Source organism: Somniosus microcephalus, chromosome 33 (assembly GCF_052327205.1).
Source record: "Somniosus microcephalus isolate GS21.2 chromosome 33, FLI_Smic_1.0, whole genome shotgun sequence".
Classification (NCBI taxonomy): domain Eukaryota; kingdom Metazoa; phylum Chordata; class Chondrichthyes; order Squaliformes; family Somniosidae; genus Somniosus; species Somniosus microcephalus.
The window spans coordinates 31,317,896-31,389,984 of NC_141019.1; the positions used below are offsets into that span (position 1 = coordinate 31,317,896).

Consider the following 72,089-nt stretch of genomic DNA (forward strand, 5'->3'; position numbering starts at 1 on the left):
CTTAACTCCACAGAACTACTGCCACTGCCGGCACCCCTCCCCCAGAAGGCCGCTGACAGTGAGGAAGCACGACAGGTGCCAGCAGTTCGTCGATGATTAGAATGTGAGCCAAGGATTAATTTAGGACGGTCCTGGAGTCTGCTGGTTTGGGCATGCACTGGAAGCGCGCCGTCAGTTATACGCCCAAATATGGGCCATAATGAACTTAGCCCCCAAGGTGTTCAAGATGTGTGTTCTGTAAATTTATCAGCAACTCAATGTTACTGATACTGAATAAGCAGTTGCTTACAAAACAGTAATAATATAGTGCCCAAGATAATTAATTAAGATTTTGTGCCATGCTGCATTGAGGAACAGGAGTAGGCAATTTCAGCTCCTCAAGCCTGCTCCACCATTTTTGTTAGCTATGGCATGAGGTCAGCTACCTTTAAAAGCCCAATTCCGTGCATTTTCTCCATATTCGTTAATACCCTTACTTCCCAATCCCAAGTATCTATCTCCCTATTAAAGGGTTAATTGACTTGGCATCTGCGGTCTTCTTGGTCAATGCATTCTACATTTTCACAACCCTTTGTGTGAAAAATGATCCAGGTCATGAGGCGACATCTGCTGGTTATAATTTTGATGAACTATTTTCTTATTTAATTCAGATTTAAGACCATGTGAGAAATTTTCACTTAAAAAAAATGTGCAAATGGATGTACAGTAACATTACACATGGCTCCACAAATTTTACTGTTGCAACTCAGTATGAACATCTTTTCTGCCCAGCCACTTTGTGTGTGAAACCAGTCTGAAAGTCTCTGCTAATTTAGTTATTATTTCATAAGATTGGCATCACTATAACTTATGCCCATTGGATAAACAGATACTGTGCCAGGGGCCCATACAGGATATGCAAATTTATTTGCAAATATAATGATCATCTGTTATTCAATCAGGTATGCTTGTTAGAAACATAGAAGATAGGAGCAGGAGTAGGCCATTCGGCCCTTCGAGCCTGCTCCGCCATTCAACGAAATCATGGCTGATCATCCAAACCCTAGCACCCGGTCCCTACACCGACAGCCATCCCACCCAAGCCCTATCCCCGTAACCCCACGTATTTAATCCCCCCTAACACTAAGGGTCAATTTTTTTTATCATGGCCAATCAACCTAACCCGCACATCTTTGGACTGTGGGAGGAAACCGGAGCACCCGGAGGAAACCCACGCAAACACGGGGAGAATGTGCAAACTCCACACAGACAGTCACCCGAGGCCGGATTTGAACCCGGGTCCCTGGCGCTGTGAGGCAACAGTGCTAACCACTATGTCACCGTGTTGCATAAACAAAACATCCAACAAGTTCCAGGTACACTTTTGCTATGTAATATGGAACAGATTATAGTTGGTAATTTAAGAGTATATAGAGGTAAAATTGATGTAGGGTGGTAGTACAAAAATGGATGATAATGAATCGGCAGCCTGTTTTATGCGCTGCCCAATCTTCTTTTCCATTGATTTTAATGAAAAGAAAATCGGGCGGAGTGTAAAACAGGCTGCCGATTCGCTATCACCTGTGTTAAGCAATTGCCTGAGAGCAGTTTCATCTCCTATATTCCTTTGTATGTAAAGTTAACAAAAATCCTTTTATTAAACTGTAATTATAAATCAATCATAGTTTAGTCAAATAATTTTTCTTTAACTTTACACACAGAGGAAATATACCTCATAGTCACTGTACTGTATAAAGGCTTGGTGCTGTACACTGTAGTTATATTCCTGTCACAGTGAGAACACTAATAGAACATTCTACGCTGTGGATTCTCACTTCCTGGGTTGAGCCTCATTCCAGGTGGGACTATTATAGCCAACAGAGGAGTGTATAGTGAAAAAAACTCAGCTGGGACTTCTTATATATTTTATTATGATCTTTATACAGGATAAATCCATATTAGCAAAGAGTTAGTTGTCACCGTCTTCAATCTACAAAATAACAGAAAAAAAATCACTATTAACCAGAGAACAAATATTTATCAAAACAGTCACACAACAAATAAAAAAGGAAACGAGAACAATCTGTAAACAACTGGACGTTCATGAAGGCCAGAGATATAAAAGCAACATTAAATGTCACTAGTTCTCCCTGTCTATTTTATTCGCTTAGAACTCTCCTGCGCCACACACCATACTAGCGGAGAGGGCAGATAGAAAACTTGTTTCCAGGTCTCTCCCAGTGCCACTCTCTAACTGGTTGGTGTTGTGTATGAGAGCAGTGTGGGTTGATTCACCCCTTGATCCTTCCTTTCCTTGCTAATGAGGAATCTCAGTTTCATTTGTCACCTCACCCTGATAGCTTACCTTGTGAAGGAACTCACAGTGAGAGAGAATTTTGGGCAAAAAGGCCCAATGAACTACCACTCCATGGAACTGGTGTGCCCACACTTCAAGGGTCTGCCTAACTATAACCAATCTGCAGTCTCGCCATATAACTTGAGAGAGGAAATGACCCTGTACCAAGCAACATGGTTGGAGCACCCAAGTAAGTTCTTAAACAAAACAAGAAGTCATCCTCAATGTTACAACTGGAACATAAATCTGTTATCACTCACGTTTGTTTTTGATTCTTTGTGCAATTTCATGTTCCAGTGTTGCAATTTCTGCATCTTTCTCCTTCAGGCTAAAAGCAAGAGAATGGCATGTACAGTAATCGTAGTATAGAGTTCACCTTGTGCTTCTTGTTCTTGTTCATGGTAGAGAGCTTGTAAAATTGAGTACAAATGTAATGTCATTCATACACAATAAATAAATGCCTGTGTGTGCCTGGATTTTTATTGGACTAGATGATGTTTTCTTGATATTTCTCTAATGTAATTTCAATATCACAGATCAAAGCTATCATTTAGAATCCCCAGGTGGCTCAGTGGGTAAAGTTTCCAGATTCAATCTCTAGTCTGCTGAACTAGCTGATTTCAGCTGGAGCAGCAGAATGGGGATACAATTGGCTTCAGTGCCCTGGGGCTCGGAGGGGGAAATCATCCAGTGTTCCTACGCTGAACGCTATCCAGTGACCCCTGCTAGAAAGTCCATTTTTGTAGATGTATAGCCTATGAACACGATCAAAGCTCAGCTATGGTGCCACCACCAGTTGAATAGCCCACTAATATTCATACATGAAGAATGGCCACTTGGCTGAAGCATGGGAGGTGTGCCAGGGCCTATGGACCCGCATTCCAGCAAGAGTTACCACCTTCAGGAGAGGAGGGTAGAAAATTGGGGGAACTTGTTTTTAAAGCTACTAATGGATTAAGGTTTACACTAATGATCAACTAGCACATCAAATAATTACACAGTGGTTGATGGATTAAATTGAAGAGCATCATTAGTCATTCATTTAACAGCTCATAGCACATTATAGGGATTGACAGATTATAGTTTAAGGCTTTAACCTATTGTTATGGTACAAAATGTTATTTAGATCAGTATGTACTGCCTGGTCTTAACACATTTGAACTTGTAGGAAAAGGATATTGATCACAAATAAAACTCTTTTCTACATAATTCTAATGTGCTATACATTAATTGTAATTTACCAGCAGATCTGTTGCACTGCCTATGGTAAGTTGGAGGATATACTGTTGTATAGGGACAGGACTGGGCTGATCACTAATGTCAGAAGACTGAATTATGAGGAAAGGTTGAAAAAACTTTCAGCCTTGAAAGGAGGCAAATGGGAGGGGACTTGAAAGAGGTACATAAAATAGTAAGTGGAATAGAAACAGTTAATCCAGAGCACTATTTCAGGTTAAACCCTGACTGTAGGACAAGGGGACATAGGCACAAACTGGTAAAAGTCAGGTTCAGCACTGATGTTGGGAAGAATTTCTACACACAGAGTGATCAATAGCTAGAACGAGCTCCGGGTAAGTTAGTGGAGGCAAAAGCTCTGGTGGGGAAAATGTTAGCGCCCCTGCGCCGTAAATTCAGTTGTAGCGCCCCAAGCAAGAGGCGGGGCGCTACAAGTGAATATCACAGCGCTACGTGCAATAGCGCCGCGGTATTGCAGGCCTCCATCCCCTGATTAAAGGGGAGGGGCCTAGCGCTGTGTGCACCGGGGCCCTGCTGGACCACTGGGGAGCGGGGGGCCAGGAAAGCAGCCCGGCACTCAAGAGGAGTGCCGGGCTGAGCGATCGCGGCCGGCACCCCGAATTAAAAAGGGGAAGGTGGCAGGTGCTGGCAGGTGGCCAAAAGAAAATGACCGCCTGACACCTGCCCTTTAAATTGTGCCACCATGGCTGCAAAAACGCCACCCTGACCCTGTCGAACATATCGTCCGGCGATAGGTCAAGGGGCACAACTGAAGTTTGCGGCCGGGGCGCAAGCGGGGCACTGCGCATGGCGATGACATCATCGACAGAGGCGCAGAACTGCAGGGCGCAACCAGCTACCGCCGCCGCTAACCTCACCCTGAATTTCGTGGGAGGCGTCAGCGGTGCTGCGCCCGGGCGCTAGGGGCTTTGTGCCCCGTTAGCGCCCCCAGGGGCGCTAACAGGAGGCACAAGGCAACCCAATTTTTCCCCCTAGAGTTATTTAAGAAGCTGTTGGATGTTGTGATGAGGGACTTTAGATGAGAAATATAAATTACAAGCAGATCTAGATGTGATGGGGAAATGAGCCCGCATCTGTGAGATGTCATTTAATATAGATAAATATAGTGTTATGCACATGGGTAGGGGCCACGCCAAGCACGTGTAAACCATGCAAGGATGCATGCTCAAGGCTGTTGAGTGAGAAGGACTTGGGTGTCATAGTGTATGAACCTCTGAAGGTTTGTGACCAGTGCTGCAAGGCTATTACAAAAGCAAACAGTGTTAGGATGTATTGCCAGGATGATTAACCAACATCACTAAAACAGATGATACAAAATAACAGAAAAAAAATCAATATTAACCAGAGAACAAATATTTATCAAAAGTCACACAACAAATAAAAAAGGAAAAGAGAACAATCTATAATAGCTGGACGTTCATGAAGGCCAGAGATATAAAAGCAACATTACATGTCACTAGTTCTCCCTGTCTATTTTATTCCCTTAAGACTCTCCTGCGCCATACACCATACTAGCTGAAGGCAGATAGAGAACTTGTTTCCAGGTCTCTCCCAGTACCACTCTCTAACTAGTTGGTGTAATATGTATGAGAGCAGTGTGGGTTGAGTCACCATTGATCCTTTCCTTGCCAATCAGTTAATAAAAGCTCTGCCGAGGTAACCTTACTATAGTCTGGTTTAGGGGCTCCACTTCAAGTCCCTGATCTGATGGTGACTGGGTTTGAAGTCTCAGTTTCATTTTTCACCTCACCCTGATAGCTTACCTTGTGAAGAAACTCTCCCGTGCCACTGCTCATGATGATTTGGGTAATATTGTGTACAGATATCTATTTAAAACTCGGGAGCTATGAGATTAGTGCATTAGATCAAGATGGCTTTACAAACATACAATCAGATACTTGACTTTCATGGTGGTGATAAAGTACTTTACCTATTTTCCAGTTGTTCTACTGCTTCTAATTTGGTGAGCTAGAATAATGGGAAAAAAAGAACATCAGAATGGTAGAATGAGAAAATGCCATTCACTCCATTCAGCTTGCTCTGTCATCCAGTTCCTTTTTCAGGATCTGATAATGACAATTTGTCACCTATTTCTTACCTTATTCCGACACCCTCTACTCTCTGATCAAATCAGGAATCTGGTTAATTCCTTTTTAGCATTTTCTGTGCCATTCAGCAGTCCATTCCATAACTTAGCTCAGTGTGAAGAAGTTACTTCTTATACTTAGCTGGGTCTGAAATTTCTAATACTCACGACATATACCACTATATCCAGCAGAAAAAGGCTGCTTGTTTCTTTAATGAACCATGAGCAACTAAGGGATGAGATGCCTATATTACTAGAGGTACTACCCTACAGAATTCCTCAAGCACTTTTCAGGCAAATCCCAAAGGAGCCTTCTCTGATTTCCTCCCCTCCCTGTGGGAAAGCTTTAGCCTCTATTCGGCACTCCCCCTTGACAGCATGGCTAATCTCAGGAGATCTGTGTGACTAATCATGGATATGAAAGTGCATGCTACAGCTGCATTGTATCGCGTGTTATTACACCAAATTGTGGTGCTGCTCCAGTGCTTGCTGTGATAGTACTGTAAGAATATTCAGATTTAGTATTGTCTTGTACCGTAGGGCTGATTCTGCAGTGGTGCACTCGGTGAGCAGCCTCTTGGCAGCAACCTGCGGAATTGGGAAAATCGGCCTCACCGCATTCAGCGCTGTGTGGGAGAAAAATAATGTAGTTTTTGAGGCAGCACTTTGTGCATGTACTGGCCTCGTTGGACATTACAAAATTATGTAAATTAATGTAAATTGGTTCCAACCTGGATTTCTTGTGCAGTTTTGCAGTTCAGTTCTTGATTCGCTGAGCAACTGTATAAAACGGGCACTGAGAGACCTGCAAGTGTTAGTTAAAGAACTCTACCACTTAAAGCTACGTTATTTACATTACAATAGTGACGACACTTCAAAAGTACTTAATTGGCTGTGAAGCACTTTGGGACGGCCTGAGGACATGAAGGGCGCTATATGAATGCAAGTTTTTTCTTCTTTCTATATGAAGACATCTGAATGCATCTTCTTTATTGGGACTCGCATTCTGACCGCTGTTTCTGACTAGAGCAACTGAAATTTGTGCATTGAGTTTTTTTTCCTGCTGCTATTTTGCTTCAGTTCAGCATTCCTTTGGTGCACACCAGTTCACCCCTGCAGCGGCAAGCAGCATTGACCATGCGCATTGCATTGGGCCTGCTAATGGCAGTATTGGATTTGGAGAAAGACAAGGAACTCCTGAGGAGGGAGGAGAGGCAGGTGCAAAGCAGGCACCTGGCACCCCCCACAGAAGGCCCAGGAATCACATCATACGACCCAGGGGCAACTACTTACGTATATCAGAAGAGATTACCTGCAACACAACCGGGATGCAGTCAGCAGGTTGTGCTGTCTACTGGAGCATGACCTTCAGACAGTATCCAGCACAGGGACAGCCCTGCCTGTTGCAGTTAAAGTCACCACCACATTGAATGTTTATGCTACTGGCTCATTTCAAGTCACTATTAGTGGGGAAACCATGCAGCCAAAGGGCTGGAAAGTGAGGCTGCACCCTTGTCTGCAGAGGAGGAGGAGGAGGAGGGGAAGGAGAAGTGGCTCCAGCTGATGCACAGTCAACAAACTGGTGCAACAAGGACTGTCTGAACAGACTTTTATTTAAAAGCAGCCCTTCAGTTCCAACATAAATAGTCTTTATAACTAGAGGGCTAGAATATAAAGGGAAGTTTTTCTACAACTCTCCAAAGCCCTGGTTAGACCACATCTGGAGTACTGTGTACATTTCTGGGCACCGCACCTCAGAAAGGATATATATTGGCCTTGGAAGGAGTGCAGCACAGATTCATCAGAATGTTACCAGGGTTCCAAGGGTTAAATTATGAGGAGAAATTACATGAACTAGGCTTGTATTCCCTGGAATATAGAAGGTTAAGGGGTGATTTGATTGAGGTTTTTAAGATTTTGAAAGGAATTGATAGGGTAGAGAGAAACTTTTTCTGCTGGTGGGGGAGTCTAGGACAAGGGATATAACCCTAAAATCAGGAGAGAAGTTAGGAAATACTTCACGCAAAGGGTGGTAGAAGTGTGGAACTCTCTCCCACAAAAAGTAGTCGATGCTAGCTCAATGAGATTGATAGATATTTTCTAGCCAAGGGTATAAAAGGATATGTAGCCAAAGCAGGTGGATGGAGTTAGGATACAGATCAGCCATGATTTCATTGGCTCGAAGGGCTGAATGGCCTACTCCTATTCCTATGTCCTAAGAGCTGCTACACTCCCGATTCTGCACCCCCCACAGGTGCAACAGCGCTCCCAGTGAATGGGAAAAATGTGCAGTGAGCATGAATTATTTAAATGAGCCAGAATGGTCAGCCTTCCACTAAACCAGCGTGGCTGTGCCCAGGAGCACAGGTTTTTTGTTTGGCTCGACTGTAGAATCAGCCCTCATAACTGAAATGGCAGCACACAGTGGGGGCAAAATTACTCGACTGTCCTGGCATTTCCAGGAGTTTCCACCTTACCTTGCAAGGGACGGAACCTCCAGCCGTCCCTTATAAAGGCAAATGTCACCGGGGTGGAGCTGGGGCAGGAAGTCCCTACATCGGGAGTTCCTGCTCAATTGGGTCAATCAGGGCCCAGTGTATCTGTAGAGGCTGGCATGGTGAGTGAGTTCAGGCATACCAGCCTCCAAATGGGCGAATGTGGGCTCCTCTAGTAAAGTCCAGACGAAGTGGCCTGGACCTCTGGAAAAAAAAAGGCACAACTTTTTAAAAAAAGAAAAGATCAGTCTCCTTCCACATGGGGTCAAGGAGGATGTGACTAAGATCAGGCCCAATGGTGGCAGGGTGCTGGAGACCTGCGTGCCCATGCAAATTAGGTGTACTCCCTCTGATCCCACACTCTGGCGAGGTCAGCGCTGGAGGGCACCTGCAGGCGTGATCCTGGTGTAACCACCATGATCGCGTCTCAAGGAATTTCGGCCCCAATGTTTAAATACTTTAATTCAAATTAGTGAAATCCACTCTTTTGATCTACAGTCTAGTATTTTTTATGATCTTAATAGATTTTACAGACAGTGCAGCATGGCAGAAGATTGTTGTGTATGTACCTTTAAGAGAAGAACTGATTCTATACTGCAGTACCGGCAGTGACCACCCCTGTATATAAAGCCATAGCAGGCTTCTGTATTTCAGTCTTGAATTACTCTCTGTTCAGTAAATACCTGTTTTATTGTTCTCCTGCAGTCTGAGTATTATTGATCCTCGGACACTACACTGGCGACGGGCAGGTTTGAACTCACCTGCAGTACTGCATCACCTCACGGGGATCTTTTCCCTGAAGAGAAGCTTCTTGGAGGTCGAAGTCAGAACGGCGGGCGTCGACCGCGGGCAACCGCCCAGGGATCCATCGGAGAGTTGCAGGGGAGGCTGTGGAGAGCTGGGCCTGGCTCCCCAGTCGAGGTGTTCCAGCAAGTCGTGCTGGTAGCAGGTAGTGCGCTGACCCTTCCGGACTGCGGCGGGCTCGGGCTCGATCGAGCGGCTCTGCAAAGGGGCCGTGCAGCGTCGTCGGGAGGAAGAGAGAGAGGGTGGAGCGCACAGGGCGCGGTCGGTGCTCAAGAACAGGGCAGCGTGGAGAGGATAGAACGCGGGGAAGGAAAAGTGAGACGCGCCGAAGCCGCGGGTCGCCGCCATTACCCTGTAGAACGCTAGGAGCAGCGTGGCAGCAAGGGGAAGAAGGAAAAGCGCGGGAGGCGCCATTTTATTCCATTGGGGAAGAAGGAAAAGCGCGGGAGGCGCCATTTTATTACATTGGGGAAGAGGAAAAAGCGCGGGAGGCGCCATTTTAAATCACCCAAGATGCCGAAGAGTGGCAGTATCACTGCTTTCGACAACGAGGTAGAAGACTGGACCACGTATGTGGAAAGGATTGAAGTGTACTGCAATGCCAATGAGGTGGCCAATGGAAAGAAAGCGTCGGTATTATTAAATTTGATGGGCGCGAGAACGTATGGCCTATTGCGGAATTTAATTACCCCAGCTAAACCAATGGAGAAAAGTTTTGAAGAGATTGTTAATATCTTACAGGAACACCTAAACCCTACACCACTGCTGATAGCAGAAAGATTCAAGTTCCATAAAAGAAACCAGCACAAAGATGAGAACAATGCTGACTATCTTACGGAACTACGCAAGTTATCGAAGCACTGCCAGCTCGGAGCAGGACTGGCAGACACCTTACGGGATAAGTTTGTCTGCGGGCTCCAGAGTGAAGGAACCCAGAAACGACTACTTTCGGAAAAGGACCTGACGCTAGAACAGGCTTTCAGCGTGGCAGTATCCTACGAAGCAGCAGCACGGGGAGCTGCGGAAATACAACAGAAACCACAAGAATACAGCGCTAACGAAATGGCGTATGGAGCAGAAAAGTGCTATCGCTGCGGCAGAACAACCCATGATCAGAAGGACTGCCGGTTTAAGGACAAAGTATGCAGGCAATGCGGGAAAATGGGACATATAGCAAGAGTCTGCAGGTCGGGAAAGAAAACCAACACTACAAGAACTACTAAGGAAAAGTACAAGAAAGTAAAAAAAGACAGACAGTAGTTTGGAAGATCAGGAGAGTGATAATGACTCCGGGAGCAGGAGACTAAGTTGTCTAAAGTTACACAACGTGATCGCAAAGGAGGATCACCGAACCATTTGGGTCACCCTCATGATAGCAGGGTCCCAAGTAAAGATGGAATTGGATACAGGATCAGCCCTAACTGTCATGAATCGACGAGACTATGAGCGGCTATTCTCACACATACCCTTGAAGGACACGTCCATTGTATTGAAGACATACACGGGGCAAAAAGTCTACCCCAGAGGAAAAATAAGGGTGCCAGTTGAATACAACGGCAAGGAAACACAGAAACTGTATCTATATATACTACCGGATGGAGGACCACCACTATTGGGAAGTGAATGGATCCGAAAAATACAATTGGATTGGCATTCCATTCAGGCGCTAACTGTGACTGATAAAAAGGATGATGACGTCACACCTGGACGACTGTCAAAAATTCTAACTGACGCGAAAGAGGTGTTCCAACAAAGGACTTGGGACTCTAAAAGGAGTAACGGCAATGATAAAAATCAAAGATAACGCAAACCCAAAATTTTTTAAGGCCAGACCGGTACCTTACGCGATCCGCCCAGCCATTGAAGCAGAGCTGGAGAGTCTGGAGCGTTCGGGTGTGCTGTCCAAGGTGGACTGGAGCGAGTGGGCCACACCCATCATTCCTGTAATGAAGAAATCATTGAGCAGCACGCCTGGGGAACCGAAGGTTTGCATCTGTGGGGACTTCAAGGTAACTGTGAACCCAGTCCTGCACACAGTACAATATCCACTTCCATGGATAGAAGATATTTTCGCCTCACTATCTGGAGGGAAACGCTTTACAAAGATTGATCTGGCCCAAGCGTATCTACAAATGGAGGTGGAAGAAGCATCTAGGAAATACCTCACGATAAACACTCACAAAGGCCTTTACCAGTACAATCGACTGGTATTCGGCGTAGCATCAGCCCCGGCTATTTGGCAGAGGGCGATGGAACAAGTCCTGCAAGGGATCCCGGGGACCTAGGCCTAGAAATTGAGTTGACGCCGCGCCAGGGCTTTAGCGCCGGAAATTTAGCGCCGGCGCTAATTCCCTTGCGCGCGCCAAAAATTCAGTAACGCCGCGCCCAGACGGCTGCCGGCGCTACTGGCGGGCGTGAGCGCCTCCCAATGGGCGCTGAGTGCCGAATTGCGGCGCTAATCCGGCGCTGCGGCACCCGATGCGGTGCGGCAGGCTGGGGAAGTGCAGGCCTCCTCCTTCAGTTAAGGAGGAGCTGCCTGCACCCGCCCGCTGTCCGTTCAAATATTGAAAAAATGAGCCCGGCACCTCGGACAAGTGCCGGGCTTGCAGGCCAGACGCATCTGTTCCGCGGGGGGGGGGTGGAGGAGTCCGGGGAGGGAGGTGCGGGCAGGCAGCCGACGGGAAAGCGGCCGGCCGCCGCGCGACCTTAATGCGCCGGCGCTAACTCGGGGAAGACTCGGTTGCCAGAGTCTTAGTTGCGGCTGCCACGGGCGAGGCGGCCGCAACTGAATTTCGGCGCTGGGGCCCGTCGGCATGGCAACCGGGACGCTGCGCACACCGATGACGTCATCGGTGCCGGCGCAGCGCTACCGGCTTAACGCCGACGGAAGGGCCCCACTCAATTTCCCAACTGGCCATAACTCCGGCGTTAGGCCCTCTAGCGCCTCAAATGCGGCGCTAAGGCTACTCAATTTCTAGGCCCTAGTGTTATTTGGACGACATCCTGGTTATGGGCGAAAATGACAGTGAACACCTTGACAACCTGGAGCAGGTGCTCACGAGATTACAGGAATATGGGCTACGAGCCAACCGCCCCAAATGAGAGTTCTTCAGGAGACAAATCTCGTATTGTGGCCACATGATTGATGAGGAAGGGTTGCATAAGTCGCCGGACAAGATTGAGGCTGTAGTCATGGCTCCAGCACCGGAAAATGTGTCGCAACTGAGGTCGTTCCTCGGGTTGGTGAACTACTACCATAAGTTCTTGCCGAATTTATCTACAATTCTGCACCCACTGAACGCCCTACTGCAAACTGGAGTAACATGGAAATGGAGTGATGAGTGTAAGCGTGCCTTTCAGAAATGTAAATGCCTAATCACTTCAAAAGAAGTATTGGCCCACTACAATCCAACACTACCGATTCGGTTAGCATGTGATGCGTCTCCCTACGGCATCAGAGCGGTGCTGTCACACAAATTCCTTGACGGTTCAGAGGCCAATAGCCTTTGCGTCGCGCTCGTTAACCTCAGCCGAACGTAACTACGCCCAGATTGACAGGGAGGCCCTCAGCCTGGTGTGGGGGGTGAAGAAGTTCAATCACTATCTGCACGGGCAGAAATTCACCCTACTGACTGATCATCAGCCCCTGGTCTCCATTTTTAACCCAAAGAAGGGCGTTCCGGTGATGACGGCGCAACGGCTGCAAAGATGGTCACTTTTTCTAGGGGCACATCAGTACGACATAGAGTACAAGGGTACGAAACAGCATGGAAACGCTGATGGGCTGTCGCGCCTACCGTTGCCTACGGTAGAGGAAGCACCTACAGTGGACCCTGTTGAGATATTCCATGCGACCATAGTCGAATGTCTACCTGTTACAAACTCAAGTATAGAGAAGGAAACCCGAAATGACCCGACCCTCTCTCGGGTCTATGATTTGATGGTGAAGGGATGGCCAGCACATGGCGACTCACTGTTGCCAGCATTCTCGCCAAGGAGAGAACAGCTGTCAGTGTGCCAGGGGACCTTGATGTGTGGATCCCGAGTGGTAATTCCACCCGAGTTGAGAGATAGAGTGCTCAATGAGCTTCATGAGGGTCATCTGGGAGGGGTAAAAATGAAGAGCCTAGCCAGGGCGTTTGTGTGGTGGCCGGGAATCGATAAAGAAATCGAGGATATGACCAAGAGATGCACAGGATGCCAGAAGGTCCAAAACGCTCCACCACAGGCCCCGCTACATCCATGGGAGTGGCCCTCATCTCCATGGCAACGGGTACACATTGATTTTGCTGGTCCATTTATGGACTCAATGTTCCTAATCGCTGTGGACGCCCATTCAAAATGGCCAGAGGTCATCAAAATGTCCTCCACCACCACGGAGAAAACTATTGCAGTCCTACGGACCATCTTCGCCAGGAATGGCTTGCCAGAACAGATTTGCTCCGACAATGGGCCACAGTTTGTGTCCAAGGATTTCTGAGGCATAATGGGGTGAAACATTACACATCTGCCCCATATCATCCAGCCACAAATGGATTGGCTGAGAGGTTTGTTCAGACCTTTAAAAAGGCAATAAAGGCAATGCATAATGACGACATACCACTACAACACAAGGTGGATAATTTCTTGTTTGCTTACCGGAATGCGACACATGCAGTCACCAACCAAACTCCAGCCATAATGTTCTTCAACCGAAGGCTAAGATGTCGCCTGGATTTGCTCAAACCAAACATAAGACGAGATGTTGAGGATAAGCAATTCCAGCACATAAATGAGAAGCCAACCAGGAGCTTCAAGATAGGGCAACCAGTCTTGGCCCGCGACTACCAAACAGAAAAATGGCAGCCAGGAACGATATGCACACAGCAGGGACCACTAATGTACACAGTGGACGTTGGAGAGAGCATCGTGAGACGCCATGCTGACCAGATTCTAGAGTCACAGGAACAAGCCAAACCCATACCACGAGCAGGTGCACCTGGTAATCAACCCGAAGTACAGATTGCGTCTACCTCAGAAGCAGTGGTATTGGAAGCTGACGAACCAACCAATGACAATGAGCCAGAATCAACTCCGCCGCAAGAACAGGATACTCGAGAAAGGCGTTATCCAGTCAGGATCAGGAAGCCTCCTCAAAGACTGAACTTATAAATGATTATTTCAGTTGATGTATATAGTACAGAGAAAATTGTAATTGTAGTTAGTTATTATTTAGTTGTTAAATGAATGTTATGTACTGTTTATCTAAAAGGGGAGGAATTGTTGTGTATGTACCTTTAAGAGAAGAACTGATTCTATACTGCAGTACCGGCAGTGACCACCCCTGTATATAAAGCCATAGCAGGCTTCTGTACTTCAGTCTTGAATTACTCTCTGTTCAGTAATACCTGTTTTATTGTTCTCCTGCAGTCTGAGTATTATTGATCCTCGGACACTACAAAGATTGCTTGCAATGAACTACACTACCAATGAAATGGATAATCGGGTTAAGAGTCATCCTGAAAACAATGTCATTCTCACTCTATTTATTTGTATAATTTCAATTTTCAGTATTTTCCTTGTTTAAAAATCAAAACAAGGAAACCACAATTCCTTTTGACAACACCATCGATCCAGTCACCCCCCTCCTTTTAAAACGCCCTCAGGTAGAGGACAGTATGATGATTGAATTACAGGAAACTTTCGATTAACCGGCCCCTAAATAACCGGAACGCTCTATCCACCGGCAAAATTCAGGAGTCGGTTCAGGTAACTTTTTTTTACTTTTAGTTACTTTTTTTAATTGATTTGTTGCTGTGCAAGGATGTAGCTGAAGCTGTTGCTAAGCTACAGAGACGCTTGCAACTTGTGCCGATTGTTTTGAAGCTGTTGCTAAGCAACAGGGTTTGTTGCTTTATACGGAGCTCTGAGCTCCATATCTTTTACTATAGCGTTCGGTTATCTGGAATTGTTGATGAACCGGCACCACGTCGGTCCCGTCCGTGCCGGATACCAGAAAGTTTCCTGTAATACACTGCCCTTTCACTTCTGGGACCTGGTTTCAAATCCAACCCAGACCAATGAGAAGAGGGAAAGTCTCTTCTGGCGGTTAAGGGTCCTTTGTGAAATGACTTTGGGTATTCTTAGTTCAGTTCCAAGTGAGTATAAGCTAGCTGTGCAGTACCTGATCTGGGAGTGCTTGATGCAGACACTCATAACAGATTAAGAAAAAAGTGTTTTACTCCCCAGCACTGACATCCTTCATTTTGATGAGCACAAAAATTGACACAACATTTTTTAAAATAGAAAAACAGATAAACAGTGGCTTCTAATACAATATCAATGCATTTTTCATAGCTTGCTAATAGAGAAACAATATAAAATAGTACAGCATAACATTTCGTTGGATAATTCCTGGATACATTATGGCCAGCAGCGAGGTATAAATATCAGCATAACTCAATACCTGTCTCATTGACAGCAATGATATATTTTATTCATAATACACAACTGTGGTGTATGTGCCTTTAAGAGCCCCTGTGTACTGTAATGCCGGTAATGGCCACTCGGGCTATATAAGCCTGTATAGTGTTTTGTATCTTTTAGTTCACCTCCAGACTTTGTCCAGTAAACACCTGTAAACCAACTCCTGCATTCCGTGTCTTCATTAACACACGGATACAACATTAAAAGTATAAGTTCTAACAGATTAATATCTGTATGTCCTTCGGCTGAGGCACTAAACCAAGGTTCAATCTGCCTGTTCCAATGGATATTAAAGATCCCATGGCACTATTTGAAGAAGAACACAGAGTTCTCCTGGTTGCCTGGTCAACAGCTGTCACTCAAAGAACACCACCAAAAACAGACCAACTGGTCGTTCATCTTATTGCTGTCCACACAGAACAGCTACTGCATCTTCTTTTCAAAAGTAATTAATTGTGTGAAATGCCTGAACTCAAATGCCCGATGTTTCAACTCGATAAGACACTATATAAATGCAAGTGTAATTTCATATTATATATGAAGTTCCCAGATAGTTCTTCTGCGGTAATAACAGAAAATGCTGGAAACACTCAGCAGGTCAGGCAGCATCCGTTCTTCTGCGGTGTCTGCCCACTTTTGTGGCACTAATTGGGTGGACAGTAGCAGGAAAGAGTACAAAGATCTGTTACACTCAATCTCCCCCCACTTTAGCACTCGTCCATTTACAGCCTTCGTTTCCAGTGGTTGGTGGAAGCATCAACTTTAAACAGGCATAAACAAAATTTAAACATTCTTTTCGGGTGGCGACGTTCTGCATTCCATTTCCTGCTGTTCTGCCGTGCAGGCCATCACATATAAATCACGCCCGAGAAATGTCCGTCCAGGGTAGCTAGGTGGCGGTAATTATATGGAAGGCCATGGAAAGGGCACAGTATAATATTAAAGTAAATCTATTTCAACCATTTCTCAACTGATTTTTTTTGTAAGCCTTTGTGCCAATTGTCAATTATTTATTTTTTGCCCCCAACACCATAACCAGCACCCATGGTCTTGGATTTCCCTGATGGGAATCCCCCTATCTGAGATATTTGGAAGAACCAACAAAGGGATGCCAGGCAGGTCAGGATGCTTGAGGGGTGCTCTGTGCCCACCTGTCATGACCCACCCCCGCATCTGTAAAAAGATGTGAACATACCTTGCTTTGACACACAATTTGTGCCACCTGATGAAAGCAACTTCATGGACAGCCTTCCCGGTGTCCTTTTGGCAACATGTGTAGACATGAAAGGGGCTGGAGTGAAAGCACGCATGCGCTGCTATCTGGAGAGAGAGAGTACCATCAAGGCGTCCATTTTGGGCATACCAATAGTACTGGCCACCAATCTGCTGGAAAGCACAACTAATGGTGCCGACGAAGCTCAATGTGATGCTTGTCTGCAACCCAGCCCAATCTTCTGGAAGCCAAAAAAGACTATCCTCTCTAATGGCACCCCAGGCTTCTATGGCAGCAGGCTATTGAAAAAGTACAGACTGCCCATATGGCCTCTGACATGAATCTGGTCATTCATGTGAAAATGACTTATGCAATAATACTGGGTGGCCTGCTGGTGGCGCTGTCCAGGGAGAGGATAAATACTCGGGCATGGGCCCAGCTTGTGCAGGACATTCTTTAACAGGAACTAGTGAAGGACACAACTAGATCTCCATGTTGAAAAACAGTTGATTAAAGCCTTGTTTACTCAGACCAAGTGCCTAGTAGTTTTCTTACGTCAGCCTCTATTATGGGAGCTTCCGCTACTGATGTCTCTGGAGCTGCCACAGACTCCAGGGTGATCTGTAGTGTTGCAAAGCCATCCAGCATTATACAGCACATGCAGGTAGGGGATTCAATTTGTCATGTGCAGGACATTGTCTGACACGGCCCCCAGTGTCTGTACATACATTTCATGCTCTGCAAGCATCCTTTTAAAAGCAGGACCTGAGAGTAATGGATCCCAGACTCTTCAGCCAATGGGCGACGTATCAAGTCAGCAACACCTTCCTCTTCATGTCCTACTAACAGCTGCTTCTGCTCACTTATGCTTTGTGTCTCACCCAGTGCACTCCCCTCTGGATCTCTCTCTAATTCCCCTGTGGTGAATATCTCTGGGCTGGTGCTTGCGAGGGAGTAAATGATAGAAGTGCTGAGAGGGCTGGATGCACTGGGGCCTGGCTCATCTTCTTGAGGTACATCTAGAGGAGGAAATGAGGAAGAGAAGTTAGAATGGGTTGCTGAGTAGTAGAGTTCTCATGTCACTTTCAGTTGGAGTGACATTAGGGTTTCATGATATAGTTTGCTCTCAGGTAATGTGGGGTATAATAGGATGAGAAGGGAGAGAAGCAGAATGTCTTAGTGAGTCTGCAGCCGGCATCTGCCCTTCTACTTCCCCATATCCGGCACCCTCTATGGCCTCCCTCCCCAGGATTTGGAAAGCTTCCTCTCATGGGGGAGCAGGAGTGATAGATCAAAGGATTGGGGTCCACCAATTGTTGTAGCTCTCTCTGGTGTTATGGGCTGTCTACATGCAGCCTATAATGGGTGCGATGACTGGTGTATGCACAAGCAGCTACATTCCATGACAGGCTTTTAGGAAGGATGCATGTCAGGCTATGAGCGAAGGAGGATGTTCAGGTGAAGGCTGGGGATATAAAGGGAACCGTGCTGCCTTCTGGGTATCAATGGTAAGCAATTCAAACACTTTAACACAGTGTGAGGGGAATGTCATTATAAGTGGCAGATATGTTCAGTACTTGAGGGCTCTGGCCAGTTCCTCTTACCCTGCCTGACCCGGCAATCTCTCTTCACAAAATATTGTCAATACATAATCTTAAAACTTTTTCTGAAAGTGTAATGACTATTGTGCAGCTCTGTTAACCCTGCCAACCTCTCTTCTTTTTAGGCCCTTCCAGGGGAACCCCAGCAACACTCAGAGGAGGAGCAGCCACATGAACCGGGGCCTTCAACTTGATCTCCACCCAGACCCATTTCACCCACCTTATCATTGCATTTTCCCATTGCAAGCATCAGCTCAGAGACACCTACCTGAGAGGGATTATTTTGTCAAAATGAGTAAGGATCACGTGGTGAAGCACAGAGAAGTGGCACATGTTGTGTCGGTACCTTTTTACCTAGACACAATTAGAACTCAGAGATTCAAACATGAAGTGTTTTATTCGAAGGGAAAGGGAAGTTCTGGAGAGTTCTGAACAAAGAGAGCTAAACTTAACCAAGAGAACACCCAACCATTTATCTCCTGTGACAGCACCACCACAGGTGGGAGAACACACAATACATAACATTTCCTCCCCTCTTAAATGAAAGGTCCACATTATTCCTCAACAGGTAAGTTACTTTCAATGCACTCACTAACCAAGGGTAGAGGTAGACTGCCTCAAACCCTAACTTTACCCTGGGGTTTATTCTGCCCCAGTCTTGTGGGTAAGTCACTAAGCCTACAGATACACTAAGCCTGACAGGATACCGGCGGTCATCGCTGGCTTCCACAGCAGTAGGCATTGACACAGGCCTGGATGGAGAAGGTGCCTGTGTCAGTCGAAAGTCAGGAGTTTGCACAGGTGGAACAGTCTCTATGACTTCCTGTGTTGGAGAAGAGCACTGTGGCAAAGGATGCTGGTTTGCGGTATCATCCGGAAACAGTTCAGGCCAACCAGCCGTTGGAGCCTCTATGGCTGTCTCTGCTCCTAGCAACAGTTGATCTGTGTGTCTTCTCCAGACGACGTCCTCGGCAGTCTCAACCATGTAAGACACAGGGCCTGTCTGCGCGATCACCGTAGCAGGAACCCATTTCAGTCCAGTGTTGTAGTTTCGAGCTAGGACGTGCTCTCCAGGGTGAAACCGTCTCTCCTTGGCTCTTTTCTCTCTCTTTTCAACTTGAGCTTGTTGTTGACAATGGACAACCTGTTCTGCCCTTGGAGGTTTGAGTAAGTCAAAACTTGTCCGCAACTGCCTCTTCATCATGAGCGAAGCGGGGGAAGTTTTAGTTGTGGCATGCGGCTCGTTCCTGTAGGACAACAGGAAGCTGTTCAGACGTTGGTGGATGGAGCCCTGACCTTGCGATGCCTTCAAGGCGTGTTTCAAAGTTTGCACGAACCTTTCTGCCAGGCCGTTAGTAGAGGGATGATAGGGCGCAGACCTGATGTGTTGGACACCATTCACATGCAGGAAGGTTGCAAACTCCTGTGATACAAATTGTGGACCGTTGTCACTTACGAGTTGTTCCAGTGAGCCATAACGGCTGAACATCTCACCAAGTTTCTCAATTGTTTTCTCTGCCGTGGTAGACCTCATCACAGCGACCTCCGGCCACTTGCTACGAGCGTCCACAACCACCATAAACATCTTCTCTTCGAAAGGACCGGCGAAGTCCACATGTACTCGCTGCCACACTTCTGCAGGCCAATCCCAGGGGTGTAGGGTTGCCAGCTGTGGAACATTCCGGACCCTTTGACATGGGGAACATGTTTTGGCTTTCTCCTCAATATTCCCATCGAGACCTGGCCACCAGAAGTAGCTTCTTACCATTTCCTTCATCCGGACCATCCCACTGTGGCCTGTATGAAGTTGTTGCAGTATAGGTTCCCTCAGAGGTGGCGGAATGATGACACGGCGTCCCCAAAGAAGACAACCTGCCTGGACGGAGAGCTCATTTCTTTTTGAAACGTAAGGTTTCAAACTAGGAGAATCTCCTATAGCTCTCCCTCGAATGACATCGTCCATTACCTCAGACAGGACTGGATCATTGCGGGTGTACCTTCGCACCTGAACTGCAGTGACAGGTGCTCCCTCCACTTGTCTAAAGTAGAAGATGTCTATCTGACGAGGCTCTGGGGGAGTAACAGGCAAGGGTAGCCTCAAGAGACCGTCTGCGTTGCCGTGCAAGTCTGATTTGCGATATTTGATGTCCTGACAACAGTAAAGCCCACCTTTGCATCCTGCTTGCAGCGAGAGACGGAATTCCGGTGTGTGGCCCGAAGATTGAAGTCAATGGACGGTGGTCCGTCAGGAGTGTGAACCTTCTCACAAACAGGTACTGATGAAATTTTCGAATTCCAAAAACGATTCCCAAGGCCTCGCGCTCGATCTGCGCATAGTTACTCTCGGCCTTGTTCAAGGTGCGTGATGCGAAGGAGATAGGTTTCTCTTCACCCGAAGGCATGATGTGGGATATGACTGCTCCCACACCATATGGTGATGCATCACATGCTAGCTGCACGGGTAACTTTGGGTCGAAGTGTGTCAGGACCTCCGATTTCAGCAATGTTTTCTTTGCTTGGGCGAAAGCTTCGTTGCACAGTTCAGTCCATTTCCATGTTTTGCCTTGACATAGCAACTGATGTAACGGCTTCAGCAATGTTGCTAAGTCTGGAATAAACTTCCCATAGTAGTTAAGTAGCCCCAGAAATGAACGTAACTGGCTCACATTCTGGGGTGCTGGGGCCTCCACGATCGCCTTGACCTTTGACGGCGCCTTATGCAGGCCAGTAGCATCAATCACATGCCCCAGGTACTCAACTGAAGACTGAAAGAATTCACATTTGTCTTTACGAACTCTGAGTCCGTACTCTTTCAGTCATTGTAGTGTCGCATCCAAGTTCAGAAGATGATCCTCCTCATTTGTCCCAGTGACAAGGATGTCGTCCAGGTAGCACTGGACTCCTGGCAGTCCACTCAAAATCTGATCCATTGCCCTTTGGAATAGAGCAGGGGCCGACGTAATTCCAAACGGAAGGCGGTAGTACCTGTATAGCCCCTTGTGTGTCACAATTGTCAGCAGCTTTGATTTGTCATCGACATGCATTTGTAGATAAGCCTGCCATAAGTCTATTTTGCTGAACTTTTGCCCTCCAGCCAGGCCCGTAAAGAGATCATCAATGAGGGGAAGAGGGTACTGTTCCAGACAGCACCGGGTTAATAGTCACTTTAAAATCCCCGCAGATTCGAACAGATCCATCCTTTTTCAGGACAGGAACAATGGGTATGGCCCATTTGCTCACGCTCACAGGCTCCAGGACTCCATTCTCGACTAAGGCCTCCAAGTTAGCCTCAACTTTTGGCCTAATTGCATAGGGTACAGGTCGGGCTTTGTGAAACTTCGGCTTGCTGTCAGGTTTAATGTCCAGTCTCACGCTGATCTTTTTCATGCTCCCAAGTTCCCCATTGAAGAGTTCTGCATGTTTGTTTAACACTGCAGTCAGACCTGACTTCCCTTTTGACATCATGCGGACTGCAGGCCAGTCCAGTGTGATTTTCTCTAGCCACGCACGTCCCAGTAGCGATGGGTAATTTCCCTTTACCACATATAGTGGCAGTTTTGCAGTCTGTCCGTTCAATTTAACTGTCACCTCAATGGCGCCTCTCATGGCCACAGGTTCGCCGGTATACGTCTTTAGCACAATGTTTGTTGGCTGAAGGGTAAGATGCTTTAGCATTTTGTTGTAGACAGTGTCTGAAACAAGCGACACAGCCGCGCCTGTGTCCACCTCCATCCGCACTGATTGTCCCTCCACCAGTGGTGACACCCAGTAGCCATTTGAACCACCTGCAACCGTCAGTATGTGCACCTCTTCCTCCTCAGAGGTGTCGCTCCCCTCTGTTTTGCTTGTTCCATCATACTGCACTGAATGAACACTTTTTCCTCTCTTGTCCAAATACAGACATTTTGCTTCCATGCTTCCCAGCTCTGTCTGTTCTTTTTTTACCTCTACAGGCGCGTTCTATGTGACCCTTTTTGCCACAATTTCGGCATTCCAGCTCCGTACACCAGAAGTCATTAGCGTGATGGCCCGTTTTCCCACAACGGTAACATGTGCCGTTCCGCGCACCTTTAGGCTCAGACGACCCCTTGTGAACTCTCCCTGTTGAACTCAACTGGTGAGCCTCCTTTTCCGCCATCTCCATGGAGACACTAACTTCAATGGCCTTTTCAAGAGTAAGGTTGTCCTCAGTAAGAAGGCGCTTCTGTGTGGCTGCACTTTGCAGACCACACACAAGTCTCTCTCTAATGGTGTCATTCAGCACCTCCTTGAACTGGCAGTGTTCCGACAACCTTTTTAAAGCAGCAATAAACATCGTCACTGATTCCCCCTCCTCTTGATTCCGTTTGTGAAATCTAAATCTCTCAGCAATAACCAGAGGTTTTGGTGAAAAATGTGCTCCAAGAATTTCCACTAGTTGCTTATATGTTTTAGTTCCTGGCTTATCTGGCTGCACAAGGCTGCGAAGTAAATTGAATGTCTTCGGCCCCATTACACTCAAAAAGGTAGGCACGACCTTTTCGTTTGCCACCGCATTCGCCAAGACAAAATAGTCAAAACATTCCGTATAAGCGCTCCATTGCTCCACATTTTCATCAAAATCACCGATGTTTCCTAATATAGTAGCCATCTCACGTTTCAAATTTAAATTTCTGTTTACTCACTGCACCCGTAACGTACGCAGATTCATCTGCTCCTCGTCGCCACTTTGTTGTGTCGGTACCTTTTTACCTAGACACAATTAGAACTCAGAACTTCAAACATGAAGTGCTTTATTCGAAGGGAAAGGGAAGTTCTGGAGAGTTCCGAACAAAGAGAGCTAAACTTAACCAAGAGAACACCCAACCATTTATCTGCTGTGACAGCGCCACCACAGGTGGGAGGAGAACACACAATACATAACAGCACAGAGGAACTTGGGGATGCAGATGAGTAGACAGTCGTTGCTGTTGGGAGGAACAGGAGATGCCGGCCCTACACTGAGGAGCCTTGGGACCCAGATCTTGGGGATGCTTGCAGAGTTTCAAACCCAAGTTCAAGCAGTCGAGGCAGTGTCCTAAAATATGCAGCAGGTGGTTCAGATGGAGGAGTCCTCTTGCTGCATCTGTGGTACCATGATAGATGTATGCACAGTCCTGCAGTTGACCCTGGAGTAAGTGGCAACTCCAGCATGGTCTGTAGCAGAGCCCCCTCCCCAACAGAGGATCAAAGGTCAATAATAGCTTCCTGAATGGCAGCTTCAACTGCTACCGTAGATGGTTTTGGCACCAAAGTGGAGTGTACAATCTCTCAAGGGTTTTCAAGGTCTGGTTGGAACCATTCGGTCTGCTTCCCCACTGATCAGTGGCAAAACAGATCCGCTGCTCAGTGGCCTGGTAGAGGTGCATACACATGCGGTCGCAGGACAGTGTCACGTGTGTGCCTCCCACCTGACCTCTCAGATACCTGCATGTGGGAGTAAGTAGCCAGTGCCAGGCTTGCAACAGCACAGGACAAGCAACCTGCAGCAAGTCCCTCTGGGGTTTCAGCTGACCGGAGTGGAGAATCACTTCAGTCCCCAAGGACAGTACCACCCTGTCACTGAGGGAGCAAAGAAGTAGGAAGCTTGGTTTAAAAGGGAGCACACAGGGGAGGCAAGATGGTAGAAAACAATAGTGAGGTTCACATTTCAATGGCTATTATAGAATTATTAGCACTGAAATAATACTGTGGCAAAGGGGATGGCACATATGTGACAATCTGAATGTTTTGTATGTGGTCATTTTGAAGGATAACCTTATGTGAGCATATTACTGAGAGGAAACAATTGTCATATGGGGACCTTGACAGCAGGACTGAATATGCAGTGAGCAGGGATCTATTTTAGCTGAAGTTGACCCTTAAAGTAGAGCAGTGCCCTATCTCTGTAGCAGCTGGCAAAGGATTCTCCTGTTCATATTCTTCCTCAATCATGGTCCCAGCAGCCTTCTGTTGCTGCTGCCCTGGGTTACCTTCCTCGTGGTCCTCTGGATTTGTCATAAACAGTCCTTTTCAGATAATGAAATTGTGCAGCACGCAGCGGGCACTAGAATCTGAGAGACACCAGAAGAACTATGCTGGAGTGCACCCCAGATCTATCCAGGCACCTAAAGCAAGCCTTCAGAGTGCTTATGGTCTGCTCTATACCAATCTTGGTAGCAGTATGAGCTTCACTGTATCAATGTTTGAGGGTCCTTGGGATCCACAGAAGTATCATTACCCACTGCTGTAGAGAGTAGCCCTTGGCACAGAGCAACAGCCTTGGACCCATGAGCAGTGATGGGAATTTGGACTATCATAACACAAAGGAATTATGACAGCTTCCGAGATAACAAGCATTAATATGCATAATGATGTGCTTGGCATCACACACCAGCTGCACATTAAAGGAATGAAACCTTTTCCTGTTGGCAAAGTTAACTGCATTGTGGAATGTGGCACATACGGTGACGTGGGTCCCATTAATGGCCCTTTGGACCTGAGGAAATTCAGCAAGTCTGTAAAACTGCCATATGCCGCTGTGCCAGGACCACCGAGAATGAGGTAAACTAGGCAGCTTGTACAAACAAGGCATGTGTAATCTGCTTGATGCAGTGGTAGAGAGCCGATTGGTTAATATGACATATCCCACCAATGCTTCCTTAAAGAAACCTGTGGAATACAAATGGCACTATTATTTTCACAGCCATTGGCAATGTGGTGCCTCTGGTCAATATGAGCTCCAGATCCAGGATAAGCAGCTGGCACAACTCTGTTATTGCCTTTCATGAGAAGCACATCCTTCTGAAGCACTGGCAAGTCATCAGGTTCAGATAGGAGCACCTGGGTTTACAGACATGGTGGCATCGGTATCTGCAGGTGGGAGCCTGACTGCCTGGCCTCCCCGAGTTCATCCTTCTGATCCTCTTCTTCTTCCTCCTCATAACAGAGGTAAAGGGGAATGCCACAGGGAAAGGGCACAGTCGCTTGGGTGGAATGCCTGATGGTTATAAAAAAAAAGGGAGTCAATCCCTGGAGCAGTGCTGCAGATATCTCCTAGAGGTCCAAAAAGCTGCAGTAAAACAAATTTACTAACAAATGGCTCAGAGAAATAAACAACCAAAATGGCTTTTTGCAGTATTTCCACCTGCCCACCGATGCCTAGCAACCTGCAGTGCCTCTTTCATACTGGCGTTGCTTTTTGGAGCCAGGGCACATCCAGTTGGGGAAGAGAAATACAGCATTGCACGTCGCATTCTGACTTGAACATGATTAGCATGCTGTGGGCAGGTCTACAGTGGGCACTGCAAGACACCAAAATCGGTGGTTGGTTGGGGGGGGGGGGGCGGGGGAGCTTAAGAAAATTCCAGCAGATCTCAGGACTAGTAGGGAATCAAAGAATGGCATCTCAATCCCATTTCCTCCACTATCTACCCCAAATATGCCACAAAATGGGAGGAAATTCTAGCCTTAGTTTTCAACATAACTTTTGAGCTGTACTACAAATCCATTTTCCTGTGTGCCTGCCCTGTTAAGCTGCTAGAAGCCTATAAAGCTTGTAGCAGCTAGTTCCCACCCCACAATGGGCCAGCTATGAATCAGCGCTGTTCATGATGCCTGGAGCTCACAGCAAATATTTTAATTCCGCTGACCACAGAGACTACGATGGGGATCAGCCCACTTCATACTGGGTGGGCGTGGATTGCACTTCATCCTACTTCCACTCAGGATTTTGTCTGAGCAGAGATTCTAGGCTCATGTGTGGCATAACTTGTTTTGTGTGGCTCCCATAGTGATATAAAGGGGAGATGTACTGTAACAGATTACTTCATAAGTACATTGCTATCTACCTTCAAGAATCTTGCCTTTATTTTGAGATGCTTCTTTTCTTTTTCGGTTTCCTATATATTAAAGTAAACCAATGGAACCAAAATTACTATGGACAATAACAAATATATTTATTTATAAAATGGTTTGTAATATAAATGAAAAAGCCCATGGAGGCTGAAGGGAAAAGAAGAAATGGCTCACGTCTACCTTAGGAAGTGAGGGAGAAATTTGGCAGAGTTCTCCCTCACACGTTTAAACAATTGGTGTAAAATCTATGATAGGGATTATACATGTCTGCAGAGGGAGTGGCCTTTTCTTATTCCATGCTTTATGTTCTGAAACAGATTGATCCTAATGCCGCTAATTATAGGGGGGAGCTGTGATCTAAAAGACTCATCCCAGCTCCATCACTTCATTGTGGTAAATGGAAAAGATACAAAGATACACAGAGGATTAAGTAAAAGTAAGTGCTTATCATTCAAAACTTTTATCTCCAGAATTGCCACTCTCTTTAAGCAAATGGGTATCTAAGTAACATCTGAAGCACTAGGATTAAAATATTTGATCTTGGAAACTTCAAGATCTGGGCACTGGGTGGTGCAATGGGTTAGCACACTGTGCTTTCACCTCAGATTTGAATCTGCCCCTGACTGCTATAAGGTTTTTATACAAAATGATTTTCAAGGAACATCAACTCAGTTCCTTGTAGCCATGGGTCCATAACACAAAACTGTTCACAATTCAGGTCATAATGATAGCTGGTGTAGGAAAGCAGAAATGGAAAATGTTTGTGCTGGTTCAGTAGGGAGTGCTCGTGAAAGTGGGGCAGAGTATGGATACCTGACCTGGTAGTATTTGGTGCAGACCCTGGGGCTTAGTCTTGGTGCTGCGCGACCAGCGCGTGCCCGAAGTGAGAGGGCCGAGGATCAATAGAAATTAGTGTTCGGGCCTCATCAACATACTCAGTGTGAGCTGCCGGCACTGGTCGCGCCTTCACAGACAGCTCGCCCGAGCGAAGGTGTCAATGTTGGGCCACCTGCCTCACTGACAGCAGCCCTCAGGTATGTCCTGGGAGGGGTGATTGGCGCGGGCTATGGGGGGGGTGGGGGGGTCGCCACTTCTGCTCCACAGGATGTTTTATTTTAATTAATAATAATAAAAATGTAACTTACCTGCACAGTTGGCGGCCGCTGAAGAATCCTGAGTGAGGCAGGCCCGATGCCTGCCCTGCTCATCGCCAACTAATTTATCAATGGGGACCTTCAACAGGCGTTAGTGTAGGCTCTTAATTTATAAATTTAAGGGGCCTAACAGCGGCTTTAGGCATCTGCCCGGGCACAACGCATACCAATTTCTACCCCTGGGAGGCAAAAGTGAAAAAGCACTTTCCCCATTCCTACGTAACTAACCTTAATTAGCACAAAAAAGTATAAATTTAGAAACTGCAACAATACATATTGCACTGTTTTCTAGGACTATGTACGAAAAGAGAATGACCTACAGCTAAGCAAAGATATTGAACCATCTCAGCTTTCTACAACTTAAAAATGTGACAAAAATACTTTCTAAGTGTTTATATGTGAAACATAATCTCCAATCACTCACATCGCTTTTGCTTTTTTGCATTTCAAACATTTCATTCAGCTGCATAATTTCTTGTTCCAATGTTGAAATTTGTGCATCTTTCTTCCTCAGCCTAAGGAAAAGAGAATGGTTTGTATAATCACACCGAGTAAGGATCAGTGTCTAAACTTTCAAATTTAGATGTAATTTATAGCAGACTAAGCCAAAAAAAATGATTGCGCCATCTCCTACTCTTTCCCAGAAACTCAATACTGTGGAGCTCCTCGGCTCCCTCCGTCTTCCCTTCCTCCTACAATCTTCAGGCTTTTAAATGCAAGCTTGGTATCGCCCAATCACTACATCTTGACTTATCTTGTGTTCTCTCCTATGGGACAATTATGCAGTCCTGTCTAAGTGAAGGCGGGACTAGAACACAATGGGCCAGTAATTCCGTTCCCAACGCGCGAGTACGGACAGGGTACTCACGCGTGTGGCCGGAGGAATTGCCGGATTCCAGCATGCACAGCGCATGCGCGGGAAACCGGCATTTCCTCTCCATCGAACTAAGGGGTTAAGAGGTCCAACGCGTGCGTGCAGGACTCTGCGCGCACGCGTTGAACTTCCTTCGTTTTGACAGGTTTGCGCGTGTGCAAGGGCCTGGACTTTTTGGAAATGAAAAAAGGAGGCGGAAGTAGTGGATTCTTGAAGGTAAGTGGTCTATTATTTAAAATTATTACATTTTTTCCACAGCTTCATTGTTTTTAAGGACTGTACAGTAAGGTAAGTTTATTTTTAGGCACGAATTCGTAAAAAAAAAAAAATTTCAAAAATTTTATTAATTGTTTTAAATAGTTTTTAAAAGTTATTTATAGTTTATTTAATTATTGGGATGTTTTTTAAAATTTTAATTAAAGTTAAACTAGTCTTTTGGGCGCCCGTACTTTTCATGAGTTTGACAGTCTTTACTATCAAACTCATGAATGAGTTTCCCCTCCCCTGATTGGCTGCAGAGTGCTCACCTGATCCCAGCCGGCAAATCGCACTAACTACGCCGCTGGATCAGGTAAGCACATCGCGCCGACATCGGAACCGGGCCTGTGACAGGAAATGCAAGCAGGCCCGGGCTTCAGATGTCAGCGCGCAGGGTGAGTGCAGATCGGGGGCTTGCACACGCGGCAAGCTCCCGATCCTAATTTCAGGGCCATTGTGTGCAAGAAGCACAGGGAGCTGTCCTTGCATGGTTTTGCAAGGTCAGCTTATTCCAGTAATTATCCAAAATTCTGCTGCCCGTGTCCTAACTCGCACCAAGTCCCGTTCACCCATCACCCCTGTGCTCGCTGACCTACACTGGCTCCCGGTTAAGCAGCACCTCGCTTTTCAGCTGTCAGCTGTGGCTCAGTTGGTAGCACACTCGCCTCGGAGTCAGAAGGTTGTGGGTTCAAGTCCCATAAGCGCATAAAGCTAGGCTGACACTCCAGTGTAGTACTGAGGGAGTGCTGCACTGTCGGAGGTGCCGTCTTTCGGATGAGACCTCTTTCAGGTGGACGTAAAAGATCCCATGGCACTATTTCAAAGAAGAGCAGGGGAGTTATCCCTGTTGTCCTGGCCAATATTTATCTTTCAAACAACGTAACAAAAAACAGATTATCTGGTCATTATCACATTGCTGTTTGTGGGAGCTTGCTGTGCGCAAATTGGCTGCCACATTTCCCACATTACAAACAGTGACTATACTCCAAAAAAGTACTTCATTGGCTGTAAAGCGCTTTGAGACGTCCGGTGGTCGTGAAAGGCGCTATAGAAATGCAAGTCTTTCTTTCTTTTAAAATTCTCATCCTTGTTTTCAAAGCCCTCCATGGCCTCGCCCCTCCTTATCTCTGTAACCTGCTCCAGCCCCACAACTGCTGCCCCCCTCTCCCACCGCGAGATATCTGCGCTCCTCTAATTCTGGCCTCTTGAGCATCCCTGATTTTAATCGCTCCACCATTGGTGGCCGTGCCTTCAGCTGCCTGGGCCCTAAACTCTGGAATTCCCTCCCTAAACCTCTCCACCTCTCTTTCCTCTTTTAAGACACTCCTTAAAACCTACCTCTTTGACCAAGCTTTTGGTCATCTGCCCATATATCTCCTTATGTGGCTCGGTGTCAAATTTTATTTTATAATACTCCTGTGAAGCGCCTTGAGACGTCTTACTGCATTAAAGGCACTATATAAATACAAGTTGTTGTATGTATTATAAATACAAATGGTCGCGGCGCAGGTTGGCTGATGTGCAAGGTGCATGTTGGATGTGTGGGCAGAATATCAGGTGGTTCAGCAGCTGCTAAAGGGCTGCTCCTCGCAGTAAAAGTCAGGCTGAACAGTGAAAACTCTAAAGGCTTGCTGCTAGCAGCTGAAGGTGAAAGCAAGGACGGACAAGGGCAGCACAGCTCTTTTTGAGAATGCTGCTCTGGAGGGCTTACCGCAAAAGATGCTGCAAAGAAGGACTGTCCCTCCATTCAGAAGAACTGTTAGAAATGTGGGTGGAACTGGCTGAGTGAATAAATTAAGTCTCCCAAGTCCATAAGTTATGGGAGCAGGTGAGAAAAAAAATTATGGACTCATGAAGATTGCCACGGTAAGAGCACCCACACTTTGCTTGTTTTTAGCATCTGGTCTTACGATGAACGGCAACAAGAATTCACTGTTGTCTTGATGTTGCTGGTTGATACATTCACATGCTGCATATATTGCTGCAGGACACACTTTGCTGTTGGCACAGAAATATGCTTCTAATGTCACACATAAATCTTGCAAGTTACTACCATCACACTGCCAATGTAAGCTTTTTTCATGCTATATGTTCATCAATTCAGACAAACTGGCATGTAGGTTTAGCACTTTAATGAGACTGGGCTGGATTTTACCAGTCCTGAGGAGGCGGGTCTGGAGGCGGGACTGCTCCCAACCCGCCTCCAACCAATCTTCCCGGGAGTCGGGTTCCCAATTTGCGCAGGGACCCGACTCCTAGCGGCGGGAAGAGGATTATAGCCACTTAACTGCTTGTTAACAGGTAGCAGGTAGTTATCAGGCAGTTAAGAGGCTTTTTCCCATTTTGCGACTTCTGCTGCGGGCTTCCCGACGTCGGGGAACCCCGCCAGGGTAAGTGAGGCATGCTGTGGGTCTGATGTTATGTTGGTGTTTGGATGACAGTTGCAGAAGTGGTGTGAAGGAAGCAATTGGACACAGGTTAGTATCAGAGCTAAGGAAATGTTGTGAAAGTAATTTTTAATGTGGTTAGATGTTTCTGCAGGTGACAAGCTGTGAAGTGTTTGTGTAGCCTCATCTCATCGGGAGAAGTGACAGATGGCTTCTACAATCTCAGCTGCAGCTGCCATCTATTTTATCCTAAGGAGAGAGTCATTGGAGAGCCTGGCTGCAAGGGCTCACCTTTGGACAGTGATTGTCAGTGTTTGACAGCACCTCAATGCTGTCAAACACTAACAATTCATCTGTCAAACAAGTGTGGTGCATGTGCCTTTAAGAAAACCGGCAGATGACGCGTCATCAACTGACATTGGTTTTCCCTTAATTGGCCGGCAAGCCCGCAGGGCGGGCTTAACGAGGCCAATCAGGGCAAAATAGCGTCTGTTCATCAGACGTCGCTGGGGGCAGGACTGGAACCCCAAAATCAGCAGTCCTGCCTCAAACTCAGCCTGGAAGGTAAGATTCCGCCCAAGTCTCTGCTCTTCCAAGTTCCAACATATGTATTTGCTTACTGGAGAAAAAAAACACATAACAGGTGGGATCAAATGCAGATCAGAGGGGGCTCTCACAACTATCACCTATTGGCTCGCTGTGAGGAGTGCCCTCCAAAATCTGGAGCTGGAGGCCATAGGAGTGAGGGAGGGTCAGGTTGGAGACCATCCCAAACTCAAGACGAGTACCACCCTTTGAGTAGGGAGAGAAAAAAAAAATCAGTCACTCATTCATTCACTGACACATTGCAACAATCTCCTGATCTGTGCAAGCATCTGGATCTTTGTTTTAACATTCCGATGATGTGTTTGACAATGATCCTAGTGGCTGCATGTGTCTCATTATAAATCTATTCTGCTCTTGTTTGTGACAGTCTCAAGGGGATCATGAGCAGGGGCGGAGGAGGATATCTTGGTTCCTATCCCTTCAAGTAATGATGGTACCATAGATTGTCGTAATATGAAGGTGTGTTGACTGCTATCAATGTAGCAGGCATTCACATGCATAATTTTGTGCCTATGTTCACAGACCAGGGGGGAAAAATTGGGTTGGTTTGTGCCTCTCGTTAGCGAAATTCAGCGGGAGGTTAGTGGTGGCAGTAGCCGGTAGCGCCCTGCACCGCTGGCGATGACGTCATCGCCGTGCGCAGCGCCTCGGCCACAAACTTCCCTTGCGCCCCCTGACCTATCGCCGCACGATATGTGTGACAGGATCGGGGGCAATTTGGCGGCGACGGCGCAAGTTAAAGGGCAGGTGTCGGGCGGCCATTTTTATTTTGGCCGACTGCCAGCACATGCCCCCTTTCGCTTTTGTATGCGGGGTGCCAGCCGCGATCGCTCAGCATCCCACTCCCCGGTGGTCCGGCAGGGCCCCAGTGCACGCAGCGCTAGGCCCCTGCCCTTTAATCAGGGGAGGAGGCCTGCAATGACACGGCGCTAGGTGCTGCCGCGCAGCGAAATTCAGTAGCGCCCCACCTCCTGCTTGGGGCACTACTACTGAAATTACAGTGTGGGGGGGGGGGGGGGGCTAAAACCAATTTTCCCCCCCAGATGTATATTCATAGAGTTGAACCCCTTTATGTTCATGAAGGCCATGGGATCAGGGCCAATGTGGCCAATTGTGTTGTCAATAGTGCCCCATATTTGTGGAAGCCTGCCACATGGAAAGAATGCAGTGCTCTCTCATGCTGCAAAGCGATGAAGGAGTTAGCTCTGGCAAACTAGTGCCGGGAATTTCCTCGGGGGTGGCCCAAGGAAATTCCCATCAAAGGTATCAGACATCTGCTTTATGCATTGGTGCAGGCAGCTTGCTAACTTTGGCATACATCCCTTGCTGATGCTTGAAAGAATCAGTAGCTAAAAGTTCAAGACTATGCTCAGTCATCTTGACAGCTGGTGGCAGAGCCCTCCCTGTGTGGAACTTGTCTGAATGTCTGGCTCGAAGAGACAGCATATTTCTGTGACTGCCTCCTGGGTAAAGTGCAGGCAACAAAGGCAAATCCCTTAAACGTGTCCAAGTGGGTGTGCCTTGGTTTGTAGAGACCAATGGCTTGGTAAGGGCAAATACAGCAAGACCCCCACAGGTGTAAACACACTTCCCTCTTCTGTCTCCTCGGATCCTCCTCCAAAACAAGCAAATAGGGAGGTATATTCAGGGGGATGCCCATCTTCAGATTTATGGCTGTTGCAACTTAATTTACAGCTACAAGTTACAGATAGAAAATAGGAGGTCGCAAATAAATCCCCAAAAATTTAACCCGCAACCAAAACCAGCAGCAAATACAATAAAGTTAAATGAACAAGTACTGCAGCAAAATAACCTCCAAAATGGCTGGCGGTGCCTTCAATGCAGTGCCCATTTTAAATGGGCACACAACAGCGTCAGTGCATTCCTGGAGCTAAGCACTGGAAATGGCACCACCAATTTGTGACCCTTAATGAGGGTATTGCACAAAAAGTGCAGTAAGCCTATGCTAAGACTGTGGATTGGCCACAGAATGGTGCTCCCTGCACATCAGGCAAGAAACAATACCATGCTCACACTATGGGGCTTGGCTTTTCTCCTAGCTTTCTCAATTAAAAAATAGTAATCCAAAATGAAACTAGGTTTCCTCAATTAGTTTGAATCCCCAACATTGGAGATTAGATCAGTAGTAATGTGTTGACTACATTTAACTATTAACTTGTTACCATGTCTTTACTACATCCATATTGTAACATCCACATCTATTAAAATATGACAGGCTCAATCCCAATCCCAATCCCAATCCGTGTTAGGGTCATCCATTAGATACATAGGGGAAGAAATTGAGTATAGCCCCGTTTGGGGCGCTAACCTCGCCAGGGCGCTAAAAGTAGCGCCCCGGAAACAGTCGCGCCCCCGCACCGGAAATTGGTCGTTTGCGCCCCAAAGGGAAGCGTGGCGCTACTGGAGGCGCCTCGCATCCCTCTTGGGGCGCTGCGAGTGAATATCATGGCGCAACGTGCCGCAGCGCCACACGCTGCGGCACGTCGCGCTGCGGTATTGCAGGCCTTCCTCCCCTTCTTAAAGGGGAGGGGCCTTGTGCAGCGCGATCTGGGGCCCAGCTGGGCCCCCGAGGATCGGGAGTGCAGGCAAAAGAGCCCGGCACCGAAGAGAAGTGCCGGGCTCTTGGAGAGCAGCCGGCACTCCGCGGGGGCGGGGGGGGGGGGGGGGGGCGTTCGGGAGGCCGGGGACGGGAGCGCAGGCAGGCGGCCAACAACAAAAATGGCCGCCCCGCACCTCGCCTTTAATTTGCACCTCCCCGGCCGCAGGTAGGCCCCCCTGACCCCGTCGGACATAGCGTCCGGCGGTAAATCAGGGGGCGCTGCCGAATATCACGGCCGGGGCGTCAGCGAGGCGCTGCGCACACCGATGACGTCACCACTAACGTCCCGCGGAATTTAGCGGGTGCGTGGGCAGTGCCGCGCCCGGGCGCCAGTTGGCTTGCGCCCCACTTAGCGCCCTCTTAAGGCGCTAATGGGTGGCGCAACCAACCGAATTTTTCCCCCATAGTTTTTATGTTTTGGGAACATTCCCTTACCTGCTTTCCAGTTGCTCAATCACTTCTAATTTGGTGAGCTATAAGGATGGAAGAAAAGAAGAGTGTTCATGGACAACAATATTCTTCAGATCTTGGCGCACCCAATGGAATGTTGAGGCAGACTCAAATCATTTACCTAAGTTAAAACTGTTACAAAAAATAAGGAGCTAAAAGTCTAAAAATAACTAGATAACTGAGCACTTGCGGCTAAATAAAAAGTTAAAAATCACACAGAATGGTTGCATCTTCAAAAAGACATTGCAAAACAAATGAAGCGACTTCAAGTTCATTCACATCTAAAACGGTAATTAGTAATGGCTGCCAACCTTCTGGTAGACTAATTCCCACAGACTAATCAAGTTGCGAGAAAAATGATGGTAGCATGAGTTACATGATTGCCTTGGACCAATCAAGTTGGTGGAAAGTGACAGGGATTGAATGGACAATTAGATTGCCAGTAGAGGGCCCAAACGCAACATTTTAAATAATAAATAATTTAATATCACTCAGTATCTTATGCTTATTATTTCTCAAACATAGATATCATATTATTGTTGAAATTAATGTGTTTTATTATATTTCATTGCTTTGTCTTGAGTTTTGGTTTTGATAGACCACCCCAGACTCCTGACTTGACTCAAGCCCTCACATGGAGAATCAAGGCTAGGCTGAATTCTGGCTGGAAGAACCAAGACCAGACCACTGACTCAACTCGTGGTGTGGTTCTAGGAGCCAAGGCCAAACCCATGTCTCCTAGAATCAGTTCAACCTTAAAATTTCTGACTCACTTCCCCCATAATCATCAATACACATGCTATTAGTTTGGAGCAAGGAAAGTTACTGCCTTAAGTTGAAAAACATGATATTTTCAGCCATCCATTGGCAGGATAGGCATACCAACGTCAGTGTTCTCGCTCAGGCCAACATCCCCAGCATCGAAGCTTTGACCACGCTCGATCAGCTCCGATGGACGGGCCACATCGTCCGCATGCCCGATACGAGACTCCCAAAACAAGTGCTCTACTCGGAGCTCCGACACGGCAAGAGAGCTCCAGGTGGGCAGAGGAAACGCTTCAAGGACACCCTCAAAGCCTCCTTGAAAGAGTGCAACATCCCCACCGACACCTGGGAATCCCTGGCCCAAGACCGCACAAAGTGGAGGAGAAGCATCCAGGAAGGTGCCGAACACATCGAGTCTCTTCGCCGGGAAAAAGCGGAAGCCAAGCGCAAACAGCGGAAGTAGCGCACGTCAACCCAAGCACCCCACCCACCCACCCCTTCAACCACCGTCTACCCCACCTGTGACAGAGACTGTAGGTCCCGCATTGGACTCATCAGTCACCTGAAAACTCATTTTTAGTGTGGAAGCAAGTCATCCTCATTTCCGAGGGACTGCCTAAGGAGAGAAGAAGTTTGGAGCAAGGAAAGTTACTGCCTTAAGTTGAAAAACATGATATTTTCAGCCAGCATGTAACCCAGGCAGTAAATGGAGTTAAGATACAGATCAGCCATGATCTAATTGCATGGCGGAGGGGCTGAATGGCCTACTCCTGTTTCTATGTTCCTAGAAGACAGCAACCTGTAGGTGATTATTACTTATTGAAGTTTTACCAAAATGACAACCATAACACTGGGAATGACTTACATTTTCTGCTTTATCTCCCTCTTCAGATCTCACTGCACACCATGCATCATTCCTGGATCAAAAGGACCGGTAGGTGACCTGCTCCCAAATCTCTACCAATGCCATGAGGTGTGCTATAGCTGTGTCAAGTGACTTACCCTTCAATGCTTCCTGTGCTTCATTTCTGTTCAACTATCCCACAGATGGTACAAATGAGATCAGAAACTCGTGGGCTTTGTGTATTGAATTTCTAGTTTTACTGTCCTTTTGCCAAGGAACAACAAGAACAGATGACCTAGACTCCTTTTGACAGTAACATAAATATTTTTACAAATCTATCTACCTTCAGGAATTTTGCCTTTGTTTTGAGATGTTTCCTTTCCTTTTCCTAAATATTGAGGCCATAAAATAGAGGAACCAGAATTACTGTCAACAATAACAAATGTATTTACTTACAGAAAGCATATCTTTGCATTTTCATAGATATTTTCATTAGTCTTAATTTCTTTCTCTGTAATTAATGCTAGGGCCTGCCCATAAAATGTATAATCCAAAAATCACAATTTGTTTACCCCCCATTGCCAATCAAATGGGTTTAATACCTCCCAAGTATGTACACTTTAATCAACCCTTCCCCCACAAAAACCCTTATAAATGGTGCCAATTGCAGTTGTAAATGTCTTTCTCAAGTACTGCAGCGCCTCCAGCATCAGCTCCATCTTCTCCTTCCTGAACAATGATTTGAAAGCTTGTTGAAGGCCAGCATTTTCTTGGATTTGGTTTACTGCCTACGGCTCTCTGTGTTTGTGGGGGTGGGACTGTTTTACCACTGATGCATTCGTGTCGGTGCTGATGGAAGGGGGATATTTATGGGGCCAGGTCCTGGTTTCAGCTTCAATTCTTCCTCAATCGCTAAAGATGGCTCAAGCATCACCAAGGAGTTTCCCACAGAGTCCCTCTTTCAGTCCAGGTTCTAAGATAGCACAGTTAGGAGCAACCAGGGTTGCAGCTTTTGCTGGCCTTTCCTTCTCTGCCTTACACTTCCTCCACCCACTACACCATCACCAGAGAGACAATCCCATAAATAACCTTTTAACAGGAGAAAGAGGCACTTTTCAGTAATCCAGAAGAAAATTTCAGGGGAAATAAGTCTCGTGGACTGTCCTCCTGTTCCAGTCAGTACTCCCATCAGTAATTGAGTGGTTACCTTGCTTCGTTTTTTCTACTTTTGGCTTAAACATCGTTGTCTCTTTAAAAAAAAAAAATCAGCTGCTGCAAAAAGAAACAGAAAAAGGAGAGGGGCATATGTATGCTCTCACTAACACTCCCTCCCCTGTATGCTTATGTAAGCTTTTTCAAATCCCTATCCCCAGCAGTATACATACTTTACGGATGGTACCTCACGGAGTTCTACATTATTACACAATATACATAACTTTATTAACATTTACCATTTCTTTCCTTACTGCATTGTAACATCAATCGACAAGTGAACCGTTTGGAACTTACACCTTTAAGGCACAAAACCTTTGATGCAGTTTTATTTATTTTACTTTTTAGTTTTGCCAAACTAGAAACAATGATATTTTACATCACTTTCAGTACATCTCATCAAATAAAGCCAATTGGAACAATAACAGTAGAAACCACCTCAGAGGTGTAAGTAACATCTCAGTGATACAGATGGTTATTGCTCATCTGTAGATACAAGGATATGAATGACATACCATAGCCTCATAACGCTTCTCATATTCAAGGAGCAGATCTCTAATTTCTTCACTGATGAGAGATCTGCAAGACAGATATTTTATAGAGTAAAAATATCCAAGTATCAAGCATCTTTGAGGTCACCAATGAAGACAGGATGCGTTGGCAGCACGGTGGCATAGTGGTTAGCACTGTTGCCTCACAGCGCCAGGGACCCGGGTTCGAATCTGGCCTCGGGTGACTGTCTGTGTGGAGTTTGCACATTCTCCCCGTGTTTGCGTGGGTTTCCTCCGGGTGCTCCGGTTTCCTCCCACAGTCCAAAGATGTGCGGGTTAGGTTGATTGGCTATGATAAATTGACCCTTAGTGTTAGGGGGATTAAATACGTGGGGTTACGGGGATAGGGTGGGATATGTGTTGGTGTAGGGGATACTGGGATCGGGTGGGATATGTGTCGGTGCAGGCTCGATGGTCCGAAATGGCCTCTATCTGCACTGTGGGGTTTCTGTGATTCTGTGAAGACAGGATGCGTTCTGCCAGCTGAGATTTGAAAATGGAACTTAGGAGGTCTGGTAGTTGAAAGAGCTCAGCACTTGATTCCCAGCCAAGGTTGTACGGTTGAGTCCCAGGGCTTTTCCATCACTCACATTTCCTTTCTTTTCTTGGGTGTTTTCCTTGTCAGTCAAGAAATTGCATACCAGATAAAAAGTGCCAGATTCTCCTCTTTGGGGCGGAGTTCAGGTGGGGCAAGACTTCTTCCCGCCCCTCTGGATCCGCCTCAACCTGACCATTTTCCTGCAGCACCAGAAGGTTGTGGCGAAGAACCTTAAAGGGGCAGAAGCGTTCTGAAGATAGGAGTACATGCTATTTGCATGCGGTAGGCAGGGAAAGTGCAGCCAGCAGGGGTCCTGGTGGGGGCAGGGGGAGGGAAATTCTGGCTGAGGCGGTGAGATGCCACTCGGACTCAAACGCAAAATTTTCCCTCATTCTCCACCAATTTTGGGCAGGATCATGGAGGAGAATTCCCCCAATGTGCTTCCTCTCCAGGAGAAGGAGAAAGCTGACTTTGTCCAGCTATTCCTGGTCAATCACAGTGACAAGAGTCCTCAAGAGCACACATATCCCAACAGCATCAAGTGGAACCATTAACTAGTGGACACATTCAGATAGCATCAAGAGGAACCATTAACCAGTGCAGACATCTCTACAACCAGGATGACCACATCTCTACAATTAGGAAGTACCCTTAAGCAGGTCACAGATCCCACAGAGCTTCTTACTGAGGCAGGCAGCTGTACTAAATTGCAAGGAAGAGAGAAAATACTCACTGATTGACTGCCTGTAAACTTTCAGCGCCATCTATAATTACAGAATGAAGATAAAGCATTAGTCAATAAAAGATCGATCCAAGTAGTTTTGATTACTTCTTAAAAAGGTGCTGGGTCCCTAACGCACCACAATTCCATGGTAGTGGAATTTCTCCCCTGCCATTACTTTTCTTCTCCCAATTTTCCTCCAATATTTAAAAACTCATTCTCAGGATGTGGTATCACTGGCAAGGCTAGTATTTATTGCCCATCCTTAGGTGGGCCTTCTTCTTGAACCACTGGTAGTGGTTTAATACAACTGAGTGGCTTGCTTGGTCACATATAGGCCAAACTGGTTAAGGACAGGAAGTTTCCTTCCCTAAAGGACATCAGTGAACCAGTTGGTTTTTATGATAATCTGACAGCTTCATGGTCACTTTTATTGATGCCAGCTTTTTATTTTCAAATTTTTAAAACTGAATTCAAATTCTCAAACTACCATGGTGGGATGGATTATTAGTCCAGGCCTCCGGATTAATAGTCCAGTAACATAACCATGACTCTATTGACATCTGAATGGTAGCAAATGATACCAATCTTTCAATCTCCCCTGATGTGCAGCTCATTAATCCTCATGCATTTCACAATTCACCCAGCACACTTCAAGGCTAGCCAGGCTACTTAATTATCCAACCCCATTGCGTTTAGGAATTGAGGAAACAATAGAGAAAAATTTGCTCAAAACACCAAATTGGGAGGTATGGTAAATTATGAGGAGGAACAGGAATAGGCCCATTCAGCCCCTCGATCCTGTTCCGCCATTCAATTAGTCTATGGCTGATCTATGTGAAAGATTGCTGGAGGATATAAATAGGCTGGCCGGGTGGGCAGATGCAATTTAAAGTACAGAAGTATGAAGTAATATACTTTGGGGTAAAATAAAATAGGGAAAGGAAATACACTTTAACACTTTAAATGGTAAGATTTGAAATGTAATAGAAGAGCAGAGGGACCTTGTGCAGGTACACAGGTCAGGTGATAAAAAGGCAAACAGAATCTCTGGATTTGTATTGAGAGGCATGGAATACAAAAGCAAAGACATAATGTTGAACTTGAATTGTATACAGTTTTGGCCACCCCATTATAGGAAGGATATAAAAGCAATGGAGAAGGGGCAGTGTAGATCCACCAGGATGTTACCAGGGATGATGGGTTACAGTTATGAAGGGAGACTTGAGAAGTTAGGGCTTTTCTCTTTGGAGCCGAGAAGCTCTTCCAGATTATGATGGGTTATGAAAAGGTAAATAGTGATCAGTTGTTTCCACTGATCAGTGAGATGGCAATGAGAGGGCACAAATTTAAGATAATCACAGAAAGAATTAAAGGGGAGGTTAGAAAATGTCTTCACACAGAGGACGATTAGAATGTGGAATTCTTTGCTACAAACTGTTGCTGAAGCAGAGTCCATAAATTAATTTAAAAGGGAATTAGGTCATTGCTTGCAAAAGAGGAATATTAAAGGGCAAGGGGAGTAAGCAAGCAAGAGAGTAGGTTAAGACTAGGTGGCTTATGTGGAGAAAACCACCAGTGCAGACTTGAAGGGCCAAATAGCCTGTTTCGGTACATATAGTTATAAAATTCTGTGATCCTCCACCCAGCCTCTGTTTTAAATCTTTAACATGCAGGTGTTTGAAAATTATACGGGCATTTTCCACTTTGCCAGGAGCACAGATCAGGAAATTGCACACCTCCAGCATGTGATTTTCTGTCCAGTAAAATGGATGAAAATTACGGGCTTGGGCCGCACAATTTCCCATTATGAAGTGTAAAATCTTCCCTTGTATTTCCTAGTATAGTGAACACAGCATTACATTTTTTTCCATTTAATATTACAACAATGTTTGTTTAATGTGGTGAGTTGAGCATATGTTGTTGAATGTAACACCAGGTGTATCTGTCTGTCAATAGGTGCTAGCCTCATTTGTACTTTAGATACACCATTTTCCTGTATGTTTTGCCCTGTGTACACTAGTTCCTGGGGCGTTACAGAAAAGAAATAGGGTCTCCACCCCTTTTGCAAATGATGTGCATTTCCTGAGACTAAATGGGCAGGGGCACAAAGATCCAGCCTGAGCATTTAAATTACATGGAAATGATGTCACAACCCTTTCCAAGTCATTTTCAGGTGCTAACACTGGGCCGCTGTCTATTTGGCGGTACACTTAAGGAAACTGGTTTTCAGGAATTGCTAGGCTGCAGTTTCAAATTGGAGGATCCTTATAGGGGCAGTCAGCAACTTACCTTTAGGTGTTATCTAACTATTCATATATTGGTTCAATGAGGGATCAGATTTTTTTCTGCAGTGATGCTGCACTGTGCAGAAGCAGTGGATTTTGCTGCTGACACAAGCAGCAGCCACCAGTGCCAAATTCCCTTTCCTCGTGATATGTAAAACAGCTGAACTAAGAAATACAGCCAGATTCAGCAGCATTCAAGTAGAGCGTGTGCTGGGGTGATCAGGAAACAGGAAAACCAGATCCACAATGTTGTAATTTTAAGCCTTCATTTGAAATGGGAAAGCCCAGTTTGAACAACATTTTTAGTTCCAAGGCTCTGCTCGCCATACTTGGAGGGGCAATTTAACTACCGGCAATTTGAGTAAAAAGAAAATCCATCCTTTATCCAGCAGCTACTTAACATCTAACTGCACACTTTAACCTCATTGCCTTATTAACTGTTGTTTTTATAGGTACAGTATTACTGATTAATAGCTATACAAGTTTGACTATATGATCATCCACAAGGTTTCCACCCTACACCAAATTCAAACTCATTCAGAACTCTGCAGCCCACATCCTGTCCGATACCCTGTTCTCATCAACACTCAATGGTTTACTGTCCCCAGTAGATCAGCTTCAAAATCCTTGTACTCACCTTCAATTCTCTCCCACCATACCGCTGCAATCTTCTCTACCCCTATGTTGCAGCACACACTTTTCAATGTTCTGAATCTGGTCTACTGACCCTCCCAACTTGGTCCACCATCAGTGGCTGTCAGGGTTGGGGAGCCACGGGGTCGTGTAAGTACGGGGCCGTGCTCGCCAGGCATGGTAGGTTCTGGACCCAAGTGCAGAAACCAGGCTAGAGGCAGGTATACAATCTTAAGGAACAGTACTTTATTCATTACTTAACTAGATTCACACATAACTAGATTCATACAAGAAAACACAACAGCATACGTAAGAGCTCGAGACAGCAAAACACCAGATAATACATAGAACTCGAGACAAGAACAATATACATAGAACTCGAGACAAGTTACAAAACGGCTAGTCAAGAATAGGGACTCAGGACAGCTTCCATGAGGCATCATACTTGTCCATACTGAGCTGGGATAAGCTTACCACAAGCGCAACCAGCTTGCCGAGACGTGACTCGAGACAAGCTATCACGAGGGGCTGCCGCAGGGGTAACAGGCTTCTCAAGAGCTCAAGACAAGCGCCAGCATGGCAACACGCCAGTCCAGACAAGCACCTTATCAAGACTAAGAACAACAAGAACACAAAGTTAGTTACATCTTAAATACAGAACTCGAGAATACATCTTAAATACAAAGCTCGAGAGAACTATGGCAACCAACTAGTTAAGTCAGGAGCCACAGAGCAAGGGCTAGGCTACCCGGCTAGGACTGAGCGAGGAATGAAGCAACCACAGAACTTATATACCAAGAAAACCAGGTGCAACCCATGAACAGCTAACAGGCCGTTAAGCATAAACACAGGAAGCTAGGAACAATTAACAAAGGGCTGGAAAACAAACAAGTGAAGGTGCCATCTAGAGGTTACAGAAGGAACTGACTGGCACCCTCACAGTGGCAGACCCGTTAGCCACTACACTCCGGAACTCACTCCCTAAACCCCTTCCCCTTGCTACTTCTCTCCTCACTTTCAAAAGCCTTCTCAAAATTTACTTCTATAATCTACCTTTGGTCACCTCCCCTAATGTCTCTACAACTTCCTGCTCGGTGTCCACCTATAAACCGCTTTGAGACATTTTGTTACGTAAAAGGTGCTATATAAATGTAAATTGTGGAGTGAAGTGTATAATTTCCCACTCTCATGTTGTAACTCAATGCAAAGTCAAAACATATTTCATTTCCCAGCACCAGCCCTCACTGAGATGAATGTGTGCAGACAGATAGAGTGTCAGACAGACAAGGCGGCAGAAAATCTGCCTAACCTATTGACGCATTGCATAAAATTAAATAATGAAAGTACCTATTGTTTACAAGCATTAAAATAGCCAATAGTAAACTGCAGGTTAAGGACATCATCGGTGAGTATTAACATCCTCAACTAATCAGACATGCATAGAATGCACCCTGTAGTGCCATGGAAGATGTCACACAATTGGACATGGTTAGCTGGATTTGATGAGAGACATGGTGGCACAGTGGATTAGGATATTACCATTTTACTCCTGGAGCCTGGATTCAAATCTAGCCCAGAAGATAAAGTCGCCTTTCTCTGCTTGCTGTAAGGGTCCTTTATTAAATCAGTTTGGGCAACGTCAACCCAGATATTGTGGACGTGGGTCAATAGCATCAAGTTGCCCATAATTTGGCACAAATTGACAGCCTCCTCATCCAGAGAAGCAATTGCGACAAAAATGAAGACTTTCAATTTTTGATGCACTCATTTATTTCTTGGGTCATGGTATACACAAGGTTAGAACTGGTTACTGCTCGCTGATTTTTCAGAGAATTTACTTTACATTCTGGCGAATAATTGTACCGCAGGGCACTAGTGTCGTTTAGGAAGTACTTAGTACGCGTGGTTTGATTGCCGCTATTGTACCTGAATGGGGACCTATCAAACAGGTCATTCAAAGTAGTTGGCACAGATCATTGAATCAAGGCATCCCATTCAATTCAAAAATCATATGTTATTGACGCTCTGGGGTCTTTTTGGGGTAGGAGGTTTTTATTGGCAGTGTTTTAGAAACATAGAAGATAGGAGCAGGAGTAGGCCATTCGGCCTCTCGAGCCTGCTCCGCCATTCAATGCGATCAAATCATCCAAATTCAGTACCCAGTCCCTGCTTTCTCCCCATATCCCTCGATCCCTTTAGCCTTAAGAAATATATCCAACTCCTTCTTGAATATATTTAATGAATTGGCCTCAACTGCCTTCTGTGGTAGAGAATTTCACAGGTTCACCACTCTCTGGGTGAAGAAATTCCTCCTCATCTCTGTCCTAAATGGCTTACCCCTTATCCTTAGACTGTGACCCCTGGTTCTGGACTCCCTGGCCATTGGGAACATCCTTCCAGCATCTAGTCTGTCTAGTCCTGTTAGAATTTTATACGTTTCAATGGGATCCCTTCTCATTCTTCTAAACTCCAGCGAGTACAAGCCCAATCGACCCAATCTCTCCTCATACGTCATTCCTGCCATCCCAGGTATCAGCCTGGTGAATCTTCGCTGCACTCCCTCCATGGCAAGAACATCCTTCCTCAGATAAGGCAACCAAAACTGCACACAATACTCAAGATGTGGTCTCACCAAGGCTCTGTACAACTGCAGCAAGACATCCTTGTTCCTGTACTCAAACCCTCTCGCTACGAAGGCCAACATACCATTTGCCTTCTTAACCGCCTGCTGCACCTGCATGCTTACCTTCAGCGACTGGTGCACAAGGACGCCCAGGTCTCGTTGCACTTCCCCTTCTCCCAATCTATTGCCATTCAGATAATAATCTGCCTTCTTGTTTTTGACAGCAAAGTGGATAACCTCGCATTTATCCACGTTATATTGCATCTGCCATGCTTCTGCCCAATCACCCAACCTGTCCAAATCATCCTGGAGTTTCTCGGCATCCTCCTCACAGCACCTAAGAAGTTACTGAATGATTTTTCAAATATCAATTCTGTGTTAAGGTTTAGCACAGGAGAAGCATCCTTGCTGTTTTGATATTTTGAGATTGTAATTGCTGTAAACACATTGCTTTTACTAAGTAATGTTTATACTGAGTGACGTAATAAAACTCACTACGCACTTGGTTTGAGTATAAAGCAAGGCTTTAATCAACTTGTTTCAGAACATGGAGGTCTAGTTGTACTTCACTAGCTCGTCTTACAAAATGTCCCTGGCAAGCTGGGCCCACGCCCGAGTATTTATACTCCTTGGACGGCGCCACCAGCTGGCCATCCAGTGTTATTTCATAGGTAGTTTCTCGATGATGAGATTTATGACACTGAGTACCATTCATTTACTTGTTTAATGTTGAATAAATTTGTCTGTTGCTTTATATCCTGAGTTTCGGGCCAATAGAGCGTATATTCTTCCATCTTCCAAAGTCAAGGAGATCACATGACAGTAAATGATATATTCCAGTAGGCCAGAGTACAGTGGCAAGGATTCTCTATTTAATCCCTGGGTCTCGCTACATTTACCTGGATATTGGGCGGGTAAAGACACACTCTGGTTCGTAGGGGACACAAAGTCCACTTACGGGAGTGGCCAGTGACACTGTACCCAAGGAGAACGTCTCGTGTAAAAACTAAAAAAAGTCGAATCTAGCTCAGAAGACAAGATGAAGGTCTCCTCCTCTGCTTGCTGTAAGGGTCCCGATATGAAATGAGTTTGGGCAGCGTCAATCCAGAGATTAGTGGATATAGATCACCAGCATTAAGCCATAACATCGCACAAATTGGCAGCCTGATCCAGAGAAGCGGTAAGTATGGCCCATATGGGCAATGGAAAGATTTGCCCATATGGGCAATGGAAAGATTTGCACTGGTGCAGCATGAGGTGCTCTTCCGAGGGTGGGATTATAACTCATTGTTGGGGCACTAGCACAATATTGGGGCAGAATAGAGGGATCCAATACCCAACAGGGGAGCATTTGATGCCAAAAGTGGAAGACAAAATAATGTCACATTTCAGGATTTTTGACTATTTGGCTTAGGAAACATTTGAGTGAATTTATATCAAGATGTTGTATACAAATATATAAATTTATAAATCACTGGTTAGGCCTCAGCCAGTGTTGTGCCCAGAATGGTACCAGGGATGATGGACTTCAGTTCAGTGGGGAGACTAGAGAAGCTGGGACTGTTCTCCTTAGAGCAGGAAAGGTTACAGGGAGATTTAATAGAGGTGTTCAAAATTACGAGGGGTTTTAATAGAGTAGATAGGGAGAAGCCGTTTCCACTGGCAGGAGGCTCGATAACCAGAGGACACAGATTTAAGATAATTGGCAAAAAAGCCAGAGGCGAGAGAATTTTTTTTTTTTTTTTTTTTTTTTTTTTTTTTTACAGTGAGTTATGATGATCTGGAATGCACTGCCTGAAAGGGCGGTGGAAGCAGATTCAATAGTAACTTTCAAAAGGGAATTGGATATACACTTGAAAAGGAGAAATCTGCAGGGCTATGGGGAACTCGCAGGGGAGTGGGACTAATTGGATTGCTCTTCAAAGAGCCAGCACGGGCATGATGGGCCGAATGGCCTCCTTCTGTGCTGTATGATTCTATGTGACTATTAAGTTAACTTCACCTCACAATTAATTAAATTCACAACATACAGCTTCCAGGAACGTGAATTAGAATTCAGGTGAAATGTCTGTCCAGGGTGGTGCGTCCAGCATATCACGTCAGCTTAAGACAACGGAGGTTCATTACAGACAGTCCCTCAAAGATTTACACGTAATATGTTGGAACGGCTTCATTCATGTGAGCTCAATGTGGGTTGTCTACCCGGAGCCCAAACCTACGAGAGTGGTAGCAGGTTTAATTGGCAGCTTGACTAGCCAATCACTGGGCACTGAGAGCTGGAGGCAGGTCTGAGGTCAAGCTTTTGATTTCCTATTCAACTCAGAAAGGAGTCAGTCTGCAGATATTGAGAGAGAAAAGACAGACAGAGTGTGAAATTACCCCGCCTGCATTTAGTGCTGACTAGTTTCAAAGGAATCACTAGTCAGAAAAGTATATTTAGTCTGCTGACATAGTGTGGCTTGCTTTGTTATCTTCAATCTTACAAGGATCATTACAACATATATTAAAATTCAATGTAAATACGATTCTGTTCGTTCACATAATATATGTAAAATAAATCCACCTGTTGGTTCATAATTGGTCTCGTCTCACTAGAGTGTTCATCAGGTCAGCTTCCAGAAGATAGGAGAAATGCACATGGAGGCATGTGAGAGATTACAGCATCCAATTCACACAATGTGGGGTTTCTTTGTTACAACCTCCCACTCATGCTATTGTATGACTAGATATTAGTCAGTAATGGTAAAGCCCTGATCATAAAGGGATGTGGGGTCCACTTACAGGAGAGACTGTTGACGCTGAATCTGAGAATAGCTGGCGCAGATCCAACATTTGTAAGAGTGCAAAAGTGTTTCATTTCTCAGCACTGACATTGCTCACAAAAAAATATATAAAGTTAAACGAAACAGTCTTCAAGGGATGGTCTGAGTTTAAACCTTGAAATACAGAATGTCCTTAAAAAGAGAACATTATTACAAAAGGTACTTTGTGTACAAACTGCACTGACATACAAAGGTATGTTGAATATGGGTCACCACAAACAAAATGAATTTCACCTACTATTGGACTATGTCACATTGAACCTTCTTTCACAGAATGAGTTACTTCGGAGGTCTAATTTGTGGATAGGGTTCAGAGCAGATTGAAAGAGCCAGAGTTAGAATTACAACCTCAGCTCTTCTTGTTCTTTGTGAGCCACATCCATCCTGTTTTTGATTGGCTATCAGAGATGGAATAATGGTAACAAAGTGCTCTGTTTTGAGTAGAAAAAGAATTGTCGGAGAGAGTGATGACTGATACAAAGCTGCATGGACAGCCAGTGTGGAGATGTCTACCCTTAAAAAAGACTTACATTTATATAGCGCCTTTCACAATCACCGGACGTCTCAAAGCGCTTTACAGCCAATGAAGTACTTTTGAAGTGTAGTGACTGTAGGAAACGCGGCAGCCAATTTGCACACAGCAAGCTCCCACAAACAGCAATGTGATAATGACCAGATAAACTATTTTTTGTTATGTTGATTGAGGGATAAATATTGGCCAGGACACTGGGGATAACTCCCCTACCCTTCTTTGAAATAGTGCCATGGGATCTTTTACGTCCACCTGATACCATCCTGCCTTCTTGGCCAAAGATAAGAGCGGTGATGCAGAAGATAAAACACAGGGACGTTATCTACAATCATTTTTTGTAAGCATCTCAGACCTTTTGTAGTGTTACGCAAGGTAAGTTGGAAAAGGCGCTGTTTTAAGGACAGAAGTGTTATACTGTGCAATGCACAGTGCATTATTCTGCTGTTAAGTTGGAGCTGCATGGAATCTTGTGCTTCATCTCTCTCTCTCTCTCTGCAATCATTAATGCCACTCTCTATCGCTTTCTGCTTGCACAGTAGGACAAAAGGGGAAAAATGAGTAAAGAATCATAAAGAATTTGTATTTTAATTAGAAGGCGGCATTCAATGGAATGCAAAACCTTCTTGCCTCTCCAGTTCTTCATTTTCAACAGATGCATCTACCAAGTCACTCGGAACTATCAACCAATGGGTTTCAACAATTGTCCACGAGAGGATTATGATGCAGAGCACTGAAGCATCAAAGCTCTGTGCAATATGGATGGGACACATGCTGCCTCAGATCTTGTCTCTATAGGGAGGCCAGTCACTAATCAACTGGGATGGAAGGAATATTGTTGGGAGAGTCTCTCTTACGCACTTCCTATTGACTAGCCAACTTCCCTTTCCTCTCCAAAGTCCTTGAACATGTTGTTGCTTCCCAAATCCATGCCCATCTTTCCCGCAACTCCATGTTTGAATCTCTCCAATCAGGTTTCTGCCCCTGCCACAGTACCAAAACAGCTCTCAAAGTCACAAATTACATCCTTTGTGACTGTGACAAAGGTAAACTATCACTCCTCGTCTTTCTTGACTTGTCTGCAGCCTTTGACACAGTTGACCACGCCATCCTCCTCCAACTCCTCTCCACCATCATTCAGCTGGGTGGGACTGCACTCGTCTGGTTCCATTCTTATCTATCTAATTGTAGCCAGAGAATCACCTGCAATGGCTTCTCTGCCCGCTCCCGCATCGTTACCTCTGGTGTCCCCCAAAGATCTATCCTTGGCCCCCCTCCTATTTCTCATCTACATGCTGCCCCTTGGCAACATCATCCGAGAGCACAGTGTCAGTTTCCACACCCAGCTCTACCTCACCACCACTTCTCTCGACCCCTCCACGGTCTCTAAATTGTCAGACTGCTTGTCCGACATCCAGTTCTGGATGAGCAGAAATTTTCTCCAATTAAATATTGGGAAGACCGAAGCCATTGTTTTCAGTCCCCGCCACAAACTCCATTCCCTAGCCACTGACTCCATCCCTCTCCCTAACATCTGTGACGCTGAACCACACTGTTTGCAACCATAGTGTCATATTTGACCCTGAAATGAGCTTCCGACAACATATCCATGGCATAACTAAGACCGCCTATTTCCACCTCCGTAACATCGCCCGTCTCCGTCCTTGCCTCAGCTCATCCGCTGCTGAAACCCTCATCCATGCCTTTGTTACCTCTAGACTTGACTATTCCAACGCACTCCTGGCTGGCCTCCCACATTCCACCCTACGTAAACTTGAGGTGATCCAAAACTCGGCTGCCCGTGTCCTAACTCGCACCAAGTCCCATTCACCCATCACCCCTGTGCTCGCTGACCTACACTGGCTCCCGGTTAAGCAGCGCCTCGATTTCAAAATTCTCATCCTTGTTTTCAGATCCCTCCATAGCCTCACCCCTCCCGATCTCTAATCTCCTCCAGCCCCACAACCCCCGAGATACTGAGCTCCTCCAATTCTGCCCTCTTGAGCATCCCTGATTATAATCACTCAACCATCGGTGGCTGTGCCTTCTGTTGCCTAGGCCCCAAGCTCTGGAATTCCCTGCCTAAACCTCTCTTTCCTCCTTTAAGACACTCCTTAAAACCTACCTCTTTGACCAAGCTTTTGGTCACCTGCCATAATTTCTCCTTATGTGGCTCGGTGTCAAATTTTGTGTCTTATAACACTCCTGTGAAGCACCTTGGGACATTATACTACGTTAAAGGCGCTATATAAATACAAGTTGTTGTTGATTTCAGAGCTGCTTTGGTGAAGGTCTGGCCGAAGTCACCACACCCATCACCGTGACCAGGGATGATGCATGTTGCAGGAAGAGAGGAATGCAAAGAGAAAATGTCTCAAGATGTGAGTTTTTTCTTGAAAAAAATAACGTTTGTCAACAAACAAGAATAACCTATTTAACTTTTCTTGTAAGAATGTTTAATTATAAAGAAAGTTTTTTTGTGGTAGAAAGGTACTGTGCAACATTTTAATCAGCTTAAGCCCCAAAATTGTGCTGTGCTATATTATCCTATGAATGCTTAATGTATTTTTATCAAATTCCTTAAGTTAACCCATTTATGTAATTTCCAGATACGGACGGTTCCCATGATTTAACAAAGTTGCGCATAAAAATAAAAAACATAATTAAGAACAGATAAAAATTTAGTAGCCAATGGGCCTTACATTGCGTTTGTTATTTGAGGCAGTACAGATGAAGCACCTTCTATTTGCGTTAGTGCTGCTGAATAAGTCAATGAGTGTTAGCAGTGTTTAAATCTACTTTAAAGTGTAAAGTACAGCATTATACAGAGTACAAGGGAATTTAATGCTGGTGGTTGCAGGTTGGTTTAATCAATCTGCCCCAGTAATGGATAGTCATCATGTTCAAATCCATTATGACTGTGTGTAATTTAATGTAGGAAACACAGACTGGTGGTAAGTAAAATTAATGTTAGCACAAACGGAACCACACAAGCGGTCAGCATGCAGTAGCTTTGCAACGCAAAGAACTTTGACCTGCATACTTGTGGCATCTCAAACTACTTGCATGCTGAGTAGTCATCCTTTCACAAGAAGACAGGTCTCTCATCCTCCACCCTCTAAACTTCAGCTCATGTCAGTAATCCATCTTACACAAAGCGCTGCTTACCCTGTCCCCACTGACCTACATTGGCTCCTAAACCCACCCACCACCCTGCCTCAAATTTTAAATTCTCATCCTCGTTTTTAAATCACTTCAAAGCCTCACACCTTCCTATCTCTAGAACCTCCTCCAATCCTACCACCACCCGTTCCTCCCGAAGTCTACGTTCCTCTGACTCTGTCCTCAAGCATCCTCCTCCCTTCGGTGGCTGTGCCTAGGGCCCATGTTCTGGAACTCCCTCCATAAACCCCTCTGCCTCTCCACCTCCCTCTCGTTCTTTAAGCCCCTCCTTAAAACCCACCCCTGTGACCACCCCTCCTAATCTTTTTGGCTTGGTGTCCATTCTTTTGATTATGCTCCGTGAAGTGCCTTGGGATGTTTTTCCAAGTTAAAGGCATTAGATAAATGCAAGTTGGTGTTGTTGTAGTAGAGAATGGGGTGTACCTCATGCTGAAAGCATCGGTTTTGTTTGTTGTTAAAGGAGAAGACTACTCACACCCACTAAGAGAGGACTCACATTGATGGGTACCCAACTATCCTGCACATCAGCCACCATGAAATCACCCGACAAATCACAGGGGTGGAGGCCATTGAGGGTGTGGGCAAGGTCAGCTTGGTGGCTTTGTGCTATCTCAACAAGTTAAGTAGTCTCTTCAAATTCTCCTTGCTAGCCCTTCAAGCTCAGTCAGCAACATGCTGGCACCTCTGCCCAGCAACAGCATTGCACTATTGACGTTACTACTATCTGCAAAACCTTGCCCAGCATACATCAGGATAACACATATTCCTTTTCTCTTTGTGTAGCAGCCTCCCAAGATGAGGTCCCTCCCAATAGAAACGAGCAGGAAGCTGTCACTGTTCATTCGAGACAATTTCCCTGTCTGTCAAATCCAGCAACAACAGACTCCTGTAACTGGGTGCCCAAAGTCTCAGGGGCACCAGTCACAGTATGAGAGAACTCTGTGCTGTGGTCTCTCACAGCTTTGGAGCTCGCTTGCAGAGGGCCATGAAGATGCCACTCACTCCGTGGTATTCTGCACTAAATCTTTAAGCTGGGGTTGTTATCCTTAGAGCAGAGAAGGTTGAGGGGAGATTTAATAGAGGTGTTCAAAGTCATGAGGGGTCTAGACAGAGTAGGTAGAGAAACTCTGTTCCCATTGGCGGAAGGGTCGAGAACCAGAGGACACAGATTTAAGGTTATTGGCAGACGAACCAAAGGCGACATGAGGAAAAACTTTTTTACGCAGCGAGTGGTTGTGATCTGGAATGCACTGCCTGAAAGGGTAGTGGAGGCAGATTCAATCATGGCTTTCAAAAGGGAATTGGAGAAGTACCTGAAGGAAAGAAATTTGCAGGGCTACGGGGAAAGGGCGGGGGAGTGGGACTAGCTGAAGTGCTCTTGCAGAGAGCTGGCACGGGCTCGACAGGCCGAATGGTCTCCTTCTGTGCTGTAACCATTCTCTGATTCTATGTCAGAGGTGCACATTCTCATGCCGCTGGTAACAGACTCAAAGATGCTCCAAAGGCCTTTGGCTTTAACTCCCTTCCGACGGCAAGGTCAGTAGGAAACCAAGACCATGCCCATTATGCTGGCAGATGTAGTGGGCTCACAGTCTCACCAGCTGATTCAATTTTCTCTCTTGCCATCGCCACTTGCACGTGGTGCTCCACCTAGTGCTCCTTGCTCCAATTCACTAACTATACTCTCCAGGGTGCTAGTGCTAGGGAGCAGGTTGAATGTTTGTTGCAATATTCTGGGAAGTGCTTGTGTTGGTGGCACCAATCCTTCTGGAGTCATCATTTACTCACTGGTCCATTGAGGAAACTCTTAAAATTAAAAATCAATAATTTAAACAATGCATTAGGGCATCTTAAAGCTTTGTGGTGAAAAACTATATGGTGAGACTGAATAGGAAGTGGAAAACCCTTTCCTCTGAAGTATTAACTCTCACTTTATATGAATACAGTTACCTACACACTCTGAGGCATACTTTCACACACTCTCACACATTCTCTTGAAGCTTAGGCATGCAAAAAAAAAAAAAAAAAAAAAAATCCCTACCCACTTTGTGAAAATGGAAACAATCCATTCTCCCTGTCACTTACCACAATCCAGTTCACCCAATTCATCCAATTCATCCATAATCTCACCCCAGCTCTTCTTTGGAATACAGTCTATAAGAAAGAAAAGATGCCTGGAAATGAAACAGTAAAGCAATGAGAAACTCAAACCCTTTCCAGATTCAGATTTTTGGAATTTTCTTTGCGAATACTGCACCAGGAGTGTGTCAGAGTTTACTGGACAACATACACATACTGGTAAGATAGTTGCAGTGCTAGAGCGCTAGACTGCCATTCTGACGTCACAAGCTTGAATCCCATCCTGGGCTGTCATTCAAGCTCAGCAACTCATTTATCACTACATTTGCTGGTTCTCAGCTGGGTTATTGGATGGAGCCCTCTGTGTCTCTATGTTGGGGAAGGGTTGTCAAAAATTGACAGGAAACACCATACAAGTGCATCTGCTGTCGGTTGATACGGAACGGTGCTGATAACAGCTGATGAGAGGTCTACAAGAGAAGGCCACAATCAAGATTGTCTTGGCTTCATCCCAGCTGATGGTCTGCACAAAACTGGAAAAGTAGTAATCAGGAACAAAATGGGCTAAAATCACAAGAATAAAAAGAGGACACACTCCCAGCAGCTAATGTGTTGAAACAAGTCCTGGAAACAGTGCAATGTAACATTTTATTCTATTTACTCGCAGCATGTCAAGGGTGAATTTAATCATCCAGGAATGCTATTGTTCTGTTTTCTGTCCATGTCAATTATAACAAACCATGGAGTTGGCTTTTAACCAATCAAAACCCTTTAAAAAAAAAACAAAGTTGTACACACCGCCAAAGTGGAAGGTGGGAGCCAAGAAGAAGTAAAATAAGTAAAGTTAGAAAAGATACATTAGTTTAGATTATGTGGGGAAAAGAACAAAGTTACATAAATAAAAATAGAATCAAGAAAATAGAATACGGAGGGGAAAGGATGGCAAGTCAAGCAGAAATGTTAATGTTTCGATTTTCCATTAAACTTCTGTTTTAGGTGCTTATTTATGCAGTAGGTTGTTGCAGTACTAAAACTACTTTTCTCATTTAAGTAGTTTATTACTGGAATACTAGTGTTTGAATGACAGTGTGTCAGCTGAAAACATATAAACCATCCACCCCAGGGAGAACGGTGGACTTTGCATGAAGTTTCCACGACATCTATCTCACACCAGGCACTCTCACCAGTCTAGTTATAAGATCCAGTCTTTAATATTGCTAGCTAATCTCCCATTCATAGAAGATAGGAGCAGGAGTAGGCCATTCGGCCCCTCGAGCCTGCTCCGCCATTCAATGCGATCATGGCTGATCATCCAAATTCAGTACCCTGTCCCTGCTTTCTCCCCATACCCCTTGATCTCTTTAGCCTTAAGAAATATATCCAACTCCTTCTTGAATATATTTAATGAATTGGCCTCTACTGCCTTCTGTGGTAGAGAATTCCACAGGTTCACCACTCTCTGGGTGAAGAAATTCCTCCTCATCTCTGTCCTAAATGGCTTACCCCTTATCCTTAGACTGTGAGCCCTGGTTCTGGACTCCCCCACCATCAGGAACATCCTTCCTGCATCTAGTCTGTCCAGTCCTGTCAGAATTTTAAAAGTTTCAATGAGATCCCCTCTCATTCTTCTAAACTCCAGCGAGTATAAGCCCAATCGACCCAATCTCTCCTCATACGTCATTCCTGCCATCCCAGGGATCAGCCTGGTGAATCTTCGCTGAACTCCTTCCATGGCAAGAACATCCTTCCTCAGATAAGGTGATCAAAACTGCACACAATACTCAAGGGCCTAGAAATTCAGTTGCGTTAGCACCCACTTAGGGGCGAAAGAGTGGGTTGCGCCGGAATTTTTTTTGCGCCCGAAATTAGGTGGGCCCTAACATCGGCGTTAGCCGGTAGCGCTGCGCCGGCACCGATGACGTCATCGGTGTGCGCAGTGCCCCGGTACCGCCCGAAACCACGCCTATCCCCATCTTCAGTAGCGGCCGCCTCTTCCGTGGCGGCCGCTAACAACATCGGGAGACCGGGTCCTTACAGCAGCCTTAGCGGGGCGCTTTAAGGTGGAGGTGCGGCCGGCCGCTTTTTCGGCGGCCACCTGCCCGCACCTCCTTCCCCGGCCTCCTCCACCCCCCTCCGCGGCATTGCCGGCTGGTTTCCGTGGAGCCCGGCACTTCTCCGTTGTGCCGGGCTCTTTTACCGGCACTCGCATTCGGGGCTCCGGCCGTTGCAGGCACCTCCCCCTTAAGAGAAGGGGGAGGCCTGCAGTACAGCAGCCTGCCGCACCGCATCGGGTGGCGCAGCGGGACCGGCAGCGCTGAAATTCACTTTCAGCGCCCCAAGCGGGGCGGCCACACCCTGGAACAGCGCCCGGTTCCGCTTTGGGGCGCTGAAAGTGAATATGGGGCGGGCACAACTGGCTCCGCGGCGGGCGCAAAATTTTCGGCGCAAACGAGCTGGCGGGGCTATACCCAATTTCTAGGCCAAGGTGTGGTCTCACCAAGGCCCTGTACAACTGCAGCAAGACATCCTTGTTCCTGTACTCAAACCCTCTCGCTACGAAGGTCAACATACCAACATGGGGGGATAGGAAGGGTGAGAGTGGGGGGGATGGGGGGCAAGAATGGGGGGTTTGGGAGGGGTGAGAGTGGGATTGGCATTGCTCATAAGTAGTCAGGGGTGTGGAGCATGGTTGTCACAGTTAGCTGCTAAGATGGAGCTGTGTTCAAACATGGCTTATTCCTTTAAAGCCACTGCTTGGGTACTCCCTGAAGGGAAGTGGTCAAAATAGGTACATCCTATTAACTAGAGGTTAAATATTGAGGGAAGTTTCTGTCTTTCGGCAGCTGCTTGTAAATAGTCTCGGCTGCCCTTCAGGATAGGTCAGTTATCAAGGTCAGGAAAACCAGCAGGCAATGACTGGTTTTCTTTTCTTACTTTTGACACCTTGAAGTGTGATGTCTTAAGTCTGATAGATGTACACTAAATGCTAGACTTCTATATATGTACACACAGATTTTCTCTGAAACATTAAACCAGCCTGATTTCAGCACTCACCTTGCACTGCAGGCTGTTCCATGTTAATCTGTAAAACCAAAAAAAGTGCTCATTAACTCTACTGGAAAAGCATAAAATAACTATTTCAACCTATTAGCAGAAATTACAATCAATAAGGCATTTCTTCTGACTCTGATATTTCAGCGTTTTATAAAACAACAATGCAGACAATGAATACTGAGGACATGCCCCAATGGGAGTTTCTGAGCTCAACATTATGAGGGAACTGAATTAATACAATTATATGGATGCAGCTGAAGATGAACAACACTGGGCAAGTGACAATTAGGGAAAGTGATTTGTTCTCACACAGATTGCCTCAAAAACATGCATTTTGACTTCTGGGATTTAAAAAAATACAAAGTTGAGATAATCAGGCAGCAAATCATTTGCTCTAAAGATAGCATCAATTGATGTTAATTCAGTTGCCTTGTACTAATGGAATGAATGCATACTCCAAACCAGGATCCAACTGATGTCTTTATGACTCTTAATTTTTCAATATAGTTTAAATAATATAAAATAAATGTGTGCAGTTCTGGTCGCCACACTACGGGAAGGATGTGATTGCATTGGAGAGGGTGCAGAGGAGATTCACCAGCATGTTACCTGGGCTGGAGCGCTTCAGCTATGAAGAGAGACTGGACAGGCTGGGGTTGTTTTCCTTGGAGCAGAGAAGGCTGAGGGGGGACCTGATTGAGGTGTACCAAATTATGAGGGGCATAGATAGTGTAGATAGAAAGGAACTTTTCCCCTTAGTAGAGGGGTCAATAACCAGGGGGCATAGTTTCAAGGTAAGGGGCAGGAGGTTCAGAGGGGATTTGAGGAAAAACTTTTTCACCCAGAGGGTGGTTGGAATCTGGAACTCACTGCCTGAAAGGGTGGTAGAAGCAGGAACCCTCAACATTCAAGAAGCATTTAGATGAGCACTTGAAACGCCACAGCATACAAGGCTACGGACCAAGTGCTGGAAAATGGGATTAGAATAGACAAGGCTTGATGGGCAGCGCAGACACGATGGGCCGAAGGGCCTCTTTCTGTGCTGTATAACTATGACTCATAATCAAATTAACTATAATTTTTTGGCCAACTATGCATTTGCCAAGTAACTTGGACTACTGTTGTCCTCAATATGTGCCTATTTTGAGCACTTCCATGCAGAACGTACATGAGTAGTGGCCTAATGGGACAGGCTAAGTTAAACACAGCTCCATGTTAGCAGCTAAACATCATAACCATGCTACAGACCCCAGACTACCCATGAGCAATGCCACAAGAGCTCAGCTAATAATGTATAGAAATAATTATCATGTAACAATGCAGTGAGACCCATTCAGTTCTAGTTACCAGCACCTCATGAGATATTCAGCCTTTAATGTAATATTACACCATAGCAATCATTTTGACTGTTTCAGCAATGAGGGGGCTCATCTTAACTCAGAAATAAATCTGCTACAGAGGTTGCAAACTGCTTTGTGGGTCTGTGCATTAGCTGTTGGTTCTGTTAAGACAAGTGGAATCCAATCTGGGCCAATTATTTGTTTCAAGTTCCGTGTCCCAGGTAAAAATGTTGGCCTTCCAAATGATTTCCTCTTCAGACCCATCATATTGGATATCAGCACTACAATTGAGATATCATACTATAGCAATCCTAGTGATTTTATTCACTTCACCGTTGAAATTAAAAAGGAAAAAGACACTGGGGGAATTTTCTGCTGTTTAATATTAATAGTGAAATTGTAGACACATTCTGAAACACACATTTACAATTTTGTTATAAATAGCAAAAGGTAGAAATCTTCCTGCATTATTCTGAGCTATGTTTGACTATGGTCTCATTATTGGGTCACGAGTTAGACCATCTGTAATGGTCAACTCAGTTTCAGATCCATTAAAACCTGTTGCTCAACTCACTTCCAGGCTGACCATTAGTCCATTTGTATTATAGACCTGCTCCCACCACAATAGGATGGGGATGCCCATGTTGGGAATTCTCATTCCTACCTTTACAATTCTGACTGACTCTAATGATGGGCAAAATCTTTCAGGCCTGTATGTATGGGCCATGGACAGAACAAAACAGTGGGGCCACCAAAAAGTATTTTTTTCTCTTTAGCATTAAACATTTTTTCCCCTTCAACAACTCTCAACTCAGTATAAAGCCCAATTCCACCCCCCAAATTCAGGGTGGCTTTTCTCAAACCTCTCATCCTCTTGGCCAGGACATTTTTTAACAACCTTTCTTCTCCCTCTCTCGTTGATATCTATGCACTTGTGGCCATTGCGCCCCTGAACTTTCCTCTTTTGTACCTCCTAAGCTCCAAATACACAATCCTATACACTCTTCCTCTTCCACAAATCCTCACCGTGTTGAAATCAAGCCTCATCACACCATTTCCTAATTAAACACATTTGTTCCCGGGAGTTCAAAGTGGAACTCCTCACTTCCCATAGTCTTCACTTCCTCCTACAATCTTCAGGCTTTGAAAACCCAAGCCTGGCATCACCCAATTACTTCTTCTTAAATTACCGTATCTTCTCTCCTAGCATGTTCAACTTTGATGATGTACTGCACTATAGGCTTTGGCCTTTACATAGCTTTCTACATAAACATATGGAACTGGTAAAAAAAAACACACTAATTTGCATTGTTTAAGTACTCCTCTATTGTGGGAAGTCTGTTGCTATCTCCCAACATGTTCATGCCATCTATAATAGTTATGAGGGGATCGTCCAGCCTGCAAACATATTCAAAGATAATAATGTTCTTCCCTTGTTGACCTAGCAGGAGGTCCATCTGAGTGACAAAGCGATCCATTGCAGATCAGTTTTCCTGCCCTCATCCAGACAGTTAACCTGCATGTACAAGTACAAATCCCCTCCCATCTTGGTAAGACGCCAATGCTCTAATATTGGGGCAGCATGCAGATTTCATCAGCTTTGAATGGAAATTGGCAACCCTTGGCGTAGAAATTCGTCTCGGGCGGTGGTGCATAGCGGGCGGCATTGGATCGGCCGGCCGACCGAGATGAATTTCTAGCCCCTTTAGGTACCAGAGCCAAGCTGTACCATCAAAACTTCAGTCCTTGCAAGGTCAGATTGAACTAACCATGTTTGGATAAAGCAATCCTGGGCCTGGTGGCCTGTTTGGGCCATTACATCACCATGATGTAACAATGAATCCAAGCAACACATGGATACACTAAAAAAAAACACTTCTGGGAAGTGTATCAGATTTTTCATTCATCAGATTATACTTAATAATAATGGCAGTTATATTATCCTAAATGAGAAGATGTAATATGCTATTCTATCAAGAAAGATATTTAACTAGTAAAACAAATATATCTTTAAAAAGCTGATAAAACTTACCAACTCGAGAAAAGTTCAGCAACTGGAGAAACACAATATAAAGTATTTATTATATAGCAAAGCAAAATGTCTTTCCTCAGGTGAAAAGGTTCAATTTTTTCCCAAAGGAAAACTTACCGCTCAGAAATGGCAAAGTACAAAATAAAATTCTAGAAATAAAAATATTGCCGGAAATCGCCAGCTGCTCTTGTGTAAAACAAAATTACAAAAAATGTATTGAAAAATAATCCGTTTTAAATACTCTTTCTCTGAACGACGATTGCATAGAGAATTTGGGATTTCGCAGGGTTTCTCCGACAGCCAAGCCCGAATTCTCCACACAGCGACTTCGCACAGCTCCAACTGAAGCTCAGTTTAAAGCCGCCGCTCACTCGCGTGGACAATCCCGCCTTTGTGTCGCCCTCGCCGGTCGATCTCGCTCAACCTCTCGCGGGAACGAACGAGCGCGAGCTGGGCCCGCGCGTGTTTCCCGCCGCTTTTTCGCTGCCGAGTGTTCGCCGGGCACCTGGATTCCGATTGGGGTCTCCAACCGGGCCGGGGGCCGGGGTCCGCGCATCCAGGCTGGTCGGGGGGAGCCATTTTGAGCACTCCATTGTCAACACGGCAGGAGAGATCACTGACACCCATTGTGAACTCATTTATTCACAGCAAACCTTTTTTTAATATCAATACACCCGTTTTAAGAAAGAAAGACTTACATTTATAGAGTTACTAGCTGAAGTGCCCGGCGGTGCCGAGGCTTTTTCGAGGGCATGTTGTTGTTGGAAGAGAGAGAGAGAGAGCGACTGGGGGGAAGAGAGAGAGCGACTGGGGGGAAGAGAGGGAGGGGAGGGGAGGGGTGGGGGAAGAGAGGGAGGGGTGGGGGGAAGAGAGGGAGGGCGGGGAAGGGAGGGCGGGGGAGGGGAGGGGGGGATGGAGGGCAGGGGGGAGGGAGGGCGGCGGGCGCCCCCCCCGAGGGTCGCGACCCCCCCCCCCCGAGGGTCGCGCCCCCCCCCCCCCCGGAGGTGAAGACCGCCGATTGCGCGCGCAGCAGGAGCTGAGACGCGGCGTCTCTCACGGCCGGCGGGCCCGGTTGCCAGGGCAACCGTGACACTGACCAAGCCAGAGAGAGAGACGCCGCGTCTCAGCTGCTCCTGCTGCGCGCGCGGCCCCCCCCCCCCGAGGGTCGCGGCCCCCCCCCCCCGAGGGTCGCGGCCGCCCCCCCTCCCCCCGAGGTGAAGACCGCCGATTGCGCCCGTTGCCAGGGTAACGCTGGACGCTCAGCAAGCCCCGGCAGAGAGAGACGTCTCAGCTCCTGCTGCGCGCGCACCCTAGCGGCGCTGGGCTGAGGCTCGGCTCTCCAGCCTTCGAGTGGGGCCGGGAGGTGCCTAGCTCGGGCGTGGGTGCGGAGGAGACGCCGAGGCTTCTAGGCCTACCTGGAAAAACGGGGAAAGGTAGGAAAATTAATGAGATTAGATAAGTTAATTACTTTCTAAATCATTTTTTTTTAAAACAATATGTGTTTTAAAAGCAACGTTTTTTTTTAAGACGCAGAAAGCGGGAAAAAGAAAGGAAAAGTTTGGAATCAAGATGGCGGCGACTCACCTCGGTTCAGAACGATAAAGCCCGGCCACACGCGCACCGATTGGCCCGGCGGCACACGCCAGCAACCCGGCGTACGATTGGTCGAGCTCGAGGTCACTCTGTCGCTAATGAGCGGATAATGAGATGCTAATGAGCGGAATGTTGAAGGTTTTTGGGATACCGCGGGCGCAATTTTAGCCCGGCCGAAACGTAAATACGCTTAAAACCGTCTCGGAAGCGTAAGCTTTCTTTGGAGGTAACGCGCGCGTAGGTACGCCCTGTAACTTTCGAGTGCATACCCGCAACGCACACGCGATGACAGACAGATAGACAGATAGAAAGACAGAATGACAGAAGTACCGATTTATATATATAGATAACGGCACAGAAGGAGGCCATTCGGCCCATCGAGTCCCTGCCGTAGAGCAATCCAGTCAGTCCCATTCCCCCGCTCTATCCACATAGAAGATAGGAGCAGGAGTAGCCCACTCGGCCCCTCGAGCCTGCTCCGCCATTCAATGAGATCATGGCTGATCATCCAAATTCAGTACCCTGTCCCTGCCTTCTCCCCATATCCCTTTAGCCTTAAGAAATATATCCAACTCCTTGAATATATTTAATGAATTGGCCTCCACTGCCTTCTGTGGTAGAGAATTCCACAGGTTCACCACTCTCTGGGTGACGAAATTCCTCCTCATCTCTGTCCTAAATGGCTTACCCCTTATCCTTAGACTGTGACCCCTGGTTCTGGACTCCCCAGCCATCGGGAACATCCTTCCTGCATCTAGTCTGTCTAGTGCTGTTAGAATTTTATACGTTTCAATGAGATCCCCTCTCATTCTTCTAAACTCCAGCGAGTACAAGCCCAATCGACCCAATCTCTCCTCATACGTCATTCCTGCCATCCCAGGTATCAGCCTGGTGAATCTTCGCTGCACTCCCTCCATGGCAAGAACATCCTTCCTCAGATAAGGCGACCAAAACTGCACACAATACTCAAGATGTGGTCTCACCAAGGCCCTGTACAACTGCAGCAAGACATCCTTGTTCCTGTACTCAAACCCTCTCGCTACGAAGGCCAACATACCATTTGCCTTCTTAACCGCCATTGCGCATTGTCAACACGGCAGGAGAGATCACTGACACCCATTGTGAACTCATTTATTCACATCAAACCTTTTGTTTTTAATATCAATTCACCCAAGAAAGACTTACATTTATAGAGTCATAACGGCACAGAAGGAGGCCATTCGGCCCATCGAGTCTGTGCCGGCTCTCTGTAGAGCAATCCAGTCAGTCCCATTCCCCCCGCTCTATCTCCGTAGCCCTGTAAGTTTATTTCCCTCAAGTGCCTATCCAGTCTTCCCTTGAAAACATTGAGTGTCTCCGCTTCCACCACTTCCGTCGGCAGCGAATTCCAGGTACTCACCACTCGCTGCGTAAAAAAGTTTTTCCTCACATCCCCCTCTGTATCTCTTGCCCAAAACCTTAAATCTGTGTCCCCCTAGTCCTTGTACCATTATATAGCACCTTTCACAACCACCAGACATCTCAAAGCGCTTTACAGCCAATGAAGTACTTTTTGGAGTGTAGCCACTGTTGTAATGTGGGACATGCGGCAGCCAATTTGCGCACAGCAAGCTCCCACAAACAGCAATGTGATAATGACCAGATAATCTGGGTTTTTTTGTTATGTTGATTGAGGGATAAATATTGACCAGGACACTGGGGATAACTCCCCTGCTCTTCGTCGAAATAGTGCAATGGGATCTTATACATTTACCTGAGAGAGCAGACGGGGCCTCGGTTTAACATCTCATCCGAAAGACGGCACCTCCAACAGTGCAGCACTCCCTCAGCACTGTGCTGGAGTGTCAGCCTAGTTTTATGTGTTCAGTCCCTGGAGTGGGACTTGAACCCACAACCTTTTTGACTCAGAAGTGAGTGTGCTACCCACTGAGCCACAGCTAACACAGATTAAACTAAAATAGAGTGAAAATGCACACCAAGTCAAGCAGCATATAAAGAAGAAAGAAAGACTTGCATTTATACAGCGCCTTTCACCACCACCGGATGTCCCTCTCTACGCGGGAGTCCTCCCCTTTTCTATTGGGGACTTGGCCTGGAGAGTGTTGCATGGAGCAGTCCCGTGCAATGAATTTTTCAGTAGGTTTACGGACTCCCAGGCCGCCTGCCTTTTTTGCGGCCTAGAGGAGTCCGTCTTCCATGTTTATATAGAGTGTGAGAGGTTGCAGCCCCTCTTCCAATACTTGAAGGGGCCGCTCCTTGATTTTTGGTTTCACTTCAGTCCCACGCTCCTGATCTTCGGTCACCCGGTGCGGAGGGGAGCGGGCGGTTCGGAGGACCTCCTCGTAGGACTGCTTCTGGGCCTGGCCAAAGTGGCCATCAACTGGTCCAGGCAGCGGGCGGTCGAGGGGGTCGTTCGGCCCGATTGCCTGCCTCTCTTCTGCGGCTATGTTCGCACCCGAGTGGCCCTGGAGATGGAGCATGCGGTGTCCGCCGGCACACTTGAGGCCTTCCGAGACCGGTGGGCGCCGCGGGGACTGGAGTGCATCATCACCCCGGCCAATGTAATTTTAATTTAATTTGATAAGTTTTATTTAAAGTTCTATTAATTTATAGATAATTGGTGACGTAAGAAATCTACGAGGCACTTGGTCTGAGTATTAAACAAGGCTTTAATCAACTGTTTTACAACATGGAGATCTAGTTGTGTCCTTCACTAGTTCCTGTTAAAGAATGTCCTGCGCAAGCTGGCCCCATGCCCGAGTATTTATACTCTCCCTGGACAGCGCCACCAGCAGGCCGCCCAGTATTATTTCATAAGTCATTTCCCATGAATGACAAGATTCATGTCAATTGGTTCAACAAAAAGAGGACCACCGGATGTCCCAAAGCGCATTACAGCCAATGAAGTACTTTTTGAAGTGTGGTCACTGTTGTAATGTAGGGAATATGTAAACATGTCGTTTCGGTTATGTACAGTTTATCAAAACTTTATTTTGAATGAGTTGTGACCTCCACTAAAATAGTGCAGAGAGGAATGTCATTATAACATGTTAAGCAATCATCCCATAATATCCCCAACAGTCATTTCTAGGCTATGGAGCTTTATTTTTAAGATTGAGGTACATCAAAATAGGTTAAATTTTTCAACCAAAGAGTTATCATTCTTGATATGTCCTCTTAGAAGTGCTATAATATTTGGTTTTTTTGTTAACTCTTAAGAATGTAATTATTAACTACAATACTTTGGGCTATTGAAGATTAAAATACATCATAGAAATGTCGATATGTTTCGGATTACTGATTAAAGTTAATAACTGCCAGGTACCAGCAATGTCCTTACCAAAAATTAAAATTAAAACACTATTTTAACAGTATATACTGTCCTCTATGCAGGCAGTTCTTTTGTATGTCCTATCTCCTTGTTGCTCCATGTAATATTACGGTTGGAATTTAGAAACTATCAGATACAGTGAGTTCCCCTAAATTGGCTTAGTGGACAAATGCCCTCTGCCGTACAGATCAGAAACCATCAGGTTGGATAGTATAATTGGCCTGGGCACCCCTGGGGTTGGGAGAGTCATAATCAACCAGAATTGCTGATCCTTATCCAGTGATCCCTGCTGGAAGCAGTATGTTTTGGATCTGGAGATTGAGCTCTGCTATGATGCACTCCACAGTTGAAGAACCTGCTGACAATTACCATCTGGGTTGAGCCATAAAGAATAGCCAGTTGGCTAAGGTACATGGAGGGCTGTTGCATTTGTGGAAACCTTTTTTAAAATTCATTTCTGGGATGTGGGCGTCGCTGGCAAAGCCAGCATTTATTGCCCATTCATAATTGCCCTTGAGAAGGTGGTGGTGAGTCACCTTCCTGAACTGCTGCAGTCCACGTGGTGAAGGTACAGGAAACTCTTTGGTATCCGGCACCGACGGGACCGGCTTGGTGCCGGTTTATCAAAAAGTCCGGATTACAGAGAGGTATAGTTAAAAGGTATGAGAGCTCCATATCCAGCAACAAATCCAGGCTTCCCTGTTGCTTAGCAACATGTGCAGGAACTCCGGCCACAGACCAAGCATCCAAGTGTAGGAGCCCCAGTTACACAGCCACAGATCCAGGAACTGCCACTAATATGAAGTAAAACTTACCTGAACCTACTCCTGAATTTTGCCGGTTAACAGAGATTTCCGGTTATTTAAGTGCCGGTAAATCGAGAGTTTCCTGTACTCCCACAGTGCTGTAAGGGAGGGAGTCCCAGGATTTTGAACCAGCGACGATGAAGGATCGACGATATATTTCCAAGTCAGGATGGTGTGTGACTTGGAGGGGAATTTGGAGGTGATGGTGTTCCCATGCGCCTGCTGCCCTTGTCCTTCTAGGCGGTAGAGGTCGCAGGTTTGGGAGGTGCTGCTGAAGAAGCCTTGGCGAGTTGTTGCAGTGCATCTTGTAGATGGTACACACTGCAGCCACGGTGGTGGAGGGAGCAAAAGCCAGTGCCTTCAGGGGAGTGGGCTGGGGTTGAGGGGGAAGATGAGAAACAATAAATTATCAGGTACCAGAGCAAAGCTAGTGAATATGATTTTTCTGAGCCTTTCATGAAGTATTTCATTAATACTGCTTTGTGGATGTGACAGTGAGGGGGTTCTCCAGCGTAATGGCAACTAAATTAAATAGAAAAATTCATTCAACCACAAGAAAGAATATGGGCAGAATGCTACCCAAAGTTAATTAAAAAAAAGGAATAATTGTAACTATTATTTAACTTTGACGTGAATTCTTTAAAACACCCTTTCTGTGTTTTGCCAGTACAAAGAATTGAGGGAAAAGGAAGCTTGGTCAGGTGCCAGATAACACTCTGCTGGATGTGATACCAAAATGGTAGGAAATTATTTTTTTATCTGGGCAGCTGTAACAATACAAATAGTTCTGTTTTTCATTCAGACCAATAACACAAGCACCCATCCATTTTTGTAAAATAACATGTTTTCCAGATTTTTGTTTTTGGTGATGTGATGATAGATAATAGAAACGGGTGATAGGACACAGGGGTGGATTTTTCTTTCTTGGCACCTCATTTTCTTGGTGCGGTATGGTTCTGCAGGTGCCAGCACTTCTCCAGAACCATGCCCTTGAGTGAGCTTAGATAGTGATTGTGGGCGGGTTTTTCAGCCACGTAGGATATCCCAGCTGACCCCAATCCTTTTCTCACCTCTCATCCACACATGTGCACTTTCCAAACATGGGTGACTGGATAGGAGTCGAAAACCTGGCTAATTGTTTCCCCTCCCTAGATGTTTGGTCGCCGCAGTACAAAAAGAACAGCGCAGCCATTGAAAGGATGCAGAAGAGAGCAACCAGAATGATTGAGGGGATGGAGCGATTGGATTATGAGGACTGATTGTGTAAATTGGGCATGTTCTCACTGGAAAAGAGAAGGTTGCGAGGTGATATGATTGCTGTTTTTAGGATTCTAAAGGAACTAGATAATGTCGACTCTGACAAACTATTTCACCGTGTCCAGAACAGTAGAACCAGAGGACCTGGCCTGTGCTTGAACGGGGGGGGGGTAAATTCAAAACGAATCTGCCGACTCAATATTTCAGTGAGCGAGTGGTCAATCTATGCAACAGACTCCACAGGGAGACGGTGGAAGCAGTGTTGATTCATTCAAATGCAAATTAGATAGATTTCTTACAGAAAATCATGTTGGGATCCAGTATAGGAGTAATTTGAGATATGACATGTGATAAGTGTAGTGTGCTCAGGGGGAACAGGTGACTTTGGACCCATGGTTCCCAAAGCTCTCCACCACTGGGGGTTTTCCTCGCCTCGTGTCTGGGTCTGTTGTAAACTCATTGATAGAGATTGATTGCCATGATTAGTCAACAACTCCATTATCGTTGATGGTAGAACGCGAACTAGAAGGTCCATGGTATTTTTTCATCTAACAATTCCTATGTGCCTAATGCAGGACACTGGGGCCAATTCTACTGCCCCCCTCCTCACTACTGCCCTAGCTGAGATCAGATAACTCAGCACAGATGGGGAACAAACCTGGGATCTTCCTAATTTTTGTGACTCAATACTACCACCAAAACACTGAACCATCAGGGAGGTAGGTGCGGATTTTTCTGTAATACACTATCAGATATAACCTGGTAATACTTAAGAAGTTAGAAGTCGTCTGTAAATAGAAGAATATTCCTTAAGGTCCTACATCACCAAACATGATGCTTACCGTTAAAGGTAATAAGAATGTATTTATTATCCTTCATCATGAACACCTAACCTGGTGAAGCTAAAGAAATCCCCCTCTTTTGAGGTCATCAGTCCTCTCCTTTGCATCAAAGTCATCTTAAAAAAATAACTGTATCTGACAGATTTGTGACTGTATATGATTAGTCCCCAGAAAACATGACTCAAAATCATTAATGGGATTTTAATAACACATGTTTTTGTACTTGGACAGCAATGCGTAAGCCTTGCAATTCATTTGTAGTAGTAGTAGTAAGGCCCAAAATAGATTTAATGCTTCAAAACACAACTTTCCACTGAATAATAATCGAGCATAAACACGACCCCACGCAACGGGACTCCACCTGCAGGTTTTGTGGGAAATCAAAATAAACTGAGAAGCAGGATTTCATTCAAAGAATTCATTAATTTTGAGAAATGCAAGATATTACATATATTGGTGTGGAGTCAGCACTTTCAGGAGAGGATATTTTATAATAAAGTGGATATAAGCAGATGTATAAGGTGTAAGTCCATGATTAAAAGCTATGGGCTGTTGGGAAAAATTTAATGGTTGCAGCTAGTTGAAGATAATTAACTGCATTGGGGCAGTAAAATCTTCCAGTCTTTAGAAAGGCTAATGTTTAAAAAAGATATTTATCAGCCTGTTCAAAGCCAAAACGTGGCAGGCCAAAAGCACACCAAAGTTGAGAAAGGGAGTCAGGGCCAGTGCTACAGCTGTAGCTCCGACTGCCTGGCAGAAAGCTGAATGCTGTTTACAGTATTTACAGGACCCGGGAACAGGTGTGGGAGAAAAGAAAGACTTGCATTTCTCCAGCACCTTTCACAACCACAGGATGTCCCAAAGCGCTTCACAGCCAATGAAGTACTTTAAAAAAAAATGTAGTCACTGTCATAATGTAGGAAACGCGGCAACCAATTTTCACACAGCAAATTCCCACAAACAGCAATTAGATAATTGCTGATTGCAAACAGATAATCTGTTTCAATGATGTTGATGGAGGAATAAATGTTGGCCAAAACTCCCCTGCTCTTCTTTGAAAAGTGCCATGGGATCTTTTACGTCCACCAGATGGGGCCTCGGTTTAACGTCTCATCGGAACGACGGCACCTCCGACAGTGCAGCATTCCCTCAGTACTGCACTGAAGTGTCAGCCTAGATTATGTGCTCTGGAGTGGGGCTTGAACCCACAACCTTCTGACTCAGAGGCAAGAAGGCAGCCTGATGTAAGAAACCTAAGACTACTGAACAGTACTATGTACCAGGTAGATGGGTGCAAGATTGCATGCCACAAAATGTCGTCTTCCCACCTGTCCCACTTTTACTGCTTGTCCGTGGCAAGCCCTCACACAACCTTACAACTCCTTCATTGCTTCTTATTATGCATGCCCGTACTTCAGCAGGGCAGACATTCAAGCTGCAACGTACAATGGAAAGCTTTGTCACACTCACATCTTCCAGGGGATTCATATATCAAACCATTCATTTACTGACACCCAGGATGGACTTCCAGTTGGGCAAAGACATGCAAATGGCATCCTGCTGATCCTGAGCAAGCTGAGGCAGTTGTCCTTGGTCATCAGCAGGTAGGTGTGCCAAGGTCTGTAGATATAATCTGGGACCTGCTGATCTCTCTGACAGACCTCTTTCATCTTGTACCATCTAAACCACAAAATCTGAGGCACTTTACAAACAAACTTACCTTAAGGAATAGAGAAAATTGGTGTCCCAAATTTTTTCTGAAATAAATATTAAATACTGAAATATCAAAAAGTAGGAAAAATCTGTAATAACAGCAACATTGCACTAAAAATGTACTGTACATACCGAAAAATTAAAAATATAATAAAGTTTTTACCACTTTAAGAACTCCTGTGTCATGGAGCTTCCCTTGCTTATAAATGGATGCTGAAAAAAGAGCAAAGTCGACACAAATACCACATTATGAAGCTAGGTGCTCTTTTACAAATTGTTACTTGAAATATGAGGCCTTAATAAGGCTTGTCTGTGTCCCCTACCACATTATATCAAGGGATATGAATCAAAGACGGGTAAATGGTGTTGAGGTACAGAATTGCTGTGATCTAATTAAATGGCGGAACTGGCTCAAGGGGCTGAATGGCCTCCTTCTGTTCCTATGCACTACAGGAGCACAGCTGGTCTCAGGCTTCTGTCCCAGATAATGCAGGGAGCCAGTGCCCACAGTGCAGTAGCGCTACGGGAGCCCCATAGTCCTATCCCCCAAAAAAACAAAATAAAGACAATCTGAATAAATGATCAGGTTCTCCTTCAGCTGCCTTGTCTGTCTGTGTCTGTGAAAGGCTGACTTGCTCCAAGAGAAAGCTCCAGCTGCTTGCTGACATCCGTGCTTCCTCAGTGCTTTCTGTTGCTTTGGAATCCTTCATTGATTGACATTTCTTGTTGAGGGTAAAAACAGGAAAGAACATAAGGAAGCGTTTTCCAGTGGACAGCAAAACACAGGAGACAGGATATGGAACGAAAAGCCAAGTGCACAATATGTGTTAGAAGTTCACGGAGGGGTTGTTCAGTCGTTAATTTGAAAGCTTAGCAAATCCATTTTTCCAAATCACCTTAACCCACTGCAATAGGACACTGTGATGAAATATGTCATTCATCAGACTCTGTAGTTAACTACATATATTGTATTGCCTGCTCCGGTGTTTTACCTTGTATTGTATATAGTGCACCGCCCCCTTTGTGTGTCGGCTCCGCCCATACCTGGCCCTACTTAAGACAAGCCCAGGCTTGTCTTGCAGCAGAACAGCAGTATACTAGGTGAAGCCAGGTGAAGACACAGGCATCTTTCTTTGCTAATAAAAGCCTTGTTTTATTCAGTTAACTTTGAGTCTTGAAGTTATTGAGGTGCATCAATTTTATTAGCAAACTTTTAACGATGGATCAACTTTTGAAACCGGAACGCTTGGATTTGGACCCGCATGCTTCGGATGCATCGGCACGGTTTGGACACTGGTTCCAGTGCTTGGAATTTTTTATGGCCAACTCCGAAGCCGTCACAGCCTCTAAAGCCACCGGAGATGTGAAACTCGGGATCCTGCAGAATCGGGTAAGCCACCGGGTTTTTCCACTCATCCAAGACGCCGCCACCTACCTGGATGCCTGCAACATTCTAAAGGCCCACTATCAGCGGCTTACCAACGAAGTGTACGCCAGGCACCTGCTTGCTACCTGCACACAGCGACCCGGAGAGTCGCTAGAGGACTTTCTAGTCACCCTAAAAGTGCTTGGCAAAGACTGCAAATGCAAAGACGTGAAAGCCACGGTATACACAGACGAGCTTATTCGGGATGCCTTTATCGCAGGCCTTAGCTCTAATTACATCCGGCAGAGACTGCTGGAGAAAACGGGCCTAGATCTGACACAGGCTGTGGACACAGCGCGATCGCTGGATGTGGCTCAGAAGAACTCTGACTCCTACTCGTCAGGCCGCGCGGCCCACGCCGCCTCTGCTTCCCTGCCCGGTAGCCCAACACTGTCGGGGCCCTGCTCTCCCCCCAGAAGCCCTACGACCGCCGCGACGCATCGGGGCCCCAAATGCTACTTCTGCGGGCAGCCAAAGCACACCAGGAACCTGTGCCCGGCGAAAGGCACCACCTGCTGTAAGTGCGGTAAGAAGGGGCACTTTGGGAAGGTGTGCAGAGGGAACCCCGCAGGCAAAACCGCCACCGCCGCGTGCGCGCCGTGGGAGTGGCCATCTTGGACGCCATCTGGTCCGACCTCGTGGGGTCCGCCATCTCGCGAGCAGACATCGTGGACGCCATCTTACCCGGCCTCGTGTGGCCCACCACCTTGTCCCGATCAGGGCCCTACAGTGGCGTCGATCACAGTGGACCAGTCCAGACCGCACCCACTATCCAAATCGATGGTGGACATCGAGGTAAACGGGTGCAAGGTTAAATGTTTAATTGACAGCGGGAGCACGGAGAGCTTCATTCACCCTGATCTGGTACAACGACTCTCTCTAGCTATAGTCCCTACTCAGGGCACGATCTCTATGGCCGCCAAAACCCAGATATCGACTATTGCGGGTTACTGCGCGGTATGATTGTCCGTTAAAGGCACTGTATATAATAATTTTAAACTGTTAATTATGAAGGATTTATGTGTGAGTGTGATCTTGGGCCTGGATTTTCAGTGCCACCACCAAAGCATCACGTTCAATTTCGGTGGGACCCAGCCGCCCCTCACAGTGTGCGGTCTGGCTACCCTGAAGGTAAAGCCGCCTTCGCTATTCGCGAACCTTACCCCTAACTGCCGGCCAATAGCGACCAAAAGCAGGAGGTACAGCTGGGAGGACAGGTGGTATATCGCGACCGAGGTAGACAGGCTCCTGAGGGAGCGCATTATTGAACGCAGCAACAGCCCGTGGCGTGCCCAAGTGGTGGTGGTGAGGGGTAGCGAGAAGAAGCGGATGGTGATTGACTATAGTCAAACAGTCAACATCTATACCCAACTAGACGCCTACCCGCTACCCCGCATATCCGAGATGGTGAACCAAATCGCCCAATACCGGGTGTTCTCCACCATCGA

The 72,089-nt window shown here is 46.0% G+C and overlaps 1 protein-coding gene across 6 annotated transcripts; it reads right to left on the minus strand.

Annotated features, from left to right (window-relative positions):
- Positions 1–1,889: 1,889 nt before the first annotated feature.
- Positions 1,890–60,070, minus strand: LOC147097095 (uncharacterized). 6 transcript variants are annotated; one of them, XM_085972919.1, is made up of 13 exons: positions 59,791–60,055; positions 59,674–59,695; positions 56,302–56,329; positions 53,254–53,322; positions 39,103–39,133; positions 37,796–37,859; positions 36,412–36,456; positions 34,445–34,482; positions 27,689–27,779; positions 26,104–26,154; positions 5,523–5,560; positions 2,596–2,663; positions 1,890–1,969 (listed from the first exon to the last, which is right to left on the minus strand). In XM_085972919.1, the coding sequence occupies exons 3-13, from the start codon at positions 56,321–56,323 to the stop codon at positions 1,965–1,967; spliced, it is 522 nt and encodes a 173-aa protein (XP_085829045.1). In that variant the 5' UTR covers positions 56,324–56,329; positions 59,674–59,695; positions 59,791–60,055; the 3' UTR covers positions 1,890–1,964. The 6 variants fall into 6 exon arrangements, 5 of the variants coding, with proteins under 5 accessions (XP_085829045.1, XP_085829048.1, XP_085829047.1 ...); XM_085972922.1 differs by having other exon boundaries at positions 53,254–53,342; positions 59,791–60,054; XR_015074484.1 differs by having other exon boundaries at positions 1,919–1,969; positions 2,596–2,744; positions 59,791–60,064.
- Between the last annotated feature and the right edge of the window lie 12,019 nt (positions 60,071–72,089).

Bases quoted from the DNA above. Each gene is read 5' to 3' on its own strand.
- LOC147097095 (XM_085972920.1), bottom strand. From the start codon at position 56,323: ATGGAACAGCCTGCAGTGCAAG. The intron at 53,323-56,301 runs GTGAGTGCTGAA...TCTTTCTTATAG, and splicing joins GGAACAGCCTGCAGTGCAAG to ACTGTATTCCAAAGAAGAGC. The intron at 2,664-5,522 runs GTAAAGTACTTT...TCTTGCTTTTAG, and splicing joins GTAGAACAACTGGAAAATAG to CCTGAAGGAGAAAGATGCAG.